Source organism: Phodopus roborovskii, unplaced genomic scaffold (assembly GCF_943737965.1).
Source record: "Phodopus roborovskii unplaced genomic scaffold, PHOROB, whole genome shotgun sequence".
In the NCBI taxonomy this organism is placed as follows: domain Eukaryota; kingdom Metazoa; phylum Chordata; class Mammalia; order Rodentia; family Cricetidae; genus Phodopus; species Phodopus roborovskii.
The window spans coordinates 437,496-509,584 of record NW_026125851.1 but is presented as its reverse complement, the minus strand read 5'-3'; the positions used below and the strand labels follow the sequence as shown (position 1 = coordinate 509,584).

General features: G+C 38.9%; 1 protein-coding gene across 1 annotated transcript; it reads left to right on the top strand.

Moving 5' to 3' along the window:
* Positions 1-17,858: 17,858 nt before the first annotated feature.
* On the top strand, positions 17,859-58,704 carry LOC127217800 (protection of telomeres protein 1). Its single transcript, XM_051178797.1, has 16 exons — positions 17,859-17,910; positions 23,389-23,436; positions 25,175-25,289; positions 29,129-29,259; positions 31,185-31,475; positions 35,281-35,436; positions 39,087-39,256; positions 43,868-43,956; positions 45,051-45,113; positions 48,386-48,542; positions 50,625-50,830; positions 51,599-51,734; positions 53,954-54,042; positions 55,520-55,611; positions 57,115-57,220; positions 58,497-58,704. The coding sequence occupies exons 2-16, from the start codon at positions 23,428-23,430 to the stop codon at positions 58,607-58,609; spliced, it is 1,923 nt and encodes a 640-aa protein (XP_051034754.1). The 5' UTR covers positions 17,859-17,910; positions 23,389-23,427; the 3' UTR covers positions 58,610-58,704.
* The last annotated feature ends 13,385 nt before the right edge of the window (positions 58,705-72,089 follow it).

The following is a 72,089-nucleotide window of genomic DNA, read 5'->3' as shown; positions in this document are numbered from 1 at the left end:
TTTGTATTAGGGGCATAGATGTTCAGAACTGAGACTTTGAGTTGATGGATTTCTCCTGCGATGAATATGAAATGACCGTCTTCATCGCTTTTGATTAATTTTGGTTTGAAGTCTAACTTGTTAGATATTAGGATAGCCATGCCTGCTTGCTTCTTATTTCCATTTGATTGGAAAATCTTTTCCCAACCCTTTGCCCTGAGGTAATGTCTATCTTTGAAGGAAGCTTAGATGTGTTTCTTGTATGCAGCAGAAGGATGGATTCTGTCTTCGTATCCATTCTGTTAGCCTGTGCTTTTTTTTTTTTTTTTTTTGCATATAGAGTATTTTTTATTTAATTTTATATAACAAAGTCCAATTAAATGAAAACAAACATTTATACACAATATTTGGGAATTTGTTTTTTTTTTTTTTTTTTTTTTTTTTTTGCATATAGAGTATTTTTTATTTAATTTTATATAACAAAGTCCAATTAAATGAAAACAAACATTTATACACAATATTTGGGAATTTGGGCGTCGTTCTTTCCAAACTACTTCCTGCTGGTAAGGGGCGCTGTCTTGGGGGATTCGAAGAAGATTCAGATATCCTAGCTGTAGTCTGTAGGGCTGTTTTGTCCAGCTGTTTGGAATGTAGGATCAGCTTGTACTCTGTTTCAGGCGGTCTGGTGTGATCAAACCACATTAGTCTGGAAGGAATCCACATCTTTTCATTTTCTGTGGAAACAAAAATAGAAATACTTTTCCCCAGTAACTTGTTCTTCAACTTATATTTTGGAGTCAAAGCGTTTTTTTTTTTTTTTTTTTAATTTTATTTTACATGTCGATCCCAGTTCCCTCTCCCTCCCTCCCTCCCTCCCCCCAAACCCTCCCTCCCTCCTTCCCTCCCTTTTACCCTCTCTACCCTCTCCCATGCACTCTAAACACCCTCCCCTCCCAACCCCCCACCACAATACAATATGTAGGGGAATGCCATCCAGTTGGGGTCATGTAGATCTGACAGGTCCTGTGAAGTAGGGACTAGGGCTTCTCTCCTATCTCTAGAATAAGGCAGTTATCCCTCCATGGGGGATATGTTTGCAAAGTCCTTTTGTGCACCAGGGATACATCCTGGCTCCACTGTCTGAGGTCTCTTAGACTGCTCAGACCTTCTGGCTGAGACCCATATTCAGGGGGGTCCGAGTCAGACCCCTGTTTAGCCTGTGCTTTTTATAGGTGAGTTAAGACCATTAATGTTGAGGGTGAGTAAGGACCATTGATTGTTGATGCTTGTTTGATTTAGGTTTGGTGTTGGCAGTGGTATTGTGAATATATTAGTTCTGCTTTACACTTGGTTTCTGGTGTAGTTGGATTATCTGTTGCCTACATTTTTGTGGGCGTAGTTACCTTCCTTGGGTTGGAGTTTTCCTTCCAATCCTTTCTGTAGGGCTGGATTTGTAGATACATATTGGGAAAATCTGGTTTTGTCATTAAATATCTTGTTTTCTCCATCTATAGTGATTGAGAGTTTTCCTGGGTATAAAGTCTAGGCTGGCATTTGTGTTCTCTTAATACTTGTAGAACATCTATCCAGGACCTTCTGGCCTTGAGGCTTTCCATGGAGAAGTCAGGTGTAATTTTGATAGGCCTGCCTTTATATGTTACCTGTCCTTTTTCCTTCGCTGCTCTTAATATTCTTTCTTTATTCTGTATGTTAGGTGTTTTGATTATTAAGTGTCGGGGGGTTTTTTTCTTTGTTCCAGTCTATTTGGTGTTTGGTATGCTTCTTGTACTTTCATAGGCATGTCCTTCTTCATATTGTTAAAGTTTTCTTCAATGATTTTGTTGAATATGTCTTCTCCACCTTCGAGGTGGGCTTCTTTGCCTTCTATGCCTATTATTCTTAAGTGTGGCCTTTTCACTGTGTCCCACATTTCCTGGATGTTTTATGTTAAGGATTTGTTGGATTTAAGATTTTCTTTGGTAGATGTATATATTTCCTCTAGTTTATCTTCAGCGCTTGAGATTCTCTATTCGATCTCTTGTATTCTGTTGGTTGTGCTTGTGTTTGTAGTTCCCAATCGTTTGCCCAATTTTTCTATTTACAACATTCCTTCAGTTTGTGTTTTCTTTATTGTCTATTTCAGTTTTCAAGTTTGGAACTGTTTCCTTCACCTGTTAATTGTTTTTTCTTGGTTTTCCGTACTTTCTTTAAGAGATTTGTTAATTTCTTCCAATTTTTTTGTTTGTTTTTTTCTTCTATTTCTTTAAGGGATATTCTCACATCTTTCAGGGCCTCTGTCATTTTTATGAAGGTATTTTAAAAGTAGTTTTCTATCTTTCTTTATTTATTTTATATAATCAAGTCCATTTAAATGAAAACAAACATTGGGAATTTGTGTGTCGTTCTTTCCAAACTACTTCCTGCCGGTAAGGGGTGCTGTCATGGGGGATTCTAAGAAGATGCAGAAATCCTGGCTGTAGTCTGCAAGACTGCTTTGTCCAGCTGTTTTGAATGTAGGATCACCTGGTACTCTGTTTCAGGCGGTATACCTTGATCAAACCACATTAGTCTAGAAGGAATCCACTGCTTTTCATTTTCTGTGGAAACAAAACTAGAAATCCTTTTCCCCAGTAACTTGTCCTTGAACTTAAATTTTGGAGTCAAAGCACTTTTTTAATTTAATTTATTATTTTACATGTCGATCCCAGTTCCTTCTTCCTCCCTCCCTCTCTCCCTCCTTCCCTCCCTCCCTCCCCCACTTTTACCCTCTCTGCCCTCTCACTTTCACCCTAACCACCCTCCCCTCCCATCTGCCCACACCAATTCCATATGTAGGGAAATGCCATCCAGTTGGGGTCATGTAGATCTGACAGGTCATGTGAAGTAGGAACTAGGGCTTCTCTCCTGTCTCTAGGTTAAGGCAGTTATCCCTCCATGGGGGATGTGTTCACAAGGTCCTTTTGTGCACCAGGGATACATCTTGGCTCCACTGTCTGAGGTCCCTTAGACTGCTCAGTCCTTCTGGCTGAGACCCATATTCAGGCGGGCCTGAGTCAGTCCCATGCTGGCTTCCCAGCTATCAGTCTGGTGGCCAGTTAGCTCCTCCTTGTTCAGGTAAGTTGTCTCTATGTGTTTCTGCTGCCTGGTCTTGTCCTCTCCATCTGCATCTGGGTTCCAGTTCGGCTCAGTGTTTAGTTGTAGGTGTTTGCTCCTGTTTCCAACAGTCATTAGATGAAGGCTCCATGGATAAGTTATTTGTTGATCTCATTATCCAGGAAGGGCATTTATGGTAGCCTTTCCACAGAAGCTCAAATTGTTAGTTGGCAGCAGTCTTGTAGTTCTCTAGACCTTTCTTTGTGTTCAATTTTAACTTCAAACTTCATCTCTTTTGACTAATTTTGGTTTGAAGTCAAACTTGTTAGATATTAGGATAGCTACGCCTGCTTGCTTCTTATTTCCATTTGATTGGAAAATCTTTTCCCAACCCTTTGCCCTGAGGTAATGTCTATCTTTGAAGCTTAGATGTGTTTCTTGTATGCAGCAGAAGGATGGATTCTGTCTTCGTATCCATTCTGTTAGCCTGTGTCTTTCTATAGGTGAGTTAAGACCATTAATGTTGAGGGTGAGTAAGGACCATTAATTGTTGATGCTTGTTTGATTTAGGTTTGTTGTTGGTAGTGGTATTGTGAATATATTAGTTCTGCTTTACCCTTGGTTTCTGGTGTAGTTGGATTATCTGTTGCCTACATTTTTGTGGGCGTAGTTACCTTCCTTGGGTTGGAGTTTTCCTTCCAATCCTTTCTGTAGGGCTGGATTTGTAGATACGTATTGGGAAGGTCTGGTTTTGTCATTAAATATCTTGTTTTCTCCATCTATAGTGAGCATCATTGTAAACAAGCAAGTTAAGGGCAAGATTCTGGCCAAGAGGATTAACGTGCGGATTGAGCACATCAAGCACTCGAGGAGCAGAGACAGCTTCCTGAAGCAGGTGAAGGAGAATGACCAGAAGAAAAAGGAAGCCAAGCAGAAGGGAACCTGGGTTCAGCTCAAGCACCAGCCTGCTCCACCCAGAGAAGCACACTTTGTGAGGACAAACGGGAAGGAGCCTGAGCTGCTGGAGCCCATCCCATATGAATTCACGGCCTAATGTACAAAAAGAAATAAAGACCTGGACTGTAAAGGGAAAAAAAGGAAAGTAATGTTAATATAATTGGACAAGCTAAAGGCTTTAAGTCTCAGAATACAAAATGCTTTAGCTGCAAAAAATCGGGACATTTAAAGAAAGATTGTTATCATTCTGTTTCTAAAAAGGAAACCTCTTTAGAGGGTAGACACAATAGAGAGTTTCAACCACAGGAGTTTTTAAGAGATGTGGTAAAGATAAACATTAGACTAATGCATGTATATCAAAGTAATGGAAATCCATTATTTTTGGGAAACTGGACACAGGGCCTATCTCAGAACCAGAAACAAACAATACCAGCTACCAGTTCTCTGCCAGCAATGGAATGGCTCATCAACAGAGCCATCAGAGAAACAGGCTCAGTTCCCACTAGCTCACATCAGCTTTTCCATTCTGTAAGCTGTTGGTTTATTTTATTGACCATATCCTTTGCCTTACAGTCTTAGGAGGTCCCATTTATTGATTGTTGCTTTCAGTGTCTGTGCTACTGGTATTATGTTTTGGAAGTATTTTCTTTGTCCATGCATTCAAGGCTACTTCCCAATTCCTTTTCTTTCAGGTTCACTATAACTGAATTTATGTGGAGGTCTTTGATCTATTTGGACTTTAGTTTTGTGCATATAGATAGATATGGATCTATTTGCATACTTCTCCATGTCAACATCTAGTTTTATCAGCACCATTTGTTAAAGAAGCTTTATTTTGTCCATTGTACAACTATGGGTTCTTTGTCAAAAATTGAGTGTTCATAGGTGTTTGGATTAATATCAGGAGCTTCAATTCAATTCCATTGATTCATGTGTCTGTTTTTATGCCAATAACAAGATGTTTTTATTTTTATAGCTCTATAGTAGAGCTTATAGTCAGGGATGGTGATACCTCCAAAAATTATTTTATTGTAAAGAATTGTTTTTGCTGTCCTAGGCCTTTTGTTTTTCCATATGAAGTTGAGTGTTGTTCTTTTGAGGTCTGGGAAGAAATTTGTTGGAATTTTTATGGGGATTACATTGAATCTGTAGATTGTTTTTGGTAACATTGGCATTTTTACTACCTATCAAAAGGCATGAGGGATTTCTTCAGTTTTTGATCTCTTTCCCAATTTCTTTCTTTAAAGAATTAAAGTTCTTAGCTGGGCAGTGGTGGTGGTGCACGCCTTTAGTCCCAGCACTTGAGAGGCAGAGGCAAGTGGATATCTGTGAGTTCAAGGCCAGCCTAGTCTACAAGAGCTAGTCCTAGGACAGCTTCCAAAGCCACAGAGACACCCTGTCTCCAAAAAAAAAAAAGAAGAAGAATTAAAGTATTAAAGTTCTTGTCACACAGGTCTTTTGATTGTTTTGTTAGATTTACATCAAGATATTTTATATTATTTATGGCTATTGCAAAGAGTGGTATTTATCTGCTTTCTTTCTCAGCCCAATTATCATTTGTGTCTAGGAAGGTTACTGATTTTTTTTTTTGAGGTAATGTTGTATACTGCAATATTAGTGAAGGTGTTTATCAGGTATAAGAGTTCCCTGGTTAAATATTTGGGATCACTTATCATATCTTCTGCAAATAGTGAATGTTTGACTTCTTCATTTCCAATTTGTATCCCGTTGATCTCCTTTTGTTGTCTTATTGTTCTAGCTAGAACCTCAAGTACTATATTGAATAGATATGGAGAGAGTGGACAGCCTTGTCTTGTCCCTTATTTTAGTGGGATGGCTTTGAGTTTCTCTCTAGTTCGATGTTGGCCTTTGGCTTGCTATATATCGCCTTTATTATGTTTAGGAATGTTCCTTGTAACCCTGATGTCTCTAAGACCTTTATCATGAAGGGATGCTGGATTTTGTTGAAGACTTTGTCAGCATCAAATAAAATTATCAGGTTTTTTTTTTATTCAGTTTACTTATATAACAGGTTACATTGACAGATTTTTGTATGATGAGCCATCCCAGCTTGTCTTTTTCTTGGATTTGGTTTGCCAATATTTTACTTTTTTTCATCAATGTTCATGAGAGAGATTGATCTGTTATTTATTTTCCTAGTTGTGTCTTTGGGTGGTTTGGGTATCAGAGTAACTGTAGCCTTGTCAAAAGAGTTAGGGAAATTTCCTTCTCTTTCTATTGTGTGGAACAATTTGAGGAGTATTGCTATTATCTCTTCTTTGAAACTCTGGTAGAATCATTCTATGATGTATTTACAAGAAGCCTTTAGTCTAGCTTAAACTTGCTCTGAGGTAAAAGTGACTTAATCGTGTGCATTTGCCTTAGACTGAGGAGAAATTTGTTATTTTCTGAGAAAAAGGAAAAAAAGTAGCTTTTAACTGTCAACAGTCCTCGTGGGACAAATAGCCCCAGCTATGAAGCATATCCCAGTATATTTTTTATATATCAAAATTATATAGCTAATAGAAACTCATTTTCTGACCATCCACAGATATATGTGCCCAGTAGATGGAATATTTTCATGAGATAAACACACAAGCAGTGGGAAAACACCCAAAGCTATTCTTAGAGAAGAAATGGGCTTCTCAGAGAAGAACTGAAGTTGCTCGTAAGAAAAATTACAGACAGGAGCAACTGGTTTCCACAGCCAGTAACTCCATGCATGGCCTTATCAGTTGGGGCTCTTTATCAGAGAATCTCTCATCTGGTAGATCCGCCTGTTGAACACTAGTTATCACCTGCTGTATACCTCCATGGTCCATGACATAGTAACAACAAGGAGATAGGAACACCAAATCCCCACCGAAACCGAAAATTTGCAATTCATGCCTATCAAAAAGAGAAAATCAATTTTCTACAATGGACTGCCATTGGTTGTATCAACCACACTCCAGGAAAGGCCGACGCCTTTTGTTAGTTGGCCAATACAAAAAAAATTTAATATGTTTTACTTTGTGTGGGGGTGGAAAGGTGAAAATTGTTAATTTTTTTCTTTGAGACATGCTTTTGTCTTATTGGGTTTTTTGTTTATTTGTTATGATTTTCATTTTATGCTTTGCTATTTTTTTAGGAGAAAGAGAAAAAATATATTATTTAATAAAATGTTCAGCTAAAATGATATTAGAAATTCCTATATATGTAAGTGTATGTGTTTTCATATGTATTAACCGAGTTTCTGCTACTTAGGTTGATAAGATTCCCCCAATATTCATGTAAAAATCTAATGACACCCTCATTATCAGGAATGAGAAACTGTCCTTCAAGTCATTACTAGGGAGAATGCAAAAGACTCAGAACTATGTCTATTGCTCAGGGTTCTCTAGAGTAATAGAAGTTATGGAATGAATCTCTGTTTCTCTTAGTGTCTCTTTCTGTCTCTCTCTATATTTTTAGACTACCGTTGGTAATATTAGAAAGTTTAATATGGAAGACACTACAAATAGATGGCCAGACATAAACAAAAAAATTGTTTTTGTCTGCTTTTAGTCTAATATACTCACTTCTAAACTGGTCCCATTTGCACCATTTTAATTAGGAAATAGGTGTCAGCATCAAATTATTTGCTTTTCTCCTAATATTCTGCCCCCCTTTTTTGTGCCAAATTCTGACATCATATTGTAGATGGAATATGCCCTAACCATGATGAAATTTTTTTAACTCAGTTACATTATAATCACTTCTATTCTTCTAAATCACTGATTTATTTTTGGTTTTGGGTTTTTTTATGTATTGACAGAATCATTGGAGAAGATAAATTTCATTCTCCAATCAATACACACAACACCATCATTATTTAGTAATATTGTCTTTGGTGAACACACTGTTGGGAATAAGGATTAATATTTATTATTAGACAGTGTATTTATTGCTGTCTGCAATCTAAAAGAATGAACAAATGACCTCCATTTCATCAAGGTGATGAAAATATTTTCCTAACTTCCTTCAAAAAAAAATGGGTAGACATATTGAATACAAGCACATTAGATTTAAACTCAATAGGGGAATGTTTTGACAAAGACACAAAATGTTAGTGTTAAAAATATATTTGAATCTGATAGAAATGGTTCCCAATTACACCAAATAATCATGACTGAAAAATGTCTACTTCCCGATAAGCCTCTCTGCCGCTGCAACAATCCAAATCCAACCAAATCAGAAAAAGCCCACATTTAATGTGTGCCGTGCTCTCAGGTGGCCTTCCAGCCTCCACAGAAAAGGGAGACCCGAAAAATCACCAGTCTGTTTTCTGGGGGGCAGTTTAAATACCCTGTGGGTATCTCCATATCTCCAGGGGAGGGGTCATTACTTGGTGGGCTTTCTGAGATATAGCAGGGTTTGGAGGGAGATAGGGGAAGAGAGCTTGGGTGGAACTTACACCATAACATCCCAGACTCTCTGGGTATATGAATGCCATCAACTAGGGCAAATCTTTTACCATAACATCCCAGACTCTTTGGGTAAATGGATGCCAGGGGCTGTGGTGAAGCTTTCATCTTAACATCTCACACTCTTTGGGTATATGGATGCTGGTTCATGTCTGGCTTCTTCCTGCTGATAAGAAATAATTGGGAGGAGTGGAGAATCAGGAGTTGGTGGGTTCACATTCAGCGGGTGGTATTAGTGAAGAAGCATTCCATTAGCTGCCATCCTGGAGCCCTCAGGCACCTGTTCCTTGAGGTGTAGAAGGTGGGTTGCTAGGAGGGAAAAGTAGATTGTTATCATTGGCCCTATGAGTGGGGCTAGCCATTGGAAGGGTGATTTCAAACTGCTAGAAGAAAGGGAATGGAGAAGTGTCCTGGTAGTACAGAACTGTCATGGGTGAATGAGTGAGACAGGAGAGCAGTCGTGTCCTTCATTGGGACATCTTGGAAAACCGGAGGGTGGAAGGTGCCAGCTGCTGGACAGACCAAGTATCCTGAAGAGGTTTCCACATAAGCCTGGAGAGGTGGTGCCGATGGTGAAGTCCCAGGAGCTGGTGCAGGTACTGATGGTATCTGGAAGACCCTCTGTGGGCTGACCTTGGCCCAGGCAAGAGGAGTGAACCTGCAAGATATGCTTGAAAATGGGTGGAGTGAAAATGGGTTCTGGAGACTGTTTTTATCAGGCCATATTTCTTGCTATAGAAGCAGAACTTCTCCCAGGAAATTGCAGGTATCTGTAAGACAGCTGGAACAGATGTATACCTTGGTGTTGTAGTAAAAGTCTATGGCTTTAGATGTAAAGGCAAAAACATTATTTTGTGTGTGTGTATGAAAATCAGTTTATTAAACATGGAAAAGAAGAATGTAGACATGAACTCTGCTCATTTTCCCAAAGGACTTCCTACACTGAAACAGCAGAGTAGATGGCAAAGGAAAAGTACATTTATTTAACTCAGAAAATGAATATTTTGTGCATCATAAGGCATAACAAACCTGAATGGAAAAATTATGGGATAGGGATTGTTTTTAATATAGGAACAGACATGAGAAAAGTGAAAATAAAATGTTATAATCAAATAAGAAATACATATTATTCCAGTTTATTTATTTATTATGTATACAACATTCTGCCTGCATGTATCCCGTGCAGGCCAGAAGAGGGCACCAGATCTCATTATAGATGGTTGTGAGCCACCATGTGGTTGCTGGAAATTGAACCCAGTGCCTCTTGAAGAACAGTCAGTGCTCTTAACCTCTGAGCCATCTTTCCAGCCCAGCATAAACATTTTTTAAGACAGAAAATTTAGAACACTGAACCTCTGAAGTTATATCTGAAATCTGTTAATGCCTGACTATGAAGCCTGTAGAAGAAGCACACCTGTTTGTACTTTTAATAGGAAACTTAACCTAATGAACTAATGAGCTGCGGATCTGAGAGAGATAAGTAGATGTGCAGAAGTGAGACAGCTTTTTCAGCTAAAGCGGTCTCAGGTTTTACTGAAGTGGGAAGAAGTGGGTGTTGTTCTTTTGCTTGTTGTAAGATAAAGCTGAAGGGTGGTCCCACATGGGAGACCATAGCGAGTTCCATGACAGGCGAGTGTGACCAAGGGAGGGGGATGGATGACAAACATGCCAGGCAAACAGAGTGTGACTGAGAAATTTTATTAGAAAGGGGAGTGAGGGGAAAGGGAAGAGAAACGAGGTAAAGAGACACAGAGACACGGGAAGCAGAAGAGAAGAGACGGGGAGAGAGATGTGCTTGCTTAAAGGGGGAAGCTTGCACATGCGTACTGAGTCCTTATAGTATTGTCTCGTAATTCCTGGTGGAGACACATATGACCATGCTGGACATGAGTATCCCGCCCATCAGTAGGGGGCGGGGTCAGCAGAAAGACAGTTTACAACAGGGGGTCCCATTCATCCCCGAGACAGGAATTGGAGAGGGAACTGTTGGACCCAAGTGAGAGGTCAAAATAGAGTAGGTAGCTCCCATGTCCAAAAGAAAAGTAATGGACTTACCCGCTACCTGCAGTGTCACCCTAGGCTCGGAGAGGGCAACTGGAGTCACCAAGTGTGGGCTGCATCAGTCCTTTGCCAGGCTGACTGCTTGGAAGGCTGGCACAGTCTCAGCTGCCGGTGTTGGTGAGGCTGGACCCACGTGGCTTGGCAAAGGACAAGCCCGCACAGGGGCATTCTGATTTCCAGTGTCCAGGCTGTCAGCAGACAGGGCATAGTAGCCTAGGGTCCAGGAATATCTTGCCAAATGATCGTCCTGCCCGAATTTGTAGCAGGCTCCTGGTGGATGGAGTTGACTTGGGTTGAGCTCCAGCGGAATGGAACCTCGTGGTAGTTAATATCTCTTATACCCCTTGTGGCCTCAGGGCGTCTGCTAAGGCTTAGGCTTGGAGCATGGCCTTGTCCGTTGGGAGGACTCAGCAACCTCTTTTCAGGCATTGAAAATTTCAAAAGTCATTTTCATCTATTGGAGTTTAGGTACCCTCCTCAGCCTTTTTAAATTGGTTTCTAATATCTGGTGCAACTGAGAAATGAAATGGGTGGCTAGGACCATGGCTTCTGCTTGGTAGGCTAGGTCAAGAATGTGTAGAGGGAGACAAGGAGGTGTCATGGAAGGACAGGGAGGGGAGGTCAGGGGAAGGGGAATAGAGGAAGGTGGGAAAGGGGAAGAAGTTGTTACTCGACCTTTGGCCTGGAGGGGAAGGAAAAGGGAAGAGGTGGATAGAGTGAAAGATTTTAGTTTGCAGAGCAAGGATGTGGGAAAGGGGCAAGAGAATAATTCTTGCAAGCTGAATATAGAAAATCATAAAGAATGGACATTGACATGGGAGGAAAAGACAGAAATTATGAGAACAAGGAAGATTACTGTGGTGATGGGGCTAGTGGTCATGCTAGGCTGATCTTGTTAAATAGGGCTAATTACTGAATCATCAAACCTTTGTGGAATAACTGAAGGCCAAGAGAAAGCCAGAATATGAAAGAAGTTTCTCACAGGTCTTGGCCCACAACAAGGAAATAGGCCCCCAACCCTGGAACAAATGATTCAAGATGAACAGCCCTGTCTGGGTCACTCCTGGCCAATGGACAGTCTGGGGACTTTCCAAGTCATTCTATGGTTTATCCTTTGAATAAGAACAGGTCGTACCTGGGTGATCTCTCAAACATGAGATCATACTTTGTAATCAATCATCTTGTGCCCCATGCATGTATGCTGATTGCGGTCTTTCTCTATAAAAAGAGCCTGAACCCTTGGGGGGGGTGTGCATCTTTCCCCGAGATTGCTGACACCCAAGTGCACTGGTTCAATAAATTCCTCTTGCTTGTTGCATCCCCTGGTTTGGTGTTTGTGTCACGAGGCTCTCCCACGGGCCCATCAGGACCCTGGAGTTAGGGTCTAACAGGGAAAGAATGACAGGAATGTAGGCCACTGAATGGAACATGTGGCTCTGTAGGAGGGGGTTGGGCAAGCAGGGATAGGGGTGGGGAAGGGGGCCAGTGTCTCAGGCAGCAAGGTCAGGGTAGGATTTTCAGGGTACCAGTTCCCAGATTGGCAGGAATCTGGAGGCACCTTGACTCTAGACAATAAGGCCAGTGCTATGAGACACTGGTTACTGAGGGCAGGGCGGAAGTGTAGTATCCAGAAACCATGGACATATGGAAGTTCTGTTCACCTGTCCCCATGTCGGCAAAAACTTTCAAGGTCACAGAGGATGGTAAAATCGAAAGTTCCCTCTGGTGGCCATGGCGTCCCATTGTCAAGGTATATTGAGGCCAGGCCTTAGTGACAGAGAACTCAGGCATTCAGGACATACAGTGTCAGATAACTCCAATCTAAAAAGATTTTTAAAAAGACAGCCCAAGGTTATTTAGTTCAAATGGCAGGTGCCCATTTCACATGTCTATGGCGGAACTCAAAGCCTAATGCAATGCATCCACTGTGGTAGGCTTTAGGTCAAAAACAGAGGGGATGTGTGAGATTCCCTTGAACAGAACGTCTTCTGAAGAAGGGTTCCCACTGAACAAGGCCAGTCCATGTCTCAGTAACAGTTTGGGAGCCTCCGTGCAGCCTCATCTTTGGCAGGACACCCTGAAACTCGCAGGAGGCTCTGAGCCTCTAAGGCAATGACTTAGAAAGGACAACTTAACCCAGTCGAAAGCCCATCTTAGCATGGCAGAAAGCAGGTGTGAGGGGAAGGGGTATTTCCCACTATGTGGCCTTGTGTAAAAATCAGCCCCCTCGGTGGAACCTCTAGATGAAATGTTTCTACGCCCCAATAAGCCTCTTTGCCAGTGAAGCAATCCAAATCAGACCAAATCAAACCGAATTTTTAAAAGCCCACGTTTAATGTATGCAATGCTCCCGGAAGGCCTTCCAGTCCCCCAGAGAGGACACCTCAAAAATCACGAGTCTGTTTTCTGCAGGGCAGTTTAAATACCATGTGGAAGTGGTCTTGAGCATCTCTGGGAGAGGGGTCATCATTTGGCAGGCTTTCTGAGATGTAGCAGGGTTTGGAGGGATAGGGGAGGAGGGCTTGGGTGGAACTTCCACCATAACAGTGATAAACCAGTGAAACATATACACTTTTGTTCAGCTTTCTATAACCCAAAATTATTCGTTATATAGTTTCTTAAATTATGATTTTTTTTTTTTTTTGATCACCCAAAAATACAGTCAAAGAAAGAAAAATCCTCAGGTTAATAAAGTGTTATCTGTTGTGTTCTTCAATTTGCCTGAAAATCGCATAAATAGCCCTAAACTGCGATAATAACAACCAAATAACATTATTGTCTTTGTGTATTTACATTCTTGCCAAAAGTGCGTTTGGGTGATTAACTCAGAAGGTGAATCAAAGCTGTTGCCTTCGAGGGCTTCAGTCAACTAAACAGAAACTGGACTCTAGTTCTGAATAGTTCCTATTGGCTTCAGGATTCAAGACTCTTAAAAGCATGCAAGCCCTCTATCTAACTCTCATGGCCTTTCCCGAGTTCCCTGAAGATCCACTTGGGGTGTGCAAAGAGGAGCGCCCGGGGGAGCTTGGCTGAGGTCTGGCCTCCTAGTCCCCTCAGCGCTGTGAAGCCAAGAAAGCTGCGCCGGGTCTAGTGCAGTGCGCATGCGTCTGTCAGGGCGGGCTCCGGAAGTCACATCTGCCTGTGTTGAAACACTTGCCAGGCTTCCGGTTGTCTTGTGGGTGAGTGAATTCAGGGGTCTCGGCTGATCGGGTCCTGGGTGATATAACGGGGGTTGTTTCGTTGCACATTTGGGGTGGCGTGCAGAAAGTGCGTTATGTGTCGCCGGCGGCGTTAAACCCGCCGTGTTAAGCGTCCTGCGGGGGGCGAGTGGCTCCAGGTACCCGTCCAGGTGCTGACCAGTTGTGTGGCAACGTGGATCCCCACGCATGAAAGTGGTGATGTTAGTGCGTGAGCCTGGCAGGAAGTTTCCGAAGAAAGATTGCACGGTTAACGTCAATAGTCGTTTCTCTGGGCTATTTACGAGTTAGAGCAGGAGGCACCTGACATTCATGGAATGAAGAAGCTTTTGGTACAGGGCGCAAACACAAAATTTTAAAATTACCAAAGGGGATCACAAAACAGAAACTAAGCTAGCTCCCCCCTACCCCCATTGTCTATATATTTTAAAATCCGTGCCGTGGTGAAAGTTAGTGAAACTTTGACAGAGTTTTGTTGTCCTTTAGAGACTTTATGTAGCGCTTGCTGTCCCTTAATAGTCTATGTAGATCAGCTGTCCTTGAACTCATGGAGATCCACCCGCCTTTGACTCTTAGTGCTAGGATTAAAGTCGTGAGCCCCTATGCCTGGCTACAGATCTCAAAACTAGATTTTAGAAGTACTTTTAACGCAAAAGGTAAGTGAAGAGTAGTTCTTTTTCAACCCCTAAGAAGCTTGCTGTACGCCCCTTACCAGCAGGAAGTAGTTTGGAAAGAACAACGCCCAAATTCCCAAATATTGTCTATAAATGTTTGTTTTCATTTAAATGGACTTTGTTATATAAAATAAATTAAATAAATAAAAAAGAAGCTTGCTGTATGTTTGTAATTTCATTCAGTAAACCTATAAAGTAGTATGTTTTTCTAACACCTGCACTCCAACACTGAAATTAACTTGTTAAAGAAACCAAAACTATGTGAAAGATCGTTGAGGCAAATTATGGGTTATACTTTGGATACAATGTTGCTCTTTGTGTCCTCAGCAGCAAGTCTCAGCTTGAATTTTCTATTTCTATTTGAATTTTCTGTGGACATCATTATGAAGCAGAATTGTTGCCACTCCAATTAATAAAGGAATCCGAAGGGGTCCTGGAAGTTAAGTCACTGAATAAACCTGGTTTTAAAGCTCTACAGCCAGGATGTGATTGTAGCAAGGTGAACATCCAGGTAAGTTTGTTAACTCAGAGAACATTTTCCTCCTAAAACCTGTACACCTACTTTATATTTAGTATCTTTGTGAGAGTGCTTAAAATGGGTTTTTATTTGAATAATTTATTTGAATAATATTTTGATGTTAATTCATGGTTTTCCTGCTTTCACTTTTTTAGCAAACATTTGTGATGCAGTAGAATATGTTTCTGTGGTACCAAGATAAAGAGATCTAGTCACCATAATAAAGGTGATCTTTAATTTTAATTAATAAGAAGCAGTAGCTCTTTGATATGTGAACATAAGAAAAAATTTGTTTCTGATGGTTAGATTATGAGAGATGAGCTGGGACTTTCTGGGTAACTATTTTACTTTCTTTGGGATGATGAGTAAGTCATGTGTGTGCTAAGGAATTTGGATGCTACAACAGCGATATGGATGTCTCACATCAGATATGAGCAGAAGAAAGACATCACTCTGAGTTCAAGCCACTCTGCCTCCTGTACAAAGAATATGTGGTATAGTTATGGTATAGCAAGTGTAGTGGAAGAAAACTCTATTAGTCAGTGGCAGTAGTACAGGTAAGAGCTGATAATCGATTTTCATTAATGATAGAAGTGACAATGGGAGCAGGTGGGGAGAAAATAAAATAGTAATCTAATGCTAATAATTACAAAACAGCATTTATTGAGTATTTTTCTCTGTGCCTGGTGTGTTTGTGTTAACTCATTTAATTATCATAAAACTATGCTGTCGGTGATGTATACCTTACCTATATGTTTGGAGATACTGTATTTCAGAAGGGTTAAGTGATTTTCCTGCGGTCAGCTAGCTAGTAAGTGGTAGAGGTGACTTTTAAATCTAGATAGTTTGTTAGAGTTAAAAGGCCTTGGAGAATAGTTAGACTACAGCGGCATTGAGTTCAGGAAGCTTAACTGTCTGTAATTCCTAGCCATTCTGGGCAAGATGAGAGGAGATTCACATTTAAGCCCTGAGTTCAAGTGTAAATATGTTGGTGCGGTCTTTGGTGTGGGACCATCTTGACCTGCTCCTAATCGTGGCTTTGCTCCTCTGTCCCTTTCTAAAGTAGTAGAAGGTGGGTTTTGTTTTGTGTCTTTCTGTTCTCTTTTCCAGCCACCTGGATTTTCACCAAATACACAGGCTTGTTTCTCTACTCCTCACATTTGTTCTGAATGACTAATCCTTGTGGTTAGCAGCTCCCAGGTGCCCTGTACTTTTGTAAAGCCATTTCTTGGCCCCAACAATCAAAGGTGTTCTGTAAATTTTCTCTCAGGTGCTAGGTGGTGTCTGCCTTTTGCTTTAGATGAAGCTTGTCTCATTGAAGAATCGGCTTCCTCCACTCTCTGTAGTTTATTGCCCTGGACCTCCTTTACTGGGCCAAAGAAAGTTTTGCAGATTGTCCAGCTATTTGCTATTATTATTCCCTCTGAATCATTATGAATTGTCTATACCCTTTGTTGATGATGACTTATATATTTAAATTTGAAACAATCTTTTTATTTTTCGAGATAAGGTTTCTCTGTGGCTTTGTAGACCAGGCTGACCTTGAACTCACATCACAGAGATCCCCCTGCCTCTGCCTCCCCAGTGCTGGGATTAAAGGCATTGGCCACCACACCTGGCAGAAATGATTTTATTTTACATATCAATCCCAGTTCCCTCTCCCTCCTGTCCTCCCATGCACACCACCCCCCTCCACTCCCGAGGGAGGGTGAGGCCTTCCATTGAAGGATCATCAAAGGATAACTTTTTTTTTTAACTCTTGTTTTGTTTTGTTTGTTTGTTTTTTGAGACAATGTCTCTCTGTATACCTTTATATAGCTCTGGGAACATGTCCGGGATCTGCCTCCCTCTCCCTGGGGTCAAAGGTGTGTACCTCATCTGGTTTATGCAATCTCTTTTAGGAATACAGTTGTCATGGTCTCTGCCTTATCAGGAAAGTTGATAATTATGTTAAATTCTGGAATGTAATGTGGAAGAGTTTTGTTGTAGCATCCAGTTTTAAATCTTTTTCAATAAATCCTGCAGATACCTTTGTCGATGTTAACAAAGAGTCCATGGTGTATACATGAGAGAGATTTAAATATTAGAATCAAATTATGTAAAGTATTGTGATAAAACACTATTTTATTCTGTACTTTTGACTAGGCAAATTTTTTCAACTTGACAGACTGGAGCAGAGACTAAATTGTCCTTTATTTCTTGACTTGGCCTCATTCTTGTTTATGAGGTTTTCATTTTATATTTGGAATTTTCTTCTTTCTTAAATTACCATGGGTTTCTAAAAACAAGCATTATTTTATTTTAAGAGATAGTATTATGGGATGAAACAAAGCTTGGGGAAATTCTGTTTTTCCATGTCAAGTAAGGATTAAGAAATCAGAGTTATGCACCATATGTATTTTGAGGTCCTCAGAGTTTTCTTTACTTGACTGTGGTATATTGACTTCCTGAACAGATGATTCAAATGAAATTCAGAGAAATATGCTCAAAAGATTAATGAAGCGACTAGACCAGCATTATAACCTGGAACACGGCATGGTAAAGTGTGAGTATACTCAAGGAGGGCTAGTGCAGTGCAAGTTTTTAAAGGCAATGAGCATGCTTTCTGAAGATGGTCATAATAATCTTCAGATATAGTTATTAGCAGCAAGGCTGTCACCAGTCCAGACTTGCATGGATACGCATTTGTACCCACATGCCTGCCGTGTTTTCTGTGCAGGGGTTAGGTTGTAGCAGACACATTTGTAGTAGTAACTCCCTGGTAAGAACCCATCTTCAGAACCTCCCAAGTGGCTATATGTGTTTTGTTAGTATTCAGAAAACTTTCTCAAAAGATGAAAAAAACTCAATGCTTTGAAGTTCTATTCTAACTTTTGCATATATATTGATAAAAACAGTCTGCTTTACAACTTTTTTGTCTCCTTTCCAGGGAAAATTTTATTTAACATTTGGAAATAAAGCAGCTATTCTGAAGATTAGACCTTAAGGTATGAGATCTACATGACTGCATTTCTGCTTAGCTTTTTTATTTGTCCTCTAGATGTAGATAACTTCATAGATGTGTATTTCACAGGGACACACACGCATATGTGAGTGGTTTTAATAGATAAAGCATTCATCGTGGTGTAGACAATGTCTATAGAAGGTAAAGCTGCTTTTGCTAAAGCTTTGCTATAGTGTCTCCCTCAGCTTCCTCCCGTTTCATTAATAGGCAAGATTCCTTTTAAAAGAACCTTGAAGTTGGCACAATATGCCCCAAGACTAAGTTTTCAACACAGAGGAGATTATTTGCCCTAAAGGGACAAAGGGCAGGGAATAAGAGACAGTAGGAAATAGAGGCCAAGGGAAAAGAGAAAAGGAGGCAAGACAGAGAGGGAAAGGATATTTGCTCTGAGGAACAAAAGATTGCCTCTGGATAGAGAGGAGACAGACTGTAGTCACATGGCAGTTTATAAAGGGAAGAGGGAAAACCCTGTGTTAGGATAAGTTGGTTTTGTTGGGCGTGTTAATTAGGGTAGCTAAGGGGTGGAACTTGAATTGCTGGACTTAAATGCTTTGATAGCTGGTCCTTGGTAATCAGCCTCAGGAGGAGGAAGTGGCCAGTAAGGGAATGGACTTGTGGTTAGCTGTAGGATTGTAATCTAATGGTTTAGCCAGGCAGAGGGATGGGAGAGAAGGGTAAAAGGTAAAACCCATTGGTGGCATGTTTGCTATGCTTGGGCTTGCTAGAGCCCTTCGCCTTTCCTCTCAAATTTAGGCTGTTGAAGTAGTTAACTGCCCCTTCTGTTTGTACTTTGAGTAACATGACCTAATCACCTTAGTAACTTTGTTAAAAGTTTGACTTCAATATATAACTTTTTACATAGGTATCTTAATGTAGGGAGAAATCTCTATTATTACTCAAGTAATCCTGACAAGTTAGGAATAGTGACTTGGGCATTTAGATGCAACCAGTCCATCTTATTTAAAGCCTGTAATTGGTTTAGGTGGTCTGGATCCATGAGTGGGAGCCAGACTGCAGTGGTGACTCAGACTTAATGATTGCTTCCTGGAGTTAATGTCATAATAGGAGAGAAGATATGAAATAAATGATTATAAAAAATAATATAGGGTATTGCTGGGGGATAGCCCTGGTGGTTGACTTGTTCCAGAGAGAATACAAGGAGTAGGTGAGGGAAGGATTGAGCCAGGCCATGGATATTGGGGGAAATCTCACAGGCTGGCTCATTGGCGGTCACAATACTTCCTTATTCATACAGAATTCAGTAATCAGGGATAGATTCATGTTCTAAAACATAGATCATATCATCTCTGTCCTTGGACACATGTTTAACTTCCTCTTCCATATATATCTAAGTTTAGTCATCATTAATAAGCCATGATAGAACAGAATTATCTTTTTTTTTCTTTATGCTCTCCTCTTCCCATGTGTTCCTCCTGTTCCATTCCCTCCTTCCCCAACTCCACCCATAAAATCTCCCAGGGAGATCTTCTGTCTCCCCCCCGCCCCACGCCCCAACCCAGTCCCTTCCTCTATACCCAACCTATTGGGGGTCAATGGATTATAGCATGGTTATCATTTAGTTAATGTCTAATATCTAACTATCTGTCTGTCTGGCTTTGAACAGAGTTATCTATAACAGTCATTCTTCCTCATCAACCCCATAATCCAACTTCTGGCAGGTCTTGTGACTTCAAGTATGTGAGGCAGAAAGAAAATCTCTAAGCTAGCCCAGGCAGATTGCCATGTCCCAAGCACTGTATTTTGCTAACTCTTAGTAGTCAGATTGCCAATTTTCAATAGGCCCAAGCAAAATCCTCAGGCCAACAACACCTGCTGCAGTTATTCTTCAATTTTTGGCATAATACCATGTTTAAATTTCATATCTTTAGAGAATTTATATCTCTAATCCTGGCATTCTTTTGCTCATTGGTTATATGACATCATAATGGCTCTGTGGTAGCTAACTTTTCTAACAAAGGGAGTTCCTGACACCTCATTCTTTATCATCTTTCTACACCATTCTTTGCCCATCAGGATAAACCTTATGCAAGGCACAGGTAACTTCAGTCAATCTAACTTTGTTGCTGTATTTGTCATGTATAATAGAAAGAAACTTGTATTTTGTTCTGAATATATTGTTCCTAAATAAGTGCTTGGGTTTCAAGTTTCAAGACTATCTCAGAGCCTCATGAAGAGATCTCCAGCTGCTTTATGTTCATCACAACCCCCAAGGCATAAGGAAGACCTTCAAGTAGATAAGACTGTATCCTAAAAGTGGGAGGGGTAGTGTGCACAGGACTTTCCCGGGGAAGCTAAGAAGCAGTACTCCTAGGAGAAGACATAAATGCCTCATAAGAAGTTTCTCATCAGTCCACTATCCCCCAAGTTGTATAAATATTAAAAGTCCCCCCCCCCAAGTACACAACCTGTGGAGAGCAAAACCAAAAGTGGCATGGCTTTACTGGATCTTTGTCACACTGCTGTGCTATATTTATGACTGTCCCCATTCCCATCAGATACAGCTGTGCCAGGATGTGAGCATGGTCTTGATAAAAACAAGTTTGTGGACTGTAAAGACATTCAAAATAAACTTTATGAAGAAATCTAATGTCTATGCTATTCAAGTAAGAAGGGCTGATAGAAAATTGAAACATGTCTGTTTTGACATTTCTAGGAAGTAGGTTTGGTAAATGACTGTTAGGTAGACTAATAAAGTTCAGGCAGGGCAGAGCAAGTAAATTGAAGGCGCAGTTGTGAACTTCATGTCTGAAATCTCAGAAGCCATCCATTAATTAAGAAAACAAATACAAATGAGTATAGTGTGACATAGGACAGACACGGGTATTTCAGACCATCTAGGTCTATTTCTTTAAGCTATTGCGTTTTATTGGATAGACATAACCATACCTACAGGAAAATGAACAAGTCATCATAATGACTTTTACAAAGAAAACACAAACTTGTAATTAGTATCTAATCCAGAAAAGATATGAAGACAGCTCTTGTAGTCCTGTGCTCCCAAGGATAATGATGTCCTTGTCGTCCTCAGACTGAGTTTATTATCCCTTGCATTTCATAGCATCACATATCCCACAGGCAAAGCATAGCTACAGATGGGTGATAGCCCCTTCCTGGGTCAAGAAGAAGCTAACCATAGTGAATAGAGAGTACTGGACTTTTAATCAGGCCCAGTGCACATACAACTTCTACACAGTATATACTAAAAGTGGAAAGAGACGGAAACCTGGGAATTTTGTAGATATCTTAAGAATTTGTTGCTAAGGTTGGATGAGTAAGGTTAAAAAATATAATGCAACAGAGAAAAGCCTGGCCATTTCAGTTCATGGAAGATAAGAATGAAATAAAATTAAAGGATAATGACCTTATAGTGAACACGGAATCCCTATTTGTACTAGTGTAAAAATAGAGTTTGTCCTAGATCAGTTCTTAGGTCTGACCTGCTGGGTACTGATATATGTAAGAGATTTTGCACTACTGATAAACCCTGTCTCAGTGTATTCTCTACTTTAGATTTAGTTTCATTTAAATTCTGTTTTTACTACTACTGAGTCATCTGATGCTTCATTATATGTACTCACACTGCTCATTTACATAAGTGGAAGTGGTGATTTTGGAAGTCTCAGTAATTACAGTTGTCTAAGCAATATACTTAGTGCTTTTCTGTCCATGTAGTGGGCATTACAGCCATTTGTGGCTATCCTGCATCTCTAAGTGATGGGGGTTCTTAAGGTTGTATCCTGATTCATATGTTCAGGAAGCATTAAACAAGCTTAGGTTAACCAGGCTCTACTTTGTAGAGGTGCCTGCTCTTTATTTAAACCCACTATGAATATGCACTTGTGGTGTTCTGAGTTATACATATTTACTGATTGATGGAAAATAATTTTCCTATGTTGAGCACCATTGCAGTGTCTGGATTTGTAGTTTTGTCTGTAGCAGAGGCAATAAGCATTGCATAGTTTTGATGGCATTTAAAGATTTTCAACTAACTGTTTATGTAAGTGTAAGCAGTTTTTTGTTTTGTTTTTACTTTGCTCTCTTGTCATGTTTTGGTTTTAATGAAGCAAAGTCATTAGATAAAATACTGTTTCTGTAAGTCTGGGTGAACTTCTTAATCAAACTGGGTTTTTAAGTTGCATGTGGAATTTGAAATGTTCTCATTGAGTTGAATTTGCCAAAACAAACTGACAATAGATGGATTAGTAGGAAATAAACATGTTAACAGTACACATGAGCCATTAAAACAACACACTGAAAGACGGAGTAGAGAGAGTTTCAGGCTTGAATACTCTCTTCTCCCCTTCATTTATGTCCCCAATTCAATAAAAAATAAAAAAATTCACCTAAGCAGTAGGTAACACAGAGTTGCTCTGTGCTTGCCATGACAAGCACCCTCCTGCTTCCTCTGTGCTGTGTCTGAGTTTGGTTAATGAAGTTACCTTAATAGGAAAAGCAGAGTTTCTGTCTTTGGCCCTGCTGGTCTCTAATTAGGTGAGGGCATCTCTAATTAGGTGAGGACAAAGTCCTCAGCTGCTCCCTGAATGTTCTCCATTTGAGATCCAAAGCAGAATATGTGAGAGCAGCATTTTCTGGGTCCCTAACAGTTGGATGTTTTACATTAAAAATAAACTGGGTTCCTGCTTTTAGAAGGACTCCACATAGAAATGAGGTTCATTTAAACCTGTACTCGTGTATCTCAGTGACAGAGAAATGCATTGTGGGTGATTCCGGCGCTGCGTGAACCTTGTAGAGTGCTTCACAATGCTTCTAAGGGTTCAGCCATGTAACCACCATCCTGTATGTAGTTCCTTATCCTCCGAAATGTCCTTTCAATATATTTATCGAGGCTTATAAAAGCGTGGACATCCAGATCTCATGCCACTGTTTGCAGTTATTTCTACTTTCAGGTACTTTTGGTAGAAACCTAAGTTCATTTTAAATTAACCAATTGAGCCTTTTAGGGAAAATGGATTTTTCTCTTACTTCATTTTTTGTGAACATAATCATTTCCTCCTTCCTTTTTACTCCCTTCCCTGCCACAGTTATAAACTACCTCTGTGATAAACACTTCCATGAGGACAGTTGAGCCTATAGGTCAACTTGATGCTTTTAGTATCCCCAAAGGCCTTCTATGGCTTGAGGTGAAGATGGTCAAAGTTGTAGTTAAAGTGATTGTTACTCGTGAAAGGTCTGGGTGTTGTTCTGTGCAAGGAGGATAATTGGGTATCAACTCCTCTTTTCTACCTCTTAGAATTTTTTAAATTGTGTATATGTGTGTCCAAGTGGGGTGGGGGTGTCATGCGCCTGGAGTCACAGGCAATTGTGAGCACCATCATAAAGAATTTGAGTATTGCTAATGTATAGCGAACCCAATTTGAAAACCTGTGATCACATTGGAGGTAGCATGCACACAAATAAGCTGTATCTGTTTTGTTTCCAGGGCTTTGGTAACTCAAGAAGGGAATTTTCCACAGGAGCAATGTCTTCGGTAAGGTTATGATTAATTTCATTTAGGATACACAGTGTGCACACACATTGTATACTTTATAGCTTGATTTTAAATTAGCTTACTTTATACTTGAAATTTACTATAGTGTCAATACAATGGAGTACTGATTGATACCTTCACGTTTTCATATGATGGTGTTGTATTACGGTTCTATATTTACCTACTAATTGATTGTTGCCTGCATTATCGACAAATATCTCTGTATAAGGTCTACATATATGCTTTGTGAAGACATTGCAGTTTTTACTACTTTAAACCACAGGCAAATTCTTTTCTTTTGCTTTTTGTCAACTTGTATTATATTAAGTTTTTATATGCTGAATTGTGACTTAATAGATTGTATCAATGAAAATCTTTATACTTATGATACTTTTTTAAACCAATATTTCATTGTTTTATAAAAGTTTGGTGACTGAAGCAGCAATAGAAAGGTTCCCATATGCACAGCTGAGTGAACCTGAAAGAATTTCATGTGTTGGTAAAGTTAATATAAATAATACCTGCATTTGTTATCTATATCTCTGCATATGTGCATGTGCCTGCTTGAGTTTATGGGCACCACTATCATGCAAGTGCCCACAGTGGCCAGGAGACCTTGGAGCTCCTGGAACTGGAATTATAGGAGAATTATGAGCTACTCAATATGGGTGCTAGAAACCAAGCTAGAGTCCTGCAAGAAAAAGCAGTCTTTAACCACTGTGTGTGCACAGGAAGTACATGTGGATACCAACAACTGATGACCACATGTCTTTCTATCTCACTATCTACCATGTATTCTGAGGCATGGTACCTCATCAGACCCAGAGATTGCTAACTCTAGCCAGCTTGCTCCCTGAGACCTCTGTCTCTGGCTCCAGAGCACTGTGATTACAAGTGAGCTGCAAACCCACCCAGCCCTGACCTGAGTGCTTTATTCCTCACACATGTATGGCCAGTGCTCCACCTGCTGACCATCTCCCCATCCCCACTAGGTGGATTTTCACTTTTTAGACATATATTGTCACAACTATGCAGAAGCATCCGTTTATTAACTTGTATTGAAGAGTAACTTAGCTATATAAATAGGTAGAGCCTATTTTCAGTGGAATGTCCTAAGTAAGAATTTCAAAGTGGTTTATTGTTTATTTGGTTGGTTGGATTTTTGAGTAAGCAGGTTAATAGTGGTTTATATCCCATTCGTCTCAGTGTCGGGGACATGCTCACTAAGGTAGAGCATGGGTTTGTTTTGAGAGCTTAGGCACAGGTCTTTTTCTTTTGCTAAGCATTGCTCCATCATAATTGAGCGTCAGGTCCTGGACAGCACAGAGCTCTGGTAATCCCTTTGGGTGTCCAGAGACGTCATCACACTTAGTCACCTCCATCAGGAAGACCCTCTTAGAGCTGTAACATGAAGTCAAAAGTATGTCTTTTCTGGTGCTGTTTCAGTTACTGAATTTCAATGAATTTTTTTGTACTTTTTTGTTAAAGAAATATAATTAATGTTCATACTTTCATAGATTTCTGTTTGTGAGCAGAACTGTTTCAAGAAAACTGGTCGGTGTTTATGGTCCCTTATGAAGCTGTGCGTTATTGCCCCCAATCACATACCTCCAAAGTTATTTCCTTTAAGATGAGTCTTTTAAAATAAAATGGTACAAGCTTAGGAATTTGCAGTTTTAACATAATATTTTAAAATGTAAATACTGCCTGGTAAATTTGTTGTCTTTTCTTTCTCTAGGGCCCAGTAGCACCTTATACATACACACCCCTGAATCTACTCAAGGATGGAACAGTTGTCAATGTCTGTGGTGTTGTGAAGTTCTTTAAGCCTCCATACCTAAGCAGAGGAACTGGTAGGTGTCTGAGTTGGGAGTTGGGAGTATTTTATGGACAAGAGCTCCATTGTTGGTCTCAGGGCCACAACTCCTTCAGTAACATGGGTCAGAACAGTGTGAATCCTGATTTCAATTGCCTAATGAAACTGATGTGTGTTCTTTGGCCATTTTAATTTATGAAGTGAATATGGTCTTTGGATCCCAGAGTCTTGTTCAACACAATACGAATATAATTTTTATGCTATGTGGCATAAAAACATACGGAAGTATAAAATTTGTTGATGCAGGTAAATATGTTACCAAACATTCCAGTAATGTAATAATTGCACATCAGTCACTCTCAAATCTGGCACAGAAATGAAAAGTAAACAGAAAAAAACAGGTAGCTATAGCATACCTGTAGGCTGTTAAGAAGATAGTTGTGTTGGGAGGGGAAGTGAAAGTATTTTTATGTAATTAAGGTTAAATGTCTACAACCTTAGAATAGATTGCTGTTATTATAAAGAATATTACTTGAGTCCCATGTTAACTACAAAGAAAATACCTGTGAGAAACATACTCACAATATTAAGAAAAATATCAAAGTTCGTCATTAAAGAAGCTCAATGTAGACAATATAGAAGAAATTATCTCAACTTCACCTCACCTTGACATATGAGTCTCACAGCAACATTAATACCAGTCAGTAAAAAGGGCAGTTTGTCAGGTGTGGCCAATGTTTTGCTGGGTATTCAACATGGTGCTAGTCTTAGCCAAAGTGGTTGAGGGAAGGCTGGGATGTAAATAATGGCAGCAAATTTGGCAAGAAGAAATAAATTATGTTTATAAAGAATGTAATCTTGTAAGTAGAAAACCCTAAATACCATGCCAAGCAGTGCCATTGAGAACTAATAAGTGAATCTACCAATGTTACAAGATTCAAACTTAGCATTATATAAATTGCATTTCTGCGTATCAGTGATGAACAGTTTCAGAGGGTTACAAAGCACTATGGTTTAGAATAGCATCAGTACTGTAGTATACATGAACTTATTCAAGGAAATTAAGGCTCGTGCTCTGAACAGTATAGAATATTTCTGGGACCAGTTAGAGGTGACACAAACAAATGAAATAATGTCCTATGCCTATAGATAACAAGACTCAGTAGTCATAAGAAGTTTATAGTCTTCAAAGAAATGTGAAGACATATCACAATCACTCTTAAAAGAAAATCCCAGGGGCTCTTTTTTAAATAGGAAAAGGAAAAAAAAAAAAATCAGTCTTCAAATATATACAGGAATGAACTTGAGTGGGCTGAAGAGCTAGGGATCTCAGGATTATTCAGCAAAAGCGCCTCCCTGACCAAGGTATCTCCCTTGCTCTCTGTTTAGATTCTTTTTTTTTTTTTTTTTTCTTTTCTTTTTGAGCCATGATTTCTTTGTGTAACCCTGGTTGTCCTAGAACTAGCTCTGTAACCCAGGCCTATCTCAAACTCAAAGATATCCACCTGCCTCTGCCTCCCAGGTGCTGGCATTAAGATATGCACCACAATTGGCCAGATCCTTTGAATTCTTTAAGATGTCATTCTGTCATCGATATAACTCTTAATATGGGTATGTGATAGGATCTGTATAGGAAGGCAGCATTACGATCTGTGTGTGTGTGTGTGTGTGTGTGTGTGTGTGTGTGTGTTGTGTACTTTGGGGACTGTGGTAGTTTGAATATATTTGGCTTCCATAATCTCATAGGGAGTGGTGCTATTAGGAGGTGGGGCCTTGTTAGAAGAAGTGCATACTGCCAAGTGGCATTGAGATTTCATATGCACATGATCCCTACCACCCAATGAGTCAGACGACTTCCTATTACCTCTGAGTCAAGATGTAGGACTCTCAGCTCCAGCACCACCTCTGCCTGCACACCACCATGCTTCTTGCCATGATGATAATTTACTGAACCTCTAAAACTGTAAGGAGCCTTCTCAATAAAACATTTTCTTTATAAGGAAGGGTTGCCATGATCATGGTGTCTCTTAACAGCAATAAACTAAGACAGGGATGGTAAATGCCAGCCACATGGGAAGAATAATTGCCAAATGTGTTTAGTGTTTTAGCTACATGTTTCCATATATATAGTCTTCACCCTTACTCTATTGTATTCATGATGCTAGAAGATACTTTGCATGCTGTAAGAGGAGAAAGGTAAACAAACCCCTTGATCTACAGTGATGGCCTGTGTGCATGGTATTCTGGAACAGTGGTGTGGGAGTAACCAACCACTGTCTGATTAGGTTTAAGGCCTACTTCATGAGATGAAACCCATGCCTGATGGTCCTCAGGTGGCCAAGAACTTGAGACTAGATGGGCCATGGACCTAGGAGAATACTACTACTGTAGTATGAAATAGCATAACCCCTATTAACATTCTGCTGTATTCATAGATCAGTATCTTGCTCAGCCATCATCAGAGAAGCTTCCTTCTGCAGCAGATGAGACTTGAAACAGAGACCCACAGCCAGACAATATACAGAGTTCTTAGAACACTTAGCCCTAAATGGGATGTCTCCATCAAATTCTTCCCCTTTTTGCCTCTGAGAACCCTGTGGAAAAGGAGACTGGCACACACGTTTACTCCCAGCATTTGGAAGTCAGAGGCAGGTGGATCTCTGTGAGTTTGAGGCCAGCCTGGTCTACAGAGATAGTTCCAAAGCAATACATGTTCTGTTCTGCTTTTGATTTTGTTGTCTATTTCTAAAAAAGAAAGGGTGTGAATCTGAGCGGTGGGGGGCAATCTAAGAGGAGTTGAGGAAAAGAAAAACAGATCAGAATATATATTGTACAAAAAAATACCTTCAATTTCAGAATTAAAGAATTAAGTTTTATAAAAGTAAAGTACAAAAAGAGAAGTGATAAATGATGTTTGTGTTCACTTTACCACTGAAAAATTCATGTTGCTAAGTACCTATTATTGTTTAATCTTGGAAATTATCGCCCTCTGATGGTTGGTTTTGTTAACTTGCCACTAATCTAGATATATCTGGGAAGAGATCAGTCTTAATTGGGAACATGACTCCCATCAGATTGAATGTTGTCAAGTCTGTGGGGAACTCAGCCAAGTGTGGGTGGTGGCAGGTGGTCTTGGGTATATAAGAAAGGATGTTGAAGAAGCCATGGGGAACAAGCCAGTGAGCACCACTCACCCACGGCCTTGACATCAGTTCCTACCTTCAGTTCCCATCCCGACTTCTCTCAGTGATGGAGTATGAGGTGGAAGTGTAAGCTGAGGTAAACTCTTTCCCCCACAAGTTGCTTTTGGCCATGGTGTTTCATCCACAGCAATAGAAGCTCCAACTTAGACCTCTCCTACCCTGATTCTGCATTTGATTTCTTGAAGTACAACAGGTGGATCTTAACTATGACAGTGTAGGTGCACTGCCTCTAGATGCCAGTATTTTCAGGAGAGGAATATATTAGAACAGGTTTTTTGTTTTTTGTTTTTTTACTATGGAAAGTGTTATTTGTTTTTGAACACCATTACTTCCTTTATTCTTATTGACTTTTACATATTTATTCATTTAAAAATACCTATATTAATTCATTTCTCTGGGTAGTTGATGGGAATGATTTTCTTTTCCACCTTCTTGATTTTGAAGTGATGAAAAAGTTATTTCTTCTCTAGAAAAATAATTCAGATTTTTTTTTTCATCTCAAGTCTTACAGTTAATTTTTGTGGGATAGTTTGGCAGTGATAACTGCTTTTTTTTTCTGAAAAGACAGTAACAGGGAAGAGTAATATTTGGCATTCTTACATCAGCATATTCTTATTTTAGACATGCTTTGAAACACCTTAATTTGTGTTAAATATTTTTTTTTGTTTCCCAGATTATTGTTCAGTTGTAACAATTGTGGACCAGACAAATGTGAAGTTAACGTGCATGCTCTTTAGTAGGAACTACGAAGACCTTCCTGTCATTTATAAAGTTGGAGACATTGTTTGCTTCCGTGGGCTGAAGGTATGATTTTCTACAGTCTACATTTATTAAATAAGAAGTCTGCATTATTCCCCAAAAGTATCTAATTATATAGCTGCCTTCTTAGAGAAAGACAGTAAGCATTCCAAGAGACAATAAATGTGAATGGTGTCAGTTGTCAGTTATTTAAGTGAATTGCCTGCTCTCTTTCCTGAAGCATATAGATTCAGACTCATTCGAGTTTGTCCTCTCACTTCGAAATATGGTTGATGTTATCAAGTTCCTATGTGGAATTTGTCAGCGATAGGAGCATACATTCTCATAACTTCATTTTACTTAGTTTAACTTTATTTAAGTTGGGGTCTTACTGTTGGCCTGTCTCACTTTAGACTCCTGAAGTGTGAGCTGTGTAGTCCTGGTTAGCTGAGAAGAAGATTAAAATTTTCAGCCAAAAGAACTTGACTCTTCCAGACTCAGCACTAGACAGAAAGGGCTATACACAATGTAGCAGGAGCCTGCTTTTTGTCCATAAGTACTTGACTGAAAGCTATGCTGTATGGGCAGGACAAGATCTCTTGAGGATTGCAAGAACAGGGAATAGGAAAGATACAGCAGTAGGGATATTGCAGGATACTGCAGGGCCAGTCTAGTGAGGCATAAATTACCTTATACCTCTTTAGAGCTATCGTTTTTCCTTTTTACTGTGACAAAGTATTATCAAATGCAACCTATGAAAAGTTCAGTTTGGCTCAGTTTCATGGTAGAGGTATTGGCATTGGAACAGAGGAAACAACACTAGTAATGGGGGGGGGGGGAGTAAGTCCCTTGTTCCAACAACTTAGCCCCAGCACTCCATAATGGCCAAGGACAGGGCTGCTAGCACAGGAGCCTGTGGCCAGCCTGGCACACAAACAGTAACAAGTACCTTGTCTAGAATGGGTTAGACAGCACCAAGTCCTACCTTATCTCTCAAAGGCTGTCACCCCCTGGGAAAACTTCTTGTGCACATCTGTTAAAACCTTCATAATTCCACAAAGAAGGCTGTTTTCAGGGTGAGTCCCACTGAGGAGGATGGGCTTTGGGAATACCTGCGCTTCCTACAAATGTACCCTAAGAAAGCATAGACTCAAGCTTTTGTCCGTTTCACAAGCTCAGCTATCAATCTGCCAAAATGAACGAAACTGCCTCTCAAGAGGAAGTAACATAATTCACAACCTTTGCAGTGGTTCACTACAGCGTCTAATCAAGGGGGGGGCGGGGACTAGACACAAGTAGAGGAATTTAGAGGAAGAGAGTTTTTAAAAAGCAATTGTGCTTTCCAAATGAATTCCACAGGGGCCCAGATATCAAGTCCATTAAACAGTGATTTCCCAGTAGATACTGTATTCTTTTTCCCAAAAGATTAAGCAAAGTAATTTCAGCAAATTAAAAATATTAAATGAGTAAAAGAAAATCAGTAATAGAAATGGAATAATAGAATCTGAAAAAGAAACAAATAGAAATTCAGTATCTAAAAGCAATAGCAAATGAAAAGTACTGGAGGGTTAATATGTATTAGACATTGAAGATAGATCCAAAGACTCATGCAGTGAAAGTCCTTCCGGCATGGCCTAGCATACTCAGTGATAGGATAACTTACCCTGTGTTGCATGTGCTTGTTTCCACACATTTGTGGCTTCTAGATTTCACCATACCACATAAATAACTCATACTTTCCTCTAGTGACAATTCTACTTTAATACATTAAACATGTAAGTATAAAAATGCAAGTGTGGTAGAATCAAGATAACTGTTAGTTACTATTTTAAAAAGTATAAATTTTACTATTTTAAAATGTGCATCCTCATGTACCCTGATAGAGTATCCATTGGTTGTATTGTTTCATGAACTAATTCAGTAAGAAAGAGTAGAGTTACCCTACATCTCAGCTTCAGCTATTTTGTTTTCTGCTTTGCCCATGTTCTTAGATCCAAGTATATAAAAATGAGCTTCAGGGAATCAGCCACTGTGGTTTTGCATCTTTGACTTTTGATGGCGCCTTAGGGTCTCCTGTCATACTACACACTTCAAGCAAAAGCTTTAACTTCACTGTTTTGGACCACAATGTGGTAGAAGCCTTGCGGGCTTGGGCATCCACGCATGTTTCAGCGTCTTCCACCTTACTGAAGCTCTCTGATACCCAACCCATGCAGTATTGTGACCTGACCTGCCAGCTCCTGGGCAAAGCAGAAGTGGATGGAGCATCATATCTTCTAAAGGTACATCTTAAATACTTGAAGCTGTGTGCTAGCAGAACTCTGATGGAATATTTCCATACTATTTTATATTGAGTTAAAATTCCTGATACTGTACTGCTGCATTTTTCTCTGTGCTTTCCTTCCAGAGAAAACAGTATTGTCAGATGTGTATTTTGCAAACCATATGACATGCTGCACTTATTTCTTATTTTAATTATAAGAAACCCAGAGTTCTCTTTAGCGACGCTCCTATGTGTATTTCTGCTGCTTTGTGAAAGTCAGCTGTGTTGTTATGCATTTACTATCGGGGTCTGTTCTCATTAAATTCTGTCTCCTGTCATCACTGCCTGGCTCATGGGAAGGGCATAAACAACACTAAGATGTTTCTTGTCATACTTGTTTTTAAATCAGTCAGGAAAAAAAGAAAAAACAAAAAACAAAAAAATGAAAGTAAAAACAGTAACGTAAATGCCCATGAATGACCTGCAGAGTACATTACTTAATCATATTCCTTGTTTGGCCATACTGTGCAGGATTATTTTGAGCAGTACTGCTTTGACCAAGGCCCCGTGCTTAATTCTCTGTCTCTTGTAATAATCAGACAAGCATTGGAGTGTTGTGGTGCTTAGACAAGACTCAGGGCTTACAGATAGCACTGGCACATTTCAAAGAAACACTGCAGTTTAAAGTGGCGTCCGTATGGAAACATTGCCCTGAGAAACTAAACACGTGAAGGAAGGAATATGGTCATTTACAGTTAGATAAGTCACCCATGTTCCCTGACCAATGTGACTTTCTTACACATGCATTTCCCAGCCACTGAACATTCCCAAGAGCAAAGATGCTGGGTCTGTGTACAGAGCACCTTTTGACTGTTATGCTGAGAAAAGTAATTAAATTCTGAGCTAAAGCCTACCACTTTGTAGCTGATAGAGGCAAAAATACATTTTCTCTTGAAAACACCGTGTGAGTAGATAGCTTTTTTCAGATAAGTCAACCATTCTCGAGTAACTTACTTTTACCTTGAAGAAAGGATTTATTATATTTTTAAACTTATTCTTTATGAATTTCATGCTGTATACAATGAAATGTGATCATATTCCCCATCCACATCTCCCTCTAACTGCCCCTTATCCCTACAAAACAGCTCACTCCCAATTTCATGCCCTTAACTCTTTTTTTAATTAACGAGCCCACTAAATCCATTTAGCACTGCCCGTCTGTGCTCGAGAGGGTCATTTTCTTGGGCATGGTCCAAGTGGCCAGGCTTCCTCCTGCAGTAGCCAGCAGCTGCCAGTTGCTCCTCAGTTAGGTTGAAGCCTGGGCAGCACCCCCCTCTTGAGGCTGCAGTGTTGATGGGTATTATTTTTAAATCAGCATTGAGAAGTGAATATAAGAAAGTTAAGCTTTCTTAAGGACAGTTTAAAAATATGTCTCAAGTCTTTACATACCATATAACAATTTTAAGTTTTATAAATTTCCTTTATAGAAATAATTTTAAATGTATGCAAAAGTACACTTGAAGCAAAGCCTGCTGTGTGATCTATTTATGTGTGATAGAATGTTCTCTGACTATGTAGTAAAATTAGTCATGGACTTGTTGGAATAAACTTTAATACTAGTATGCTTATTAATAGTCCTTCATTTATATACTGAAAATATCCATACAATAGTAAAAATGTCTTTGGAGGTATATATGGTAACATTAGTCCCTTAACTACTTTTGGAGAATAGAATTTTGATGATTTTTTTCTGGTATTTAATTTCTTATGTATCAGAAATAATTTTTTTTTTTTTTTTGAGACATGGTCTCTCAGTATAGCCCTGGCTGTCCTGAAACTCACTATGTAGACCAGGCTGGCCTTGAACTCAGAGCTCTGCCTACATCTGGGATTAAAGGTGTGCTCTACTACTCCTCTTGGCCTCAGACATAATCCTCCCCCTACCCCAAGGGTAGATTACAGCTATATTCTTTTTTTCTTAATCATTGTTTTTTAAAATTTTAAAACACTCTTTTCTCATTTTACATACTAATTCCAGTTCCCATTCACTGCCTTTCTTCTGTTCTCACCCCCTTCCCTCCACCCTACCTCATCTATTCATCAGAGAGGGTAAGGCTTCCCATGGGGAGTCAACAAAGGCTGGCACATCTCTTTGAGGCAGGACCAAGGCCCTACGCCTATATGTAGGCTGTGCAAAGTATTCCTCCAAAGAGAATGGGCTCCAAAGAGCCAGTTCAAGTACTAGGGATAAATCCTGGTCCCACTGCCCAAGTCACAGAACTGTCACCCACATTCAGAGGGTCTAGTTTGGTCCCATGCAGGTTCCCTTGCTACCAGCCTGCAGTCAGTGAGCTTCCACTAGCTCAGGTCATTTGTCTCTGTGGGTATCTCCCAAATAGTCTTGACCTCTTTGCTCATATTATCACTCCTCCCTCTCTTTGACTGGACTCTGGGATCTCAGCCCAGTGCTCAGCTATGGACCTCTGCATCTGCCTCCATCAGTTGCTGGATGAAGGTTCTATGATGATAATTCAGGTAGTCAGACATAATTTCTTAATTAAAAACAGAGGCAAGCAGACATTATTTTCCCTGAATTATAATTGGTTAGTATACAAGTAATATAATTATTTCCTCTTTCTGCCTTAGTACAGTACTGTGGCCTCCTTTTTAGTAATCATGATGCATCCATTTCAAGTTTTCTCAGCATCCATGTGTTCTAGTATCATTTATATTGTTGTGATAAGTCACTGACCACAAGCAAGCTAGGGAAGGGAAGGGTTTATACTTCCAGATCACAATCCAGAGGAAGTCAGGGCAGGCACTCGATCAGGAACATGAAGGTTACTATTCCACACTGAATTACCTCTACATTCCAAATGGAGAATTCATGCAAAACTCAATAAGTATGGCAGAAATTATAGAGGATTATAGGCTAGCTTATGCTCAGCTAGGTTTGTTACTTGGTTCAGGACCACCAGCCTAAGGATGATGCTACCCACAGTGGACTGGGCCCTCCAGTATCCATTAACAATCAAAACAGACCCCACACACAAACCAGTCTGCTCTTGGAAGAAGTGAGGCTCTCTTCTCAGATGATTTGGGGCTGTGTTAAGTTGTCAGTTAAAGTTAACCAGAACACCATGTTTTACTAGTGGTTTAAGATTGTATTTTTTATATGTATATGTGTCAGAATATGCATATTTGTACAGGTGCCTGGAGAGGTCATAAGAGTGTGTCAGATCCCCTAAGCTTGGAGTTACAGGCAGTCGTAGGAGTTTGAGATGGGTGGTGGAAACCAAACTCATGGCATCTGCAAGAGCATTATGCATTGTCAGCTACTGAGCCCTCAGTAATCTTTAATGAAAGTCTTTAAAAATGATTGCACCTTTTTTCTGTTATTCTATTTGTGCAATGTAGGTGCACAAATGCTTTTTAATTATAATTTGTTTAGGTATACTCTGTGTTCTTGTTACTCAGTTTGGAACAAGTGTAGTCTCATGGTTTTAACAATTTTATTTCATCTCATATCTTTGTTTTTGGTAGTAACTCAGAAGTTATACCTACCCCATACCTGGGGGTGGGGATGTGAGCTGGGTGTTTGGGCATAGAATAGAATAAAACAAAATGTCAGACTACAGCAGGTTAATGTTTTTTTGTTGTATCATATGGTGATTTCTTGTCTTCACTTCTTTCTACATTTTTTTATATGACCAACAGTTCATGTTTAGTCATACCACAATCACAGAATGGGGAACATCACGTTTAAAGTATACATCTGTTCATTTAAGATTCTTCTTAAGCTTTGCTTTACCTCCCAATGACAGGTATGGGATGGCACCATGACGAAGTTTCCCTCTTGGAGAGTCTGCATACAAGACCTTGATTTTGAAGGTGACATAAGTCACATTCTGCGGCTTCAGAATCTGGTGATAGACATTGTAGTTTATGACAATCATGTCCAAACAGCTAAGTCCCTGCAGGTGATGTTAACTAGAAAATTACATGCTATTTTGTTTCTGTGTTCTTTTAGGCTGTAATTAGTTGTAAATTTTGTTCATATAATTTTGTTTGTAGGTTTGTTATTTGGAGTCTAGAAATTTATTTCAAATTTACTAACCTTATGTGTGTCTAAGTTAAAGTAAGCTCTGATTCCATCTTAAGGCTACACAGATTCTTTTCATTGTAATTTTTGAGATCATAATTATATCACATCATTTATCTACTTCCTTCCTCCAAACCCTCCCATGTATCCCTCACCCCTTGCTTCTTTCAAAATTTTGGACTCATTTCCTTTGTTGTTAAGAGTGTGTGATTCGTAAATATGTAAATACTGTCTGTCTGATCCGTATAATGTTACTTGCATGTCTGTTTTCATGTCTGTTTTGATGTTGACCATTTGTTATTGGATAACCAGTTGGTGTGCTGGTTCCTGGAGACTGTTTCTCCCACCCTCAGCTCTCCTTAGTTGTCTGTAGTTCTTTGTCTAGGGTTGGAGCATCATAGACTTTCTCCCTTCCACCTTAGCATGTCTGTTGGTATCATTCTTGTTTAGATCATGTTTAGGCAGCCTTGGTGATGAGACTTCCAGTACCTATGGCTCTTATAATATTTATTTCCTGTCTTCTGAAATGACCCCTGAACTTTAGGTGCAAGACTTGTGCTTTAGGTGTGTATTTATCAGGACTAGACGCTACAGTTTTCCATTTTGGTTGTGGTTTTCTGTAATGATCTTTGTCCATACTAAGGAAGTTTCCTTGAGTGGTGATAACTACGCTTACTTGTGGACTTAAGGACAGATATTTAGAGAATAGTTAGGATTGTGATGGTTTACTAAAGTAACAGTTGTAAGTTCTCCTCTGAAATCCATGACTTCACTAGCCCTGGGTAGTTGGTTGGGTGTCCACTACCAGGCGTGGTTCGCTTTTATTAAGCTGACATTAAATCCACCTAGAGAACTGTTGGCTCCCACTAAGCTATGCATGCTACTGCTGCTTACTTAGGGTTATTGTGCATGCTGGCTGTTGTTATAGTTCAGAGACATCACAGCTGGGTAGGACAGCTGGCTGCTTCTCTCCTTTGGAAGCTCAAATTGTACCTTCTGGTACCAAGACAGCTTGTCTTCAGGGAGGGGCCTTCAGGTCAATTCCAGCTCAGGTTCTTTTTTTTTTTTTTTTTTTTTTCTTTTCTTTTGGTTTTTTGAGACAGGAGCCTGCCCTGGAACTAGCTCTTGTAGACCAGGCTGGTCTCAAATCACAGCTGGAATTAAAGGCGTGCACCTCTACTGCCAGGATGTGAAATTCTTTTTAAATTAAGCTATTCTTCTAATATTTTTTACAGATATGCAAATAAAAAAATGACATTTTGAACTTTTTGCCTGTAAGCTAAAATCATACTTTTTAAATACACACTCTTGGTACAACCTTTAAAACAGTATAAAACATACATAGTTGTTACTACATCTTGGCCTTTAGTGGACCAATAACTGTAGTTTGGCTACAGGAGAAAAGAAAGATATTGTACTTTTTTTTTGTGGCAACAGTCTTATTTTTAATAGTTCTATAAACAGATTAAACTACACTTTTGTGTTTTTATTGGCATTCCTATGCTTGTAAAATTTACTGCATTTTTGACCAGACTAAGCATCTAATAAGCAGCAGCCACATTTCATAACATTTACTCAGGCTTTAACAAGATTCAGTATTGTCTCTAGAAAGTGTTTCTGTAACAGCAACTTGTCATCTTTACTCTGTGATCTGTTCAGAAAGATACAGTCTTTCTGGCCTATGAATCCTGTTAATAAATAGTAAGTGTGGTGGAGGACAATAAACACCCATGCTTTCATTACACGTCCTCCTATAGATTTTACCATAGTTATTTCAGATTCCTCTGAAGTAAAGCTACACTGGGACCTTCTGGTGTCCCCGCGACCTCAGCCTCTTGTTTTCCAAAATCATCTTCGCCTTTCTCTTTCATGCTCATTTTTAGAAAAAAAATTTAAGATGTCATGAAAGACACTGAAGTTTCTGACCATGGTTTTCTTAGATTTAAAAGTTAATGGGATGGAAATTATGCTTTTGATAGTTAAGCCTCTGTTTATTAATGTAATTCTTTCCTCTCCAAATTCAGCCTTTCTGGTCTTTCAAAAGTTAGAAATATCTGTTCTACTAATAAAAAGTAAGAAATATTCTAAAAATCATGTAAAACAGAAATTGTTTTATTTACTATTCTAGCATCTTACTTTTTATCACTCTTAGAAAATATTTATTTCCCTTGTATTTTTCCTTGTTTTGTTTTTCCGAAACTCTGTATTCTTCAGTCCATCCAAGATGTAGGATCAGGGAAAGGAAGTTGAGGGATAGTAGACTAGACACCTGTAAGGAGCATGTAAACTGACAGGCAGAAGCTGCTCGGGACACCTCCCTCCTCCTGCCTTCCTGCCCTCATGAAACCTGCAGAAACTGGCAGGAAAGACTTTGGAAGTCAAAGAGTGGTGATAGGAGAATGGATCTTTGTCCCGTGCTTATTCTCCATGGTTTGTGCTCCATCAGCGCTAAAGATTAACAAGGAGAGTTCAAAGTGGAAGCTGGGTTGTACTGCCTCTCGCTCTCTCTCCCCCCCCTCCCCCATTCCCCTTTCTTCCATTTGGTACCTCTTTTCCATTGTAGTATGTCAGCACAATGGTGCAGGATTTGTAGGAAAAAAAGAGAAAGGTGGCTTCTTACTCATCTTCTGCAGTCAGGAATGCTAGCTATTTTATGCAAGTGAACAAAGTGTCCTTGTTTACAGCCAGTTTTGTTCATACATCTACATAAAAGTTAATGCAGTTTACATTGTGTGGCTTGTCCTTTGGGTAATGTCAGTGTCTTTGTTAAAACAAGCTTGTCCAGGCTGGGTTTGAACCCATGGCATAAAAAATAAACAGTGTTCCCCAGTATCTTATGTTCTCTAGCTAACATTTTTTAGACCAAATTTAGCATTGATATTAGCATTATTAGTTTAGAATTCTGGCTTAATCCTGTGTTTCAGCTTACAGAATATACTTTGCAAGATTGTGATAAAAGTACAAGTGCTTTATTAAATTTTGATTCCCATAGAATTTGTAGGATGGGGAAAAGCACATGTGGCACATACATATAATCCCAGCCATCAGAAGGCTAAGGCACAAGTGTTATCGTGGCTATCAAGAAAATGAACCTGTAAAAAAAATAAATAAATAAAGGTCATTTTTATGTAATTACATGATTAAAGTTTTCTAGTGTCTTATAGTGAGAGGATTTTATTCCTCTTATTTAATCTCATTTAAAATCGTCATTCAGAAATGACTATCAAAAATAATTTTATTTAGGCTTGGATTCCTTCCTCATATTTTATTGATGGACCTCTGGAAAGGGCCTGCTTGTGTTGTGTAATGAGCACACTGGTGTGCTCACAAGCCTGCCCTACACACAATATGACACGAAATCCATGAAGCTGATGCTAGGGCGCAGTTGCCCTGCTGCCACTGTCCTCTGGTTAGATGTTGACCTTGGTTATTGGCATTACTAGCCCTGCTGGTTATGAACGTTTCAAATATAGAAATTGTTTTCACTGGGTCTCTTTTCTGAAATGATCTTCTCAAATAATCTTTCAGATTGGAAGCTTCCTTAGAATCTACAGCCTCCATACCAAACTTCAGCCAGTTAATTCAGAGTCCATGACTTCACTGATAAGGCTGGAGTTTCATCTTCATGGAGGGACCAGCTATGGCCGGGGGATCAGGGTCTTACCAGAAAGTAACCCTGATGTAGATCAGCTGAAAAGGTGAGTATTTTATGTCCCTGCTTTGAAAATACAAATGTGGTCATCATTAAGTTCATTTACAAGATATCATCATCATTCCTGGATTGTGCGAGACCTTTGTCTTTTTCCTGTTTCTCCCCTTTTCCTTGCAGAGAATTATCTCAGCCTCTAGCCCTGACTAGGCACACTAGGCCACTGATCTACTCCCCAGCATATTCTAGGTAGACCAGGCCACCGATCTCCCTAACCCAATCTAGGCAAACTGGGCCACAAATATGACTCCTTTGAACCTTCTCCACACTGTTTATTTTTCAATATGTGTAAGCCAGCTGGAAAGTGACTCTTTATCCAAGTAGTGTGATGTAGTAAAGCCAGTAATATAATGTAAGTAGTTATATTTTTTTCAATTATGTTCTTTTAACACTTCCCATAATGAGAATAGCAGCAAACAGTGGTAAACAGGTTTCTTTCAGTATACAAAACTTGCTTGATTACATATCTGGAACTGAAGAACTTGTCTGATCATACTGTGAAAATAATGAATTCCTAAGTGCATCACAAAGCATGGTAATACCTTACATTTTTTACATTTGTACAGGATAGGTTTTGTTAAAAAGAAAAAAAAAAAATAGCATCTAAAACACTGTTTTGAGTTCAGGTCTCCCATATGTTTCCAGTGGGTACCGTGTACAGAGAAACACTTTCACATTCTAGAGGGAAAATCCATGCATCTTCAAAGAGAAAGCACACCATTCCATAAACTGATGTAAAATTACTGTCATAACCAGTTTTATTCAATTGCTTTTAACATTAATTTTCTGTTTTACTAGTTCCATATTATTGTAGCTCACAGTATATCAGCATATTATTTCACTTTTCCAATATATTTTCTTAAGATGTTTTTTCATACAATATATTTTAATTATATCCTTTCACACTCCCCATCTCTTCCAGATCCTTCCCACCTTCTTCCCCACCCAACTCCATGTTCTTTCTCTCAAAATTAAAATAAATAAAATAGATAAATAAATAAATAGAACAGAACAATCAGGAAAACAAACCAAAAGATACACATACACAAAATCAACAGAGACCAAAAATAACAAAGCAAAGAGTGTACCCAAAAAACAAAACAAAAAAACCTTGGAGTCTCTTTTGCATTGGGCAAATACTTTGGGCATGAATGAGTGATGTTGACCCTACTCAGTGACATTGCACAAAACTGATTTTCCCTTTGTCAGCAAGTATCATTTATAAATAGCTTATTGGTTGAGGGTGGGACTTTGTGTCCATTTTCCCCTCTCAGTACTGGGATTTTGTCTAATTTGAGCATGTGTGGATCTTATGAATGCTGTCATAGTCTCTGTGAGGTCATGTGTGCATCTGTGCTCTGGCTCTTAGTTGTTTTCTGCCTCCTCTTCAGCATAGGTTTCTGAGCCTTGAGGGGAGAGCTTTGATGTAGATCTGAATGCTTCAAAGTCTCTCAACTCTGTGCACATTGTCCAGTTGTGATCTCTTCATTAATTACTACCTACTGCAGGAAGAAGCTTTCTTGATGAGGTTGAGTAATGGCTCTGTTTTATGGGTATACCCATGTGTCATTGGAGTGAGTCATTTTATTGCTGCTGTTCCTGTAGCAGAATAATCATATATATATTGTTTTGTTTTTACCATAAGGCCCATGTCTTTGTACTTAGTTCTTGTACACTTTAGCAGTCTTCAATCCAATTTTTAAAAATGGTGAGTTATTTCTTTAACATTTGTGCCAATATTGCACTGGAATAAATATATTGCTGGGAGGAGTCTGCTGCAGATTGCATGGTTTGCAGCTGGGTAAGATTGATGTTTAATTTGAACTTGATCCCATCTTTTTTTTTTTCTTTTTTCTTTCTTTCTTTCTTTCTTTCTTTCTTTTTAGGTATTATGTCTATTATGTCTTGTTTTTCTAGAGCTTTTAAGGGTATCTTTACATTATTACTACAAAATTTCTCCAGTTCTAAATTTGCCTTCAGAACCACTTTCATTGTGTCCCATAAGATTAAGTATATTTTCATTTTCATTCAGTTCTATAGTTTTCATTTCCTTCTTGACCCAGTTTTCTTCCAGTAGTAGTTTGTTCAATTTCTATGAATCCATAAGCTTTTTTGCTGTTGATATTCAGATTTAATCCAAAGAGGTCAGATGGGATACAGGGTGTAATTTCAGTCTCCTGTTGAGACTTGTTTTTTGTCCCAATATGTAGTCATTTTTTGGGACAATTCCATGGGCTGCTGAGAGGAAAGTATATCCCTTAGTATTGGGGTGGAATGTTCTCTAAATGCTGTTAGGTTCATTAGCTTATGGGTTAGGGTTACTTAACTCCAGCATTTCTGTTTTTAGCAGGATGACCTGTCTATTGTCAGGAGTGAGGGACTGAGGTCAGCCACTCCTTTGTGTGAAGGTTGGTATGTTGTTTTAGCTGTAGTGCTTCTTTTATGAACTTGGGGGCCTTTGTCCTTGGTGCATAAACGTATAAAATTGCAATATCCCCTAAGTTTTTCCTTTGAGTATGGTAGTGCCTTCCTATCTTTTCTGCTTAGTTTTGGTTTAAATTCAATTTTGTCAGATACTAAAATAACTACATCTTGGTTCTATTTACTTGAAATACCTTTTCCATTCTTTTGCCTGAGGTGGTATCTATCCTTGATGTTAATGTGTGAAGGTGTGTTTCTTGGATGTAGCAAAAAGATGGATCCTGTTTTCTAATCCAGTGGGTTAGTATGTCTCTTTATTGAGGAATTGAGGCCATTAATATGAAGTTATTAATAAGTACTATTTATTAATTCTTGTATACTTTCTCTTCAGACTGAATTTTCCCTTCTAGCCCTTTCTGTAGAGGTGGATTGGTGCCCAGAACTTGCTTGAGTGTGTTTTTATTGTGAAATGCCTTTTTTTTTTTTTTTTTTCACCATCTATTGTGATTGATGGTTTCAATGGTACATTTGTCTGGACTAGCATCCATGGTTTCAGTCTACGCCCTTCTGACTTTTAGAGTCTCCACTGAAAAGTCAGTTGTTATAGGTCTGTCTTTATGTGATACTTGGTCTTTTTACCTCCCAGCCTTTAATATCCTTTCTTTGTTCTGTTCCTTTAGTGTTTTGATTTTGTGTGTCATGGGGAATTTATTTTATGGTCCTTTCTGTTTGGTGTTCTGTATACTTCTTGTACTTTGATGGCTATCTCCTTAGTTGGGGAATTTCTGTTATTATTTAGTTGGAAATATTTTCTGTGCCTTTGACCCAGTTTCATCCTTCTTCTTTTATTCCTGTTATACATGGAAAAGATCTTAGTGTCTGTTTACTGAATATTTTGTGCCTGGATTTTTGTTTTGTTTTGTTTTGTTTTTTGGTGTTTTTGACTCATCTGCCAGTTTCTTCTACCGTGTCTTCAAGGCCTAGAGGTCTCTCTTCCATGTTTTATAGTCTCTTAATAAAGCTTACCTGGGAGGTTTTTGTTTGACATCCTTAGTTTTTCATTTTCAGTTTTGAGTTTAGGTTTTCTTTTGTAATTCTCTTTATTATATTCCACTTTCTTGCCTTGAACTGTTTTCATTATTTCAGCTGTTTGCATTTTCAAATTCTTCATTAAAGCATTATTCCTATCATCTTTAAAATCTTTAAACATAGTCATGATTGCTATTTTGAAGTCCTTGTTTTTATACTTTGGCTAAATTGCTTTTCGCGGTCATATTACAGTAGAGTTGCTACCTCTGAAGGAGTCATATGGTCTTGGGTGTTTATGTTTGTGTGTCTGAGCTGTGATTAGGCATCTGGAGTTAAAATGGTTGAGGTATTTCTTGGTGTAGGTATCTGGTCTTGTCTATGCTGGGTAGGTTCTTTGGTTCTTTTGCCCAGTCTGTATCCTAGCCAAGTATGGTAACTGTGGGATCCCTGAGTCCCAGTGAAATGTGATGACTGCCACATCCCTTATAGAGAGCTGTTCTGGTTAGCAAGGAATCATAAAGGAATGAAGATAGGCTAGAGGAAAAGGCTGAGGGGGTGACATTGGAATTAGTAGGATCTTGGGTCTGCACCAAGAGCCTGAGCCCCAAGGGGGATGTGAACAGGGAGGAGGGGCTCCTGTGGTGGTCAGGCTGCAGTGGGACTAAAGGTAAGTGGGAAGACTAAAATGAAGAGGACAGGAAGAAGAATGTTGGTCCCCTACCTGGATCTCAGCCTAGTGTCACAGCTGTGGATCCCTCATAGAGAGGAGTTCTACTGGTCGGTGGAGTCAAAAAGGAATGAAGATAGATGGGCTAGAAGGGGAGGCTAAAGAGGGCTGCCAGGTAGAACTATGGGGGAGAACGGGGGCTTTGTCTACACCAAGAGGTAGTGTCCCTAGTTGACATTATCTCAACTGCCAGGTAGTTTGTTTGATTGTTTGTTTTTGTAGTATTCTAATGCCTGGCTCTTCCACTCAATACCCTTTTTACCTTTGCTCTGAATTTTGAGGGTATTGGAGTTCTCAGATAGTTTGATAAAAGCTGGAATCTGCCAAATTTTGTAATGTCATGAACTCCTGGGTTTAGTGAGTAGAGCTAAATTACTGTATTGACTTTCTTATGCAATTTGACTTCATATCTTTGCATTTCAGAGCTTTAGAATCTGTAGATCTGGCAGCCATTCAGCCCTCAAGTGATGCCTGTCAATCAAAAAATGAGGACAACTGTTTAACACCTTCAAGTAAGGACAGTTTATAACACTGACATTTTACTTTCTCGTAGTTTCATGAGCACAGTTATCTTCCCTGCATCTCTTTTTTGAATTCATGTCTATACAGGTTGTGCGTGTGTATTCACATTAAAATAACACCTTCAACATTTGTCTTTGCCATATTCTAAATTAAGCCTGCTTCACTTTTCAATATGTAATCACATTTTCAAATTAGAGTAACAGTGACTACTTACTTTCCAATGTAAGTATAGTGTTTTGTATTCATTGAAAAAGAAAAAAAAATGGTTTTGATTTCCTAGGCAACTATTTTGTTTACCAATTTCTAAAAGGAACACAAGGTTTCTCTATTTTTATCTTAAACAACTCATAGGTGTCTTGGATTTTGATGAATAGACTCGAGTCTTCCAGCTCTTGCAAAGGTGTTCTTTCTGTAGAAGTGAATGGAAGTGTGTGTGCTTTTGCACTATGTTTTGAGATTCATCTGTGATGGAGTATGTGTGTGCCAGTAGCTCAGTACTTGATGTGGAGTGGGAGGAGTGACAGAAGAACTTCTATTAGAGCATTGTTTCCTTTTCGTGTTTAGAAGGCTTCCGTGTTTACCAAAACATCAAGTGGGTCTCAATGTGAGTTTATTCTGGGGCTTTCCATGTGCCACTTATTAGTGTATTGTGAAGTATGTGCGCTCCCTTACTAATAATTTTTAATGGTTGCAAAGTCATCTCTTGTTTTAAAAAATACTGTATTCTTTATGAATTGCCTTCCTTTGTCAGCAAAGTGTATTTTGATTTCTACGCTCTGATCTGTTGGTTTGTCAGTCTTTATATCAATACTGTAGTTTCTTGAATACTGTGTCTTGAATTCATATAGTATCAATACACTAATGTTCTTTTCTTTCATGATCTTCCATTATCTAAATTTCCCTTGAAGACTAACCCTATTAATTTTTTAAAATTATTTTGAAGCTACAAATACATTGGGGGGGGGAAGACATTGCAATATTTAGACTTTCTTTAGCTTATCTGGTATTGTTTTGTTTTACATTAGTTTCTAACAACATTCTTAAAGAGCTACATATTATGTGATTTCCTTTTCTCTTCCTGTAGGCTCCAGATCAGACTTGGTCTCATTGTATGAGGTAGAAAGATGCCAGCAACTCTGTGCTACATGTAAGCCCACTTCTGGTACAGTAACCAACGCACATATACCTGCTTTGTAAGCTCACTTCTGGTACAGTAGCCAACTCACAGATACCTGCTTTGCATTTCCTAGCCAATCTCTTCATACCTACCAGTGACAGTAGATCCTTATGGGGATGGCTCAATGCTTTTATTTCCCTGTCTCATCCTACAGTGGTATAAGATAGAACCCATACATGTGCATATTTCTGTATTGAATATGTGTTTGGTTATAAATAATTTAGATTTATAAAGTTTGTAGTATTTAGTATGTTCTTAGCATAATGATCTAAATTCTCTATGACATTAACTTCAATATTATGTAATGTGTTTGACACTGTACATGTAAGAATTCTTTACCTTGTGCCTGCAGATGCATCCCAGTTATTTCAACTAAGTTGATAAAAAGCTTTTATCCAGAAAAAAAAAAAAATACTTGAGATCAGGAGCTCATTAAATGTGTACTGCTATACAGTAGGAGTTTGTCCTGTTGGAGAAAGGAGGTATAAGTATAGAATGGGAGTTGGAAGCGAGGGCCCCTTGGGCTGTAGATGATATACAGAAATTGATGCAGGCGCACTGTGCAGAGGTAGTGATGTCCAGGGGCAGTAAGCATATGTAGTGCATACAAAATACACTTAGGAAAGTATTCCATGGATCTCTGAGTTCGAGGCCAGCCTGGGTGAGTTCCAGGATAGCCAGGACTGTTACACAGAGAATCCCTGTCTTTAAAAGGCCAAAAGAAAAAGAAAAGAAAAGAAAATATTCCAGGGTACCTCTGGAGAAAAAAATAGATTCCAGATGTAGGACAAAGGAATTAGAGATAAATCAAGAATATCCTGAATTGCTAGAAAATAAAGACATTCTCATCTAATAGTAAATAGTCAGTCTGGGACAGTGTGCTCATCATGTGTTACTGATAGGTTAGAATCCATTGAGTCAAGCCAGGATGTATAAACTCAGCTTGTTAATGAGGAAATAATAAACTGGGGTAGGATAGGAAATTCTATGAACCAGAATGACTAACAAATGTGCAAATCAAAATTAAAATAACATCATTTTGCCGATACGGTGATAATTATTGGTTTATTTGTGAATTGAGTGGGTTTTAAACTACTAGATTCTCAATGTTTGATAAAGAATAATACATTTACCCTCTGCTAGTTACAAGGCTGGGTAATTAGTTCAGAGCAGAGTAAGCTAAACATCCTTCAATCAACTGCACTAGATCCTCCCCTAGAGGAGAAGGGGAGGAGGTCCATTCTCATAGACCCATTCCTTGGATGTATTGAGAAGTAGTGTCATATATGTAGTCTCTATGCCAAACAAGCATGATCAGAATCTCAGAGTGAGAAAAACCAGCCAGGTCTAAATGGATGTTCAGCAAAAGAAGTAGCTGCACTTCTCCAGTCAGTGTCGTTAGACATGTAAGTAGACTAAGGGTCATTTCATGTTGAAGCCTGAACAGATGAAAGATAAATACCCATTGTTTAGGATTAAAGCAGAAAATCAAAGACAACTGGAGAGTGATAGGTATCTGATAATCCCACAATAGTGATAAATCTGTGTTATTTGTGCCAGTATATACCTATTTATGAATCTTTTTAAAGCATACTCAGGAAATTTTATGTTGTTCTCACAATTTTTCTTCAAAGTAATACGAAGTTTAAAATTTTTGAGACATTATCTCAGAATGTGAAGTGAAACAAGTGTTTCAGTTTACTTTAAATTGGTCAGGTCTGCCTGGCTGGGGAGTATTACACTGTAAGCCCTCAGCTGTTTACCACATGAAGTTGTCCGTGAGTGTTTGTGTGTGTGTATGTGTGTGTGTGTGTTTGTTTTTTGTTTCCTTCCAGACAAGGTTTCTCTGTGTAGCTTTAGAGCCTGTCCTGGAACTCTCTCTCTCTAGACCAGGCTGGCTTCAAACTCACAGAGATCTACCTGCCTCTGCCTCCCTAGTGCTGGGATTAAAGGGGCCACCACTGCCTGGCTCTTGGGGGTTTTAAAGCTGTGTATAGAAGTGATTTCCCTTGATGTCTGAGGCTTGCAAGACTGTGTACAAGTTCTGTTTTCTAAAGTAGAGAAGTGTACCCTAGAATATTTAAAAGCCCGAGTAATACCTGCTATGTTAAGCTGTTTAGAGTAAACACATTCCGGCCATCCCAAACCTTCCATATTTGTTTCCCAGCCATCTACTCTGTTTGCAGGCCTTCTCTTCTGATGCTTCCCTTCCTCCCAATCCCCACATTCCCTTCTACATCCCTCCTCTACCATCTCCCCTTTCTACCTGCAGAATGAATCTCTTTTGCAAACACTGCTTCTTGGTGATAATTGGGTTCCCACATTCTAGCTCTTTGCTAAAGGAGGGTTCAATAAAGTCTTGAATTTGAAATACCTCGGTCAAAAGGCCATGTGACAATTAATATTCAGTGAATGTATTCTGTTAATGTCTTTTGATCAAATTCCAGTTAGAACATAAGCTGTTGCCTGAAAGGGTTTGTCTAAGAGATTGGCAGTGAGGATTTTACATGTTACATAGGTACCATTTATTTTACTGGGGAAATAATTCTTGGTGTTTTCCATAAATTAGAAATTTCCTGGGAATTTCTATTAGTTCTATACAGAAATACTTACATACCTAGTATGTAAGTAAAATGTAGTGATATTTTGTTTATGATTTAATAAAGCTTTCCTGAGGACTCAGAAAGCAAAGTCAGTCACAAGCTATAGAGATCAGGCAGTAGAGGCACACTCCTTTAATTCCAGGACTCGGGAGATAAAAGCAGATGGATCTCTCAGAGTTCAAGACTGCCCAGGCTTACCCCAAGATTGAATCAGTCTACTAAAAGAGTAGCAGAGCTCACACCTTTAAGCCCAGGACTCATGAGCATATAAGACAAGACAGAGTCAGTGGGAGGCATTCATTCTCCAGCCACATTGAGGAGAGGCTGCAGTTTGAGGCTTGGTGAAGAGCTCATGGATCAGGCCTTTCAGCCTGAACTAGAAGTGAGAGCTAGTGGCCAGCTGCTTTGCTTTTCTGAACTTCAGCATGAAGCTTTTATTTTTTCATGTTCTACTAATTCATCCCTTGTCCGGGTTACTCAGTGCCTGGCTCTGTATCCATGGGTCAAGTGCGCATCTAGAATCACTGTGACTGTAGCTGGGGTTAATGTGATTCTATGGTATACATTTGCCTCCAGGAAATTCATGCTGAATGCACCCATACTTCATTTACTCCTATTTAATGTAAAATTTATTTACAGCGCTTATAGATCACCATTATTTAGAGAAGACACCACTGTGTGCTGTTTTGAAGCAAAAAGCGCCTCGGAAATATCGAATCCTAGCAAAACTGAGGTCATATGAGCCCAAACGACTTCTCCAGTCTGTTAAACTTCTTTGTCCTAAATGTCATTCATTGTAAGTATTTTCCATTTAAAAAAAAAAAAAAAAAAGTTCATGTCATATTGTATGTGTGTGGTTTTTAAGTCCTGAGAAATTATTATTTAATTTATCATAATTTAAAAGAATGCTAATGATTTAAAGGGAAAGTCCTTAATTCCTACAAAGAAAATCCTTTTAAATCGTTCTTTATAATAATAAGTAAAAAATAGGTGTTTTCAGACTTGAAATCCAATGTTTGGTAGTTTTGATACACCAAATAAGTGTATCAAAATTTCCTGTCATGCTCAGTCACTAATTTAGTAAGTGCAATGCCTTCATTCAAATACCAATTTTTATGTGAATATATAAACATATAGTCATATAGGATGGTTTTTAATCTTATCAATATATATTCATCTCAAAACATGTTTAGATAGTTTTAAATCTTGTTTATATTTTCAATGCAATGTACCATAGTCCCTCAAAATACAGAATGGCATTTTGGGAAATACAGGTACTGTACAAACATGCACACTGGAATAGTGTTGTGAAGAGACACTGCAAGTATGGCAGCTCTTAAGGGAAACATCTAGCTGGGGTAGCTCACCTACATTTTCAGAGGTTCGGCTGTTGTCATTGTAACGGGGAGGATGGTGGCATGCAGGCAGAAGTGCTAGAGCTGAGTGGCAACAGGAAGTCAACTGATAGTCACACTGAGGGAAACTTGAGCGAGAGAGACCTCAAAGCCCACCCCCACAGTGACACTTTCTCCAAAAAGGCCACACCTCCCAATAGCACCACTCCCTTTCGGGACCATTTTTGTTCAGACCACCATGGTCTCCATCAAGCTTTCACTCTCTTATAAGTAAATGTACCTGGAGATGTATACATATTTGTGCATACATATTATTTCTTAATACCTTTTTTAGAGTAATGTGCATACTTTTTTTGTCTTGTAAAATTTGAGACTATGGTGTTTCAGGAGAAAGTCAATCATTAAATTGTTTAATAAAAATTGAGGAATATCTTTGCTACCTGTGTGATCATAAACTCTTAATTGTGATTAAACTATATGTGAAGAATTTAGGTAATTTGTGAAATATTACCAGATTATATTTCATGTAATGCCATAGTATTATATAGCTTTTCAAGAATAAGTTTATGGTTTGATATTCTTCTAGACAATAAAGCATCTTAAAAAGTGTGAAAAATAACCTTAAGATACACGCCCAGCTGGTGACAGAAAGAAAATAAGTGCTTCAGCCTTTTGATTCCAAACATGCTATTTTTACTTCATGGTAGTTTATGAGACTAGTATGGATTACCAATCATTAAAGACAAATGGAGCTAAATAACACTTTAAAGTAGGTTTCCTGTGACAATGAGGTTAACTGGGGTAAAGACATGGCTGTTTGTACATGAGAACAGAATAGGACTAGGAATAACTGTTAAGTCACCTTGGGCTTTACACTGGGTATGGGACAAAGAGCTGGGTCAGCATGTGAAGATGCCTGCTGCCCGGTGACCTGTGTAAAGTAAGTCCCTGTTACCAACATGGTAGGCAGTTGTGCTTTGACCTCCACACATCACCATGGCATGTGTGTACTCACACAGATACAACTTCTCTGTGTTTATGGTATAGACTTAACTAACCATTACAGTGTTAAGCACCTATTGAATGAAATCTGTTAAATCTGAAATGAAATTAAATCTCTGTTTAAGCAAGCTTAGCTAATTTAATTTACATATAAAATAGTATTTAAAGTTTGTTTTAGATTATTTATGTTTTGTGTGCGTGCGTGTATGTATGTGTGTATGTATATGTGTGCATGCACGTGTGTGTGTGTGTGAGAGAGAGAGAGAGAAAGAGTATGTATGTGTGCACCACATGTTTATCTGTTGTCCACGAAGTTCAGAAATTAGTTACAAATGTTTGCAAGTCACTGTGTGGGTTCTGGGAAATAAACCTTGTTTCTTTACAGGAGTAGCAAGTGCACTTAACTTGTGAATCATCCTTTCAGTCCTTAAGATACTTTTGTTTTGGAATAACTTATTAGATTGGAATTTCTGAGAATATACCTACATTGTTTGCTGATAATTTGTCATCGATCATTTTAGGCAAGAAGTCCCATATGAGGAAAATGTGGATAAAATTTTTCAAGATGCTGCAACTAAAGCCCCAGAGAGCAAGTTGCAAGGTACATCACTGTATGATTCAGAAGTCTGGACCACCGAAGGTCAAGGAGGACGGCAGGTCGCTGTCCATTTTGTGAAAAGTGATGGCATCCTCCCTCTCTCAAATGAATGTCTAATATTGATTGAAGGTAAGATGCTTGTTATTGAGTTTTTCAACTATTCTTTTGTATACTTTCCCCTATTAATATTAACTATATCTTTTTATGTGCTTTGTTGTTTTGTCATGGGTGTTGGATTCCCCTGGAACTGGAGTTAGAGACAGTTGTGAGCTGCCATGTGGGTGCTTGGAAATTGAACCCTGGTTCTCCTGAAGGGAGTGCTCTTAACCACTGAACCATCTTTCCAGTCCTGTTAACTATATTTTATGTTCACCTGATACCTATGAAGTAAAAATACTATTAATTTACACTTCTCTAAACAGTATATCAGATTCAAATATATGTGAATATCTACCTGAGTTGAACCTGAATTAAACTCGAATTTACACACTTGTTGGATTCCTGTATATAATCTCATCAGCTCAGAGTGGCACTAATAAATTAGCCAATTGCTTATGTGAAGCTGTCGTCTTGGCCTCTGGGTGTCACTGTTGGGTCATAGTACTGGGATGAGAATCCTCAACCTAAACAGAAAGGAGCCTTGAAAAGCCTTGATATTTTGTCAACTCTGTGAGATTGGAATCTCAACTTGTTTCCTGTGCTTTTTCCATCTAATTCTTATGTTAACAGTTCATAATTTTTTCTTTGTCATGCAGAGTTTAAATTTCTTCCTAAATTTGTAACTCCTTTTCTGTGCATTTCTTTGTAATACTTGCTGTGTCACAAATGTTACTTGCATCCTGCATCTTGCTCTGATTCTCTGTGTGCTGTTGAAGAGTTTTTTTATTGTTTTAACAGGAGGACGGCTCTGTGAAATCTCTAAACTGTCAAGCATGTTTCATAGTGTGATCCCTGTGAAGTCCGGCCCTGAGGACCTGGAGCTCCTAGACATAGCAGCACCATTCCTCATCCGAGGAAAGGTGTGTCACTATGGGTGTGTGTCCCTTTTGGGTTTCGGGGTTACAACTGCGTCTCTGCTACCTGTCCTCCTGCCACTCTATGTCCAGTTGATCCTATTGTGCCAGCTTCTACTTAGAGATAGTTCCCAAGCTAAATGATTTTGTCACAGTGGTACAGATTGGTACAGGTTCAGCAAGCTGTCCTTTGTAGTTGCACTTTAGTCTTTTCTAATCTGGTGGTGTTTGGTGAAACACTCAGCGCCCTAGCACGCAAGAAACTAGAGTTTCCTGGCAGGGTCAGCAATGACTTTCTGAATGCTATCTATATTCTGAAGTTAGATGTATTGACACAACCCTATTGTAAGTTTTAGAGTATCCATACTGTTTTTCTTACACATTTCTAGAGATCTAAACACTCCATGTGGGACATATAAGGCTTGTAACATTTTGTTTCTCAGTTACAAACTAAACTTGCTTCTCCCATAAGAGTTTAGATACTAGCTAACAGGACATTTCCTAGTTGGAAATTGAGGGAGTTCCAGAACTGCATCCAGCACTTTGCAGAGTTGGGGCAACTGAAGACTGGCAGAGAGGAGTGCGGAGTCTGCAGGTTCTGGCCTGGAAGGATAGTTTTGATGAAATAGTCACCCTGAGAACACTTTGCTTTGAGAAGCCTCACACTGCAGCCTCGATACATTTTGTTACTGTTTCTCTATCCACTCCCTTTCCTTCTAAATGTGTAACATTTGTTAGTTAAAGTGAGCCTAAATTTTGATTTTCACTAGAAAATTACTTCTGCCACTGTCATAGCCACATGATTGTCACCCTTAGAGTGACCAATGGGCTTTGCTTTTGTTTTGTGAATGGGTGAAGAACCTAAGGCATAAAATAAAAGTGTTTGTAGCTAATTCCTCTGAAGCACCGAGTGTCTTTATATCTGTAACTGTCCTGCGAGGGTTGTATACCACTTAGTTTTAATATCCAAGCCCATCATGTTCTATTGTTCTCCTTTGAGTAAGTCCACAAACTAGGCTTTGCTTCTGACATGATCACCCCTCATTCTTTTCTCCCCATCCTTCTCTCCTTCCTAGTACAGAGTGAGTGCCTAAGTCTAAATCAGGAGAGCAAAATTATATGCCAACCTGCTATATCACTGCTAATGTTAGTGAATAATTTTCATTCCATTATCTTTTCATTATTATTGTTAGCGAGAAAATATCTATTTATTTGATGACTAAATGATAATGTGAAAGCAGTTACTCCTTCCCACTTCCTAAGTTACACGTACTCTTGAGTTCTAACTATTATTCAAATATATTTTCTAAGCATACTTTCTTACTACATCTTATGTACATTTCATCATGGCTAATAAAATTAGTTATTAATTATTACTCATACTTAAATATTGATATATCAGATTGTACTAAATATTGTCCAGTTTTAGTAAGTGTCTCATTTCAAATGTCTTATATCTTAGACAGTTACTGATATGCAGGCTACATACGCAATGCCTCTAAATATGTGCTCACTACAAATAGTAATTTGTCCTCACTATTCATTCAGAATAATTTTCTTCTTACTATGTTTTTGTAAGACTGTGACCATTAGATATTGCTTATAGAGCCATAAATTCAAGGAGTTCTAGCAACTTCTCTTGTGTCTTTTTAACAGATGAGAAAATTAACAGCCACATTATGTAATGATTTGGACCTAGAGTCCAGTTTCAAGTTATTTATTCTGAAGCCCATTGTCTTAGTCATCATACTATCACTGTGAGGAGACACCATGACCAAGCCAACTTATAAAAGAAAATTAGTCCATAGTCATTATGACAGGGAGTGTAGGAGCATACAGGCAGACATGCACTCGCTGGAGCAATGGCTAAGAGCCCACTGTTTTGTACAGCCACAAGTAGGAGGCAGAGAAAGTTAACCTGGCCTTCTGAAACCTCAGCGCCACCCCCGGTGACACGCCTCATAATCCTTCCCAAACAGTTTAAGTAGGTGCAAAATAAACAATATTTCACCTCTGAGGGCCATTCTCATTGAAGTCACCACATCCATAGCGTCTTTTATTGATTTATGTAGTAAATTAATTATAAGTCTCTTTTGAGACAATCACATTGCAGTGTAGATAGTGAAGTAAGTGTTCTTCTATTTAATAGCTGCCTATCTAAAACTGTTCACACTTAAACATGTAATAATTAAATGAACTTGTATATACTTAAATACTTCCCAGCTTTTTCTTGTTTCAGATGTAAGCAGTGCTCAAACTTGAAACCCATACAAAACCTAAGTACCATTCCTAATAAAAGACTATGGATTCCTTCCTCTGTGGCAGCAGGTAAGCTGGATATTTGTGTCCTAAAATGTTTATGCTCTGTCAGCTCACTGACTTATGTTTCAATATTTGTGAATACTTATGGCAAAACTAGAATAACTTTTCTTAACTGAAACTCATTTGCAACAATTGTAATGAAAAGTAAGGACAAGCATTGTAGTCATAACCACATTTCAATATCTGACCACTTGTTTTCCGTTTAATCATTGATCGCAAATACAGATCCTGAGGAAATCTTTCTAACTCATACTTAGTGTTGGACAAGGTATTGAGATGGCTGTAATCTCCTCTTCTGTAGGTCTCACGTTTTCTGTTGTGTCTCTATCGTGTATGTTTCAAGTTAGCACTCTCCCTGCCTTTGCTACTTTTCCATTCTTCTGACTCCCTTGTCTCCTTAATAAATGTCCACTTTGCCATTTCCCCCTCAGCGTTTGCCATTGAGCGCTGTAAGTTTAGTTTGGGCAACTCAAAATTTAGTGAGAATTATTATTTTCTTGAAACTATACACCCAACTTCCTTCCCCTCGACTGAAATTCTGTTTTAAAACTTGTGTGTGTGCTTCTTGTTATAGTTTTTGTTTTGTACAGCCGTCTCACACTGGACCAGTGAGATCCCATGTTACTTCACATGAGCTTGTCCTGTGAAGCTGGGCAATGCTGCTTCACATCTCCCATAGTTTTAATTTCATCCTCCTTAGGGCCGCTTCAGTGTAACTATTGAGACCTTCTGAAGCCAGAAACTTGGCTCCTGTCTTACTGCTATTACATACTAAAAATTGTGTCTGTGCTCCAATTTATGCTTCTGTCTTGCCTCCCTATTTAATCTTCCTATCGGAATATGATCTGTAACAATGGAAGGTAATAGAACATTCCATACATCTGTTCAGTGACTTCAACTCTTGAAAAAGGTGTTTGCCTTAACTGCAAATTCTCAATTTTAGTATCTCCTGTTTATTCGTTCTGCCTCATCCTAGCAATTATGGAACCCCAAATTCTGGCATATATGTTCTTTCAGCTAGATGATGTCTCTGAGGAAAAAGAAGAAAGAGAGAGAGAGAAAGAGAAAGAAAGGAAGGGAGAGTGAGAGAGAGAGAGAGAAAGAGAAAGAAGAAGCAATATTCTACTCATAATGCAAAAAGGGGGATAAGCTTTTAACAATATTGAACTGTGTGTTGCTTTCTAGAACACTGGTTTTTATTTTATTTTTCATATAATTAACATGTAATGAGTTACATTTTATTAATTTGTTATGGTTCTACCAAGTATATCATGAAACTACCTCTGTGTAAATACAGTCGGGTGTTCCTAAGGCATTCTGTTGCGTGGGTTTAGCAAATTGATCCCAGAAAAGAATCCATTCTTTCTGTTGTAAATACTCTCAGTAAACATTATCTGCACCTGTGCACTAGAATAAAGCACTTTTGAGTTTACCTTACAGAAAATCTAGCAGCCTGAACTATTGTGTTCTTTTCTCTCTCTAGTTCTGGGTATTGTTCCTCTGCAGTACGTGTTTGTTATGACTTTCACTTTTGATGATGGAACAGGAGTATTGGATGCTTTCCTCAAGGATTCTGTAAGTGTCAGACATGCTAAAAATGTTCAACTAAAATTTATATTTCAATTTTTAATATTCATCCTACTTAAGTTTTACATCGGTGTGACTTATTGAGACTTCTTGAACCCTAAAACTCAGTTTCTCTGTATTTCTTAGAACATATGAATGAAATACAGTCACATAAATTGAAAACTGTGTGGTGTATAGCTTTTTTTTTAAACTATGAAGTTGAAGAATGAAAATCTGAGGAACCCTATCCCCTTCATTCAGAAACTCCCCTGCTGGGTGAAAGAGCAGATGTAGAGTCCCGCTGCTGTCACCTCACTGTACTGTACATCCTCACAGTTCCATCTAGAAGGAAATGCAGTCACCTGATAAGCAGAGATGTATTACTGCATAAAATGTAGAGTCCTCACACCAGAGAAGTCCTTGAGGCCTCCCTTAGCTTTGATATTCCCAAGCTCACCCTCTTCCTCTAAAGCTGAGCCTGTTGATTTTCCTGCACTGAGTATAACAATATACATGGATTATTTGCAGCTAGGGAAGAGGCCAGTGTTTCTAACCCTGCTTAATGCTGATGTTTTTGATGACCCCAACCATAAAATTGTTTTGTTGATACTTCATAACTATAATTTTGCTGCTATTATGAATTGTAATGTAAATATCTGGTATGCAGTGTGTCTGATATACGACCCCTGTGAAAGGGTCATTTCACCACCATCCCCAGGGCTTTTGAACCACAGATGGAGAACACTGACCTAGGACCTGATGTGACTTCATCACATAGGTAGTCATAACTGACTGCCCACGTGGCTGATTGCTCTCCTCCTGAGGTCAGGCTAATGCTATGTAAGCCAAACTCTCCAACTTCAGGTGACATTGTTAGGTTTTCCAGAGTGACAGTCAGTTTGCTGGCACTCACAAGTCATGACATACTAAAAGCTAAGAGGAAGGCCAATCTTTTGTTAGGGTAAGACAGTTTTTTGTTTGTTTGTTTTTTGCTTTTGGATATTTGGGTTTTGGTTTGGTTTGGTTTGGTTTTTTTAACTTAACATAAAATAGAACACAGTCCAAGTTGAAGTTAAGTAATTTTTTCCCTCCAGGCTGCACAGTTCATGAAGTCACTTATTAAATGGATATTTACTGAGCAGCTGATGTCTGCCAAGATAGAACATTTAGTAAAGGGGGGAAAAAAAATCTGTAAAACATAACATAGAAGGGAAGAAATTAAATAAATTTTTCTTAATGTTCTATCCTTTCATACTAAACACTGGATTTATTTTCCTGGGTACATAGTGTCATCAGCCTTGCTACATGATCTTACCATGTATCTATGTGCATCTCACGTTTTGGAATTCAAGTGAGGGATTGGGTTTTAGCATAGACAATTCTAGTTTGAGTCCCACATCTTAATAGACTGATGTATGTATAGTAGGTCATTTTAGCAAATTAGTTACTGAAATTCGGTGCATTAAATCTTTTCAGATAATGAGTATCTCCTTTGTTTGCCATCATTCTTAGGAGAAATTTTTCCAGATCCCAGCATCAGAAGTCCTCACTGATGACGACCTTCAGAGGAATCTGGAAAAGATCATGAATGTGATTTGTCCTCCAGGAATAAAAATTGGTAGGTTGTATTTCAAAGGTGCCTCTTTCTCTTTCTTGAGAAAGCACCTAGTGTGGATCTGATCCATAGACTAGGGATGGAAGGAGGCAAACTCTGCATCCAGGGGAATTACTAAGTATGAGCAATACCTTTATCCATGTCTCGATGTGACAGCAGCAGAAGTAAAATAAATATAAATAAAGTTTTGGAATATTTTGGAATACACTTGAAGCATAGTGGTTTGGGTCACAGCATGTTTGATTCTGAGTTTGTACATTGTAGCAAATGAATGCAGTTTGCAAACGTTTCCTCAAATAAACTGAATTCCTCTTGTTTGACTCAGTGATTTGACTCATTGAGTTTCTTTGGTGGTATTAGTGAGCTTCAGAATTTTCCATTTTATTTTGCAAAGTCTATGAACTTTAGTTGGTTCTACATAGACATCAGCTTGTCCGCTGGTTCCTGCACTGGTGAAAATTGTGTCCATTGTAGCTGCTGCCACCGGGTCCTTCTGTGGTCCAAAATTCTTCTCTGTTGGAACCTGCAGACCTAAATTACGTTAAGATGTTTGATTTTTGTAGTAATTGTGCTCAATGACAAACACCCCCCCTGTTTTTCTGTTGCTGATGTGACTGTTAGACATTGCTCATCATTAGAGTTTTGTTCCTCCACAGTCTGTGCATTGTAACATCAGTTTCCCAGAGATGGGTGAGAAAATTGACCCAGATGCATTTATATTTTTCAATTTTAATTTGTGTTAGCTATTGCACTTACCATGTTTAGATTTCTAGAAATAAGTCTCTGAGCATGATAATTTTTGACATATACATGTATGTGTGTCTGTGGGTGTATCAGTGTAAGTTACACCAGCCATGCATAGGAGATCCTCACGTTATCCCAGGTGAGCTCAAGTGCCATACCAGATGCCTGATAAACCTATAAGCTTTCTGCTGATGTTAGAAGTGAGCCTGCCCTGCTCCCCACCAAACATGAGGTTGGCATCATTGCTACTATTGTGGCGAGACCCAAAGCTACTCCCATCTGAGCATCTCACATGAAGACTCAAGCTGATGTGAACTTAAATTCGGGTGCTATCTCTTTCTAGTCAATCAGGGAAAAGCCAGGGGAGTCCTATAAGCAGTCAGCATAAAAAGAGGAGTGAAACATGGGTGACATGATTGACTGCCTCTATAGCAAGTATTTTGTAAACTTTGAAATCACTTTCATCTGAGGTTGGGAAGAAACTAATTAGCATTACTGGTTATATACTTGAATGACACGCCCTCTTGGTCTATAGATGCATACCCATGGCTGGAGTGCCTCATCAAGTCCTACAACGTCAGGAGTGGAACGGAACAGCGGATATGTTACCAGATATTTGACACCATGGTGGCAGAAGACATCATCTAGTCCGGATATTCAGTGCAGTGTTGGGGGGGATTTTATAATCTGTGATTCTCAGAACACACTTTGCTGCTAAAGTACCATTCCCATTTTTACTGTAGTTAAGGGTTTTTTGTTTTTTTTTTTTTTTTTTTTTTTTTTTGTACAGAAAGACATTTCTTGTGAATGTGTTAAAATACCTTTTTGTTTAACATGCCCAGGGTGACCACTAGAGTTACAAAATAAGGCTACACTTTGTATGGAGGACCAAATTTTCATTTCTTTCAGTTCCTTTAGAGGAGCTGTGCTGTGACTGGACACTGAAGGTTCATTTCCTGCTGGGTTTCTTTTCCTGTCCTGAGTTTTATACCAGCAGTTGATGTTAATGTTGGTGTAGATAAGAACTCATTCTGTTCTTGAGACTCTTGGCTTTCATTGATTAATAAGACACTGGTGGCTACTTTTCTTTCATGCTGTTCCATTTTACTTTATGTATGTACAGAGGAATTTCTTAGCCAGTCCTGGGGAAGGAAGTCTTCCTGTGCCTTCATACACAAGTACCTGCTTACCTGAGTTTAACTTAAACAAATGTGATGCCGGATGAACATGTTTTATTAGCATTGGCTAATTAAAGAAGCTGATTAGCCAATAGCCAGGCAGAATGTAGCTAGGTGGAAAATCCAAACAAAGAAGGTGGAGTCAGGAAGACACCTTGTAGCCACTGAAGGTGTGAGATGCCAAAACATTACCAGTAAGCCAAAGCCATGTGGTAATAAACAGATTATTAAAACTGGGTTAACTTATAAGAGAGCTACCCAGTAATAAGCCTGAACCATTGGCCAAACAATTATATTTAATATGAGCCTCTGAGAGATTATTTCATAAGCAGCTGCAAGGACCAGCAGGACAGAGAAAAGCATTTGACTATGCAAATGTTCATCTGAGTGAGATACAATGTACTAAAGAGGATATTTAAGGAGGAGTGGCAAAATTTTTTTAATTGGAGTCTATCACTTTGAACCAGATGGTATATTTGGTTTCCACTTCTTTGTAAATATTAGGAGTTATTCCATCCTATACAAGTTAATGAAGTGATCAGGTTTAGGATTTTCTGCTTCAACTGTATCATCTTTTTCAATAGCCTTATGATGTAAAAATTTTCCTACATTGCAATAGAATGGTATGCTTTTGAATGGTAAGCTTTTGAACTCAACAGTGTTTTTATCGAATTTAAAGTCATGACTAGGCAATCACTTTTGTACAGTCATGTACACATGTATATGTATATGCATTTGTGTATTTGCTAAAAACAAAAGCATATAACTTATTTGCTTACAAGCAGTTATCTGTGTAACTATATTTTTTTAATTTTATATTTTTATTTTACATATTGGTCCCAATTCCTTCTCCCTCCGATCATCCCATACCCCCCCCAATCCACTCCCCAGAGAGGGTAAGGCCTTCCAAGAGGGATCATCAAAATCTGTCAAATCATTTGGGGTTGGGCCTAGGCCCTCCCACATGTCTCCAGGCTAAAGGAGTATACCTCCATGGGGAATGTGCTCCAGAAGTCCTTTCATGCACCAGGGACCTGGAAACAACCTAGATGCCCCTCAACTAAAGAATGGATTTTAAAAATGTGGTAATTTACACAATGGAGTACACTCAGCGGGGGGGGGGGGGGGTGTAAACAAAACAAAAAACAATGGAATCTCGAAATTCACAGCAAATGGATGGAACTGAATGAAACCATCCTGAGTAAGGTAACCCAGTCACAAAAAGAAGGAAAGGGACAAGATCTCCTGAGCATATTGGGAGCACAAGAGGAAGGGGCAGTGAGTAGAGAGGGAGTTAGGAGAGAGGAGGGGAGGGGAGAGGAGAACATGAGGGAGCAGGAAAATTAAGTCAGGGGAGGAAAAGACATACCATAATAGAGGGGAGACATTATAAGTTTGAAGAGAAATCTGGCACTAGGGAAATATCCAAAGACTACAAAGATGACCCCAACTAACAATCTGAGCAATAGTAGAGAGGCTACCTTAAATGCCCTTCCCTGATAATGAGATTGATATCTACCTTAAATGCCATCCTAGAGCCTTCATCCAGTAGCTGATGGAAACAGAAGCAGACACTCACAGCTAAACAGTGAGCTGAACTCCTGGAACCCAGTTGCAGAGAGGGAGAAGTGATGAGCAAAGGGGTCAAGGCCAGGGTGCAGAAATCCACAGACAGCTGACCTGAACAAGGGGAGCTCGTGAACACCAGACTGACAGCTGGGAAACCAGCATAGGACTGACACAGACCCCCTGAACCTGGGTCTCAGGAGACCTGGGCAGTCTATACTGCGACCTCTGACAGTGAAGGCCTACTTTAAATAGCTGTAGGAAATACCAAAAAACAACCAATTTGTTTTTCTGCATATTATCCTTTATCTAGAAATTTTCATCTCTAAAACAATTGGATGATAGTTCATTGTGTCAAGGCTAAAAGCCCCTATCCACTGTGTGGTAACATCTTCCTGTCTGACTAAACATATATAATTAAGGAAGTATTTTGTTTATAGCCCCTGACTCAATATCCAGTTTTTGTAACACCTGTGTAGATGCTACTGGGTTGTCTTGATTCTTTTATATTATTTTATCTATAAGACAAAAAAAAAAGTACATTAAAAGTTGGAGGTGTGCTCTGCTTGCAATTTCTTAATAGTGATGCTTTCTTTGAGAGAATGCCACATGCCAAGACAATGTATCGTGCACACCTTTTCTTTAATCATTCATCACCTTGCACACTGGAAATTATTTCTAAATGAATTATAGAAAGACTGCTGTGAATGGCATAAAAATTAGATGTATGATTGTCTCCTGTAAAACACTATCTTCATAGGGTAGAGGGCTGTCTGACTGTGGACCCATAATCCTGTGCTTTAGCTGTTTCTATACGACAGGAACTGTGGCCTCATTGCCCATACAGTTTGCCTCTTGCCTACTGTGTCAGTAACTGTGTAGTCTCATCCCTGCCCACTGCCTCCATGACTATACAGTTTGTTGCAAACATCACACCATAAATTTGACACTAACTTTTTAAAATTATTTTTAATTTATTTTTCTTTTTTTTACATATTGATCTCAGTTCCCTCTCCATCCCTCCCTCCCATGTCCCCCGACCACCTCCACCATCCCATTCCCCCCTACACACTTCACAGGGAGGGTGATGCCTTCCAGGAGGGGTCAACAAAATCTGTCAAGTCATTTGGAGCAGGGACTAGGCCCTCCTCCTGCCTCTAGGTTAAGGGAGTAAGTAACCTTCCATGGGGAATGGGGGAGCACTACCAGGCTCCTCCTCAGACCTAGTTCCCTAGGTCACTTCCACCCCTGTCTCCACCCCCAATGGGCGTGGTCAGTGCCACAGATGTGGACAAAGTGAATATCTCACTACACTATCCTGAACGAGGTAACCCAGTCACAAAAAGAGGAAGATGGTACGTACTCACTCATATATGGGTTTTAGACATAGAGGAAAAGACAAGCCTATATTTCACACCGCCAGAGAAACTAGGATACAAAGGGGAATCTAAGAGATTGATACAAGATCCCTCACAGAAGGGAAAGGGAACAAGATCTCCTGAGCATATTGGGAGTGTGGGGGTTAGTGAGTGGAGAGGGAGCTAGGAGAGAGAGAAGAGGAGGAGAGGAAAGCATGTGGGACTAGGAAGATTGAGTCAGGGGAGGAATAGATGAGAGAGAAGAGAGAGAGAGAGCATAAAAGAGGTTTGAAGAGAAAACTGACTCTAGAGAAATGTCCAGAGACCTACAAGACTGACCCCAACTAACAACCTGAGCAACAGTGGAAAGTCTACCTTAAATGCCCTTCCCTGATAATGAGATTGATGACTGACTTATCCACCATCATAGAGCCCTCATCTAGTAGCTGATGGAAACAGAAGCAGAAGACACCCACAGCTAAATGCTGAGCTGAACTGGAATCCAGATGCAGAGAGGAAGGAGTGAGTGATAAGAAATTGGGGTCAAGACCAGCCTACAGAAAACAGCTGGCCTGAACAAGGAGTAGCTAATCGACCCCCCCCCCCAGACTGATAGCTGTGAATCCAGCATTGGACTGACTCAAACCCCCTGAACATGGGTTTCAGAAGGCCTGGGCAGTCTAAGGGACCTCAGACAGTAGAACCAGGATGTATCCCTGGTGCATGAAAAGTATTCCATTGTGTAAATGTGCCACATCTTCTTTATCCGTTCTTCTCACAGCTCACACTTTTATTTTTTTTTTTTCATACACATTGTCAGCTCTAGAGTGATATTAGGAGCTGTTATAGAGACCATTTTTAAAACAATGTATATGTATATTTAAAAATATGACTTACCTAAAATAAATTAGAGTATTACAGAAATCTTCCTCTATAGGTCTTGGAGTCATGAAAAGAATAAAAGCGCAATCAGTTTGCAACTCTTTATCATCCTCTTTGTTGTGCTTTGTTCTCCACAAGCAGCTGGTATCTGTCAAACTGCACCAGATGAGAGAAAACTTCAGGAGCAAGAGAAATAATGAAAGCACACAGCTTCCTCATTTCTGCCCAGGTGAAATTGTTTCTCATGCTGACAAACATCTCATACACATTTATGACTATGTACCTGTTTTATTGATGTTTCTGACTGGGGAGTATGTGTATATACCCCAGTTCCCTTGTGCCCATTCTGTGCCATGCTCCCTGGATATGTCTAGAAATTTTGTCCTCAGGATCTGCATCTGAGGTATGCAACATTTTAATCAACACAGGTTGTGAGGATCATGCTCTGCAGAAATCATGTTGCAAGGATCATGTTTTACAGCCTCAGGTGCCATGATTTCATTCATGCCCATGGCATAAATACCCCAGAGACAATCTCCTCCTGAGCAACTTGGGCTCCACCCTGCGTCAACAGCCATGTGCTTGCATACCACTGGCAATCATTTCAGTAGGTATTATCAGAACTTCCATAGTAATGAGAGGTGAGAAAGTCATAAAGGGCTCATGCTAGTCAGAGCTATTGCTGAATTAAGGGACAATATGTTATCCATTGTCCATAATATGGAAGGGCAGCCTCACATACAGCATTCAGCTGGGAGCAGAGCATTCTCTGTGTTATTCATTTGCTAATGTATTCTAGTCACGTGTGCAGAATCTCATGAAACTGTCCATTTCCTGCCCTCTGGAGAACCCATGCTCATGCCAATACCAGAAAATTTATGAATTATTGTGACTCAGTATCACCCAGCCCAATATCTATAACAATGAAGACATTTAGTCAAAATGAGTTCTCAAACACCTGTCTGCTATTCGGTTTCCATGTTTAGTGTCTTATAAGGAAGCATTTTTCCATCCAGAACTGTGGTTTTCTCCAGACTTGCTCCTATTGCTGGGTATCATATCTAATTTCCAGATGCAGGCTCTTTTTTTCAGACTTTGTCTATAAAAAGAACCTTTCTTTGGTTGGAATGCAGAAAACACATTGCCTAATAAAGAGTGTGGATTAGTTTCTTTCATGTGTTATAATGTATGACAGAGAAAACATTCAGACAGCACATCAAATGAGTGACCTCCACTGTTATTTATGTTATTTCTTCATTTCTCTAATGATGTTATTGGTGTTGTTTCCATGTCTTGATTCTCCTGGTTTGTATGGCCATAAATATGGATGAGTCTATAGCATGTTGTGTTACACATGTTAAATTACACCAGGAGTAGTCTAGAGGGATCACTTACTTTGAATTGCATTTTTGACCCACCTTTATGCTGATTTCCATAGTGGCCACAGTGGATAGAGACCATTCCCATTAGAAAAACAGGGGTTTCTTTCCCCCTGCATCATAACTTTGTTGCATTTATTTATTTATTTTCTGTCCTCAATGGGTTGGGATGAAATCTTGTGTGGATTTAACTTCTGCTTCCTCTGTCAGTATAATTTTGAACTTTTTTGTAAACTGAATTATGTGTTTCTTATTTTTTTATATCTTCTGCTCAATACATTTGAAGACTTGGTTGTGCTGAACACTTGTGTGCTTGAGATTTTCCTTTCTTTATGTGTTCTGGATGTAAATCCCAGTGAAATGAATGGGGAGCAGATATTTCCCCCACTCTGGGGGCTGTCTCTCCACTATATCCTGGCTGTACAGAGACTTTCTGACTGTCATGTCCTGTGTAATTGGTACCTTATTTGTTTCCAGGTTTGATGTTTGTTTATTCAAGTCACATGGTGAATGAGAGTGACAAATATGCAGAACTGACATTCTAGTTCTTTTAGCTGTTCGTTTATTTTGTTTTTACATCCCAACCAAAATTTCTCCTCCTTCCTCTCATTCCTGTCCCTCCTGTGCACCTCCCTCCCCATCCACTCCTCTCTTACTCTTCAGAAACTGGTGGGCCTCCCATGATATCATCCAGCCATGGTATATGAAGTTGCAGTAAGACTAAGTAGCTCCTCTTCTATTAAAGCTGGATGAGGCAATCTGGTAAAAGGAATAAGTCCCAAAAGCACATAACAGAATCAGAAATGGCCCCTTCTCCTACTGTTAGGAGTTCCACAAGAAGACAAAGTTACACAATGTAACATATATGCAGAGTGCCTAGGTAAGTCCCATGAAAGCTCCATGGTTATCTGTTCAATCTCTGTGAGCCCCTATGAGCTAGTTGGTTTCTGTGGGGATTTCTTTTTTTTTTTTTTTTTTTTTTTTTTTTTTTTTGGTATTCTGGACCCCTGTGGCTCCCACAAACCTTCCTCTCCCTCTTCCACAGGATTCCCTGAACTCCACCTAATGTTTAGCTGTGCGTCTCTGCATCTGTTTCCATCTGTTGTTTGTGAAGCCTCTCTATTGAGTAGTTTGTTTAGATCTATACCCCATTTTTAATTGGATTATTTGGTTTGTTAATGTCTAGTTTCTTGATTTCTTTATATATTTTAGGAATCAACACTGTGACAGATGTGGGATTGGTGATCTTTTCCCATTCTATAGGCTGCCATTTTGTCCTATTGACGGTGTCTTTTGCCTTACAGGAGTTTTTCATTTTCATGAGGTCCTAATTGTCAATGTCAGTCTTAGTGCCTGAGCTATTGGTGTTCTGCTCAGGAAGCTGTCTCCTGTGCCAATGCATTCATGGCTATTCCCCACTTGATCTTCCATCAGGTTCAGTCTATCTGGACTTATGTTGAGGCCATTGATCCACTTGAACTTGTTTTTGTGCAAGATGATAGTCTATTTGCATTCTACCTACTGATATCCAATTGGACCAGTACCATTCATTGAAGATACTTTATTCTTTCTATTGTATAATTTTGGCTTTGTCAAAATTCAAGTGTCCATAGGTGTGTAGATTTATTACTGGTTCTTCAATTCCATTCCATTGATCAACCTGTTTTTATGCCATGCACTTTTTATTAATATTGCTCTGTTACAGAACTTGAAATCAGAGTGATACCTCCAGAAGTTGTTTTATTATGCAGGATTGTTTTAGGTACCCTTGGTTTTTTAGTTTTCCATATGAAGTTCAGTATTGTTCTTTGAGGTCTGTGAAGAATTGTGTTGAGTTTTTGATGGGGATTGAATTGAATCTGTAGATTGCTTTTGATGAGATGGCTATTTTTACCATTAATTCTACCAATCTATGAGCATGAGAGATATTTCCATTTTCTTCTATCTTCGCCAGCTACTTTCTTCAAAGACTTGAAGTTCTTGTCATACAAGTCTTTCACTTGCCTTGTTAGAGTTATACCAAAATATTTTATATTATCTGTGGCTATTGTGAAAGGGGTAGTTTCATTGACTTCTTTCTCAGCTCATGTCTTGTTTGCATGTAAGAGTACTTGTTTTTTAATTTAGTTTATATCCAGTCACTTTGCTGAAAGTATTTATCAGTTGTAGGAGTTATCTACTAGAATGTTGGGGTCACTTATATATACTATCATATCATTTGCTGATAGCAATGCTTTGACTTCTTTCTTTCAAATTTGTATACCCTTGATCTTCTTAAGTTATCTTACTGTTCCAGCTAAAATGTCAAGTACTATATTGAATAAACATTAGCAGCCTTGTCTTGTCCCTGGTTTTAGTGGAATTGTTTTAAGTTTGTCCACATTTAATTTGATGTTGACTTGCTGTATATTACTTTTATTATGTTTAGGTATGTCCCTTATCTCTGATCTCTCCAAAACTTTTATCAGAAAAGGGTGTTGGATTTTGTCAAAGGCTTTTTTCAGAGTCTAATGATATGGACATGTGGGGTATTTTCTTTTCAGGTTTTTATATGGTGGATTTCCTTGGATGATTTTTGTGTGTTGAACCATTCTGTATCTCTGGGATGAAACACCCTTGATTGTGGTGGATGATCTTTTTCATGTTTTCTTGAATTAAGTTTGCTAGTGTTTTATTGAGTACTTTTATATCAAAATCCATGAGGGAAATTGGTCTTTAATTCTTTCTTTGTTGAGTCTTTATGTGGTTTGGGTAACAGGGTGACTATGAACTCATAAAATTAATTTGGCAATATTCTTTCTGTTTCTAATTTGTGGAATAATTTGCAGAGTATTGGTATTAGCTCTATTTTGAAAGTCTGGTAAAATTCTATGCTAAAACCATCAGATCCTGAGCTTTATTTGGTTTGGAAACTTTCAATGAATGCTTCCATTTTCTTGGGGAATTTGTCTGATTTTGATTTAAGTTTGGTGAGTGATACCTATAATGAAAATTGTCCATTTCTTTTAGATTTTCAAATTTTGTGGAGTAAATGTTTTTTTACTGTTACCTAATGATTTTTTTTTGGACTTCCCTCATGTCAATTATTATATTCTCCCTTTTTGTTTCTGAATTTGTTAGTTTGGGTAAGGATTTATCTATCTTGTTGATTTTCTTAAAGAACCAACTCTTTGTTTCACTGATTGTTTTTATTCTTCTCTTTTTGTTTAGTTTATTTCAGCCCTTAATTTATTTCCTGCTAGCTACTCCTTTTTGCTGTGTCTTCTTTTGTTCTTGAGCTCTTAAATGTGCTGTTAAGTCACTGGTATGAGATCTTTCTAATTTCTCTATGGAGGCACTTAGTGTTATGAATTTTCTTCTTAGCACAACTTTCATTGTGTCCCATAAGTTTGTATATGTTATTCATTTTTGTTGAGTTCTAAGAAGTGTTCAATTTCTGTATTTCTTCCTTGACCCAGTGGTAATTCAATAGAGACTTATTCAGTTTATATGAGTTTGTAGGCTTTCTGTAGTTTCTGTTGTTGTTAAACTCCAGCTTTAATCCATGGTGGTCTGATAAGATACAGGATGTTATTTAAATTTTCTTTATCTATTGTGTATCTACTGAGACCTATTTGTGACCTAGTATATTGTCAATTTTTAGAGAACATTCCATGAGGTCCTGAGAAGAAGGCATATTCTTTCGTGTTTGAGTGAAATGTTCTGTAGATATGTGTTACAATCCCACTATCAGTGTATCATGGGTTCAATATATTTAAGTTGTAGTAGTGTTTCTTTTATGAACTTAAGTGCCCTTCTGTTTGGTACATAGATGTTAAGAATTGCAATATCCTCTTGGTAAGTTTTTTCTTTAATAAGTATGTAATGTCCTTCCAAAACTTTCCCGATTAGTTTTAGTTGGAGTTTTTCCAGATATTAAAATAGTTACATCTGCTTGCTTTTTAAAGATTCATTAAAACATGATTGACAGACCCTTGACCCAACTAACCAAGAAAAGGAGGACTCAACACAAATCATAAATTAATAAGGAAACATTACAACAGACACAAAAGAAATTCATAATATTTTAATGGAATACTTTAAAAGCTTGTACTCCATTACGCTTTATGGAAAGCATTAAAAAATGGATGATTCAGCCAAACCACCAAAATTCAACCAAAAAAGGAACCAGCAACCTAAACATGCCTATAACTAATGAGACTGAACTAGTAATAAAGAGATGCCAATTTAAGGAAAGCCCATGGTCAGGTAGATACATAGGAAAATTCAACCAGGTATTCAAAGATCTACAGTCAATCTTTATTACACTATTCAAAAAAAACAACAACAAACAAACCAGAAACAGAAGGAGCACCTCCAAAACTCTTTCTGCAAACAAGTATTGCTCTAATACCAAAACCAGGGAAAGACACACACTACAGGGCATTATTGCTGATGTACAGAGACTCAAATTTAATGTTATGAAAGTGACCATTTTATCAAAAACTATTTATAAACTCAATACAATCCTAGTCAAAATCTCCATCTCGCTAATCCTTGATTATGCTGGGTGATGGGAAATGTCATTCTGCAAATGTTTCTCTTATTGGTTAATGAATAAAGCCCTGTTGGCTAATAGGAGAGAAAGATAGGCAGGACAAGGAGACAAGGATTCAGGGATAGATAGAGGGAGAGATTCAACATGTAGGACCAAGAGAAAAGAACTCCAGACCCTCTCTTCTGTAAGCCAAGACCACGTGGAAATACTTAGATTGATAGAAATGGGTTAATATTTAAGACAGAGCTAGCCAATAAGAAACACTAGTAAAAGACCAACAGCTTTATATCTAATACAACGTCTCTGTGTGTTGTTTTGGGCTGGCGCGGCTCTGGGACCAGGCTGTTGGGAAAACATGCTCATAAGAGGTGCACCCACTTCTCAGGAAGATCATTTGGCCAGAGCGTGGTCCAACACCCCCACCATCTCCTTGGAACTTCCTGGGTCGCTCTGCTCATACTGGACCCACCCTCCACACTAGACCATCTTGAGCCTGTCCTCACATGACCTTTGGGCCTCTTCACTTGCCTTCTGCCTGAGGTGGGACCATCTGGAGCCTCCCCTCACCTGACCTTTGGGCTCATTTGCCTGCCTTCTGCCTGAGTGCTTGAGACCATCCTCAGCCTGCTTTCCGCACATAACTGGCCCTGCTGTGGCCCCTGCTTTAAAGACCTCCAAGAGAGCTCAGATCATCCAGAGTTACTAATATCAAACTCCTGACTCACCTACACACACTGGGAGAGCAGGGTAGAGAGAGGGAGACTCCACCTGCACCTACTGGAAGAATCGATGGGAAGATGGCAATACAAAAAAGCACTCAACAATAGAAAGACCAGTATGACACCACCAGAATCTAGGGACTTTATACCAACCAACTAGATCTGAACACACCAAAGCAGATGAAGCAGAAGAGAACTTCATAAAAATGATAGAGGTCTTCAAAGATGACCTTAAAGAGAAAATCCCTTAAAGAAATGGAAGAAAAACAGACAAAAAATTGGAAGAAATAAAGGAAAAGACCAAGCAAAAAATGTAGAAATGAACAAATCTCTTAAGGAAAGAAAGGAAAGCCAAGAAAAAACAATCAAACATGTGAAGGGAACAATTCAAACAGTTTAAGACTTGAAAACTGAAATAGAGACAATAAAGAAAACACAAACTGAGGAAATGCTGGAAATAGAAAAACTGGGTAAACAATCAGGAAATACAGATGCAACATAACCAACAGAACACAAGAGATCAAAGAAGGAATCTCAGGTGCTGAAGATAAACTAGAGGAAATAGATTCATCAACCAAAGAAAATCTTAAATACAACAAATCCTTAACACAAAACATCCAAAAAAGGTGGGACACCGTAAAGGGCCAAACCTAAGAATAATAGGCATAGAAGAAGGCAAAGAAGCCCAGGTGCAGAAAACATATTCAACAAAATCATTGAAGAAAACTCCCAATCTGAAAAAGGGCATGCCTATGAAAGTACAAGAAGTATACCAAACACCAAATAGACTGGACCAAAAAAAAAAAAAAAAAGCCCTTGCCACATACTAATCAAAACACCTAATATACAGAATAAAGAAAGAATATTAAGGGCAGTGAAGGAAAAAGCCAGGTAACATATAAAGGCAGACCTATCAAAATTACACCTGACTTCTCCACGGAAACTTTCAAGGCCAGAAGTTCCTAGAAATACAAATACTAAGAATCCATGGATGCCAGCCCAGGCTACTATCCCCAGCAAAACTCTCGATCAATCTATGGTCCTTACTTTCCCTCAACATTAATGGTCTTAACTTGCCTATAAAAAGACACAGGCTAACAGAATAGATATGAAGACAGAATCCATCCTTCTGCTGCATACAAGAAACACACCTCAACTTCAAAGGCAGAAGCTATCTCAGAGTAAAAAGTTGGGAAAAGATCTTCCAATCAAATGGACCCAAGAAGCAAGCAGGTGTAGCTATCCTATTATCTAACAAGTTAGACTTCAAACCAAAATCCATCAAAAGAGATGAAGAAGGTCATTTATCAATTCTGAACATCTATCTATGCCCCAAATACAAAGGAACCCACATTCGTAAAAGAAACGCTACTAAGACTCAAAGCTTAACATAAAGTCTCACATACTCATAGTGGGAGACTTCAACACCCCACTCTGACCACTAGACAGGACCACAAATCAGAAACTCAACAAAGAAACAAAAGAACTAACAGAAGTTGTGTCTCAATTGGGTTTAACAGACATCTATAGAACATTCCATTCAAACACAAAAGAACATACCTTCTTCTCAGCTCCATATAGAACCTTCTCTAAAATCGACCACATACTAGACAACTTAACAAACCTCAACAGATACAAAAAAATTAGAATAGCCCCCTGTATCTCATCAGACCACCATGCTTTAAAGTTGCAATTCAACAACTCAAAATGCAGAAACCCTACAAACTCATGGAAACTGAACAATGCCAAATTGTACCATTCCTGGGTCAAGGAAGAAATAAAGAAAGGCATTAAAGATTTCCTAGAATTCAACAAGAATGAAGACACAACATACCCAAACTTATGGGACACTTTGAAAGCAGTGCTACAAGGAAAGTTCATTGCACTAAGTGCCCATATGAAGAAAATGGAGGATAGTCACATTTGAAAATTAACAGCACAACTGAAAGCCCTAGAATAAAAAGAAGCAAACTAACCCCGGGGGAGTAGACGCCAGGAAATAATCAATTTGAGGGCTGAAATCAATAAAGTAGAAACTAGGAAAACAATACAAAGAATCAATGTAACAAAGAGTTGGTTTTTCGAGAAAATCAACATGATAGACAAACCTTTATCCAAACTAACCATAAAGCAGAGAGAGAATATGCAAATCAACAAAATCAGAAATGAAAAGGGGGACGTAACAATGAACACCGAGGATATCCAGGCAATTTTCAAGTCATACTTTGAATACCTGTACTCCAAAATTCAAAAATTCAAAGGAAATGAACAAATTTCTGGATAGCTATCACCAAAATTAAATCAATAACAGATAAGCAACTTAAATAGACCTATAATCCCTAATGAAATAGAAGGAGTCATCAAAAGCCTCCAAACCAAAAAAAGCCCAGGGCCAGGTGGCTTCAGTGCAGAATTCTACCAGAAATCCAAAGAAGAGCTAAAACCAATACTCCTCAAATTGTTCCACACAATAGAAACAGAAAGTTCATTAACAAACTCTTTTTATGAG

Coding starts and splice junctions, on each gene's coding strand:
- LOC127217800 (XM_051178797.1), top strand. Junction 31,476..35,280: donor GAGCATCATATCTTCTAAAG/GTACATCTTAAA, acceptor TCCCAATGACAG/GTATGGGATGGCACCATGAC. Junction 43,957..45,050: donor CAACTGTTTAACACCTTCAA/GTAAGGACAGTT, acceptor CTCTTCCTGTAG/GCTCCAGATCAGACTTGGTC.